The sequence below is a fragment of the Staurois parvus genome, unplaced genomic scaffold (assembly GCF_062004578.1).
Source record: "Staurois parvus isolate SC_StPar_1 unplaced genomic scaffold, SC_StPar_1.0 ptg000879l, whole genome shotgun sequence".
NCBI classification, from domain to species: domain Eukaryota; kingdom Metazoa; phylum Chordata; class Amphibia; order Anura; family Ranidae; genus Staurois; species Staurois parvus.
The window spans coordinates 2,462,072-2,534,160 of record NW_028318675.1 but is presented as its reverse complement, the minus strand read 5'-3'; the positions used below and the strand labels follow the sequence as shown (position 1 = coordinate 2,534,160).

At 47.2% G+C, this 72,089-nt stretch overlaps 1 protein-coding gene across 1 annotated transcript; it reads right to left on the bottom strand.

Annotated features, from left to right (window-relative positions):
* Positions 1-41,732: 41,732 nt before the first annotated feature.
* Positions 41,733-70,615, bottom strand: LOC149443052 (uncharacterized). The gene is made up of 2 exons (XM_089655979.1): positions 68,950-70,615; positions 41,733-44,052 (listed from the first exon to the last, which is right to left on the bottom strand). The coding sequence occupies exons 1-2, from the start codon at positions 70,570-70,572 to the stop codon at positions 42,646-42,648; spliced, it is 3,030 nt and encodes a 1,009-aa protein (XP_089512105.1). The 5' UTR covers positions 70,573-70,615; the 3' UTR covers positions 41,733-42,645.
* Positions 70,616-72,089: the final 1,474 nt, after the last annotated feature.

The window sequence follows — 72,089 nt, the reverse complement described above, 5'->3', positions numbered from 1 at the left end:
GAAACCACTAAGCAACTCATTCACTCCCTTATTATATCACGACTCGACTACTGCAACTCCCTCCTCACTGGCCTGCCTCGCCGCTGGCTATCCCCGCTTCAGTCTGTCCTAAATTCTGCGGTCAGACTCATTCACCTTACCAACCGCTCCGTATCAGCCACCCCCCTCTGCCAATCCCTCCACTGGCTTCTGATTGCCCAACAAATAAAATTCAAAATAGTAACATTGACGTACAAAGCTGTTCATAACACTGCCCCAAACTACATCACTGACCTGACATCCATCTGCCACCCAAAACATACTCTTCACTCCTCACAAGATCTCCTACTCTCTAGTTCCCTGGTCTCTTCCTCCCATGCCTGCCTCCAGGACCTCTCAAGGGCTTCCCCCATCCTCTGGAACTCCCTACCCCAATCCATTAGACTATCACCTACCCTCCTCTCCTTTAGATGCACCCTGAAGACCCATCTCTTCAGGGAAGCCTACCCCGCCCTCAGCTAATTGCCGATCGCCTCCACTCTTCCTACCACTCCATCCCCCACAGCTATTTCCTCCTGTACCACTATCCCCTCCCTCCTAGATTGTAAGCTCCAAGGAGCAGGGCCCTCGAACCCCTCGTGTATCGTATTGTACTGTTACTGTACTGTCTCCCATTGTGATGTACAGCGCTGAGCAAACCGTTGGCGCTTTATAAATACTGAATAATAATAATAATGGAAGGAGACACTACACTGACCACCAATGTAAGGAGGAACTACACTGATCAATGTAAGGAGACACTACACTGACCACCAATGTAAGGAGACACTACACTGACCACCAATGTAAGGAGACACTACACTGATCACCAATGTAAGGAGGAACTACACTGATCACAAATGTAAGGAGACGCTACACTGATCACCAATGTAAGGAGACGCTACACTGACCACCAATGTAAGGAGACACTACACTGACCACCAATGTAAGGAGACACTACACTGATCACCAATGTAAGGAGACACTACACTGACCACCAATGTAAGGAGACACTACACTGACCACAAATGTAAGGAGACACTACACTGATCACCAATGTAAGGAGACGCTACACTGATCACCAATGTAAGGAGACACTACACTGACCACCAATGTAAGGAGGAACTACACTGATCACCAATGTAAGGAGGAACTACACTGATCACCAATGTAAGGAGACACTACACTGATCACCAATGTAAGGAGACACTACACTGACCACAAATGTAAGGAGACACTACACTGACCACCAATGTAAGGAGGAACTACACTGATCGCCAATGTAAGGAGGAACTACACTGATCACCAATGTAAGGAGACACTACACTGATCACCAATGTAAGGAGACACTACACTGACCACCAATGTAAGGAGGAACTACACTGATCACCAATGTAAGGAGATGCTACACTGATCACCAATGTAAGGAGACACTACACTGACCACCAATGTAAGGAGGAACTACACTGATCACCAATGTAAGGAGATGCTACACTGATCACCAATGTAAGGAGACACTACACTGACCACCAATGTAAGGAGGAACTACACTGATCACCAATGTAAGGAGACACTATACTGATCACCAATGTAAGGAGACACTACACTGATCACCAATGTAAGGAGGAACTACACTGATCACCAATGTAAGGAGGAACTACACTGATCACCAATGTAAGGAGGAACTACACTGACCACCAATGTAAGGAGACACTACACTGACCACCAATGTAAGGAGACACTACACTGACCACCAATGTAAGGAGACACTACACTGATCACCAATGTAAGGAGACACTACACTGACCACCAATGTAAGGAGGAACTACACTGATCACCAATGTAAGGAGACACTACACTGACCACCAATGTAAGGAGGAACTACACTGATCACCAATGTAAGGAGAAACTACACTGATCACCAATGTAAGGAGACACTACACTGACCACAAATGTAAGGAAACACTACACTGACCACAAATGTAAGGAGACACTACACTGATCACCAATGTAAGGAGGAACTACACTGATCACCAATGTAAGGAGGAACTACACTGATCACCAATGTAAGGAGGAACTACACTGATCACCAATGTAAGGAGACACTACACTGACCACCAATGTAAGGAGACACTACACTGATCACCAATGTAAGGAGACACTACACTGACCACAAATGTAAGGAGACACTACACTGATCACCAATGTAAGGAGACGCTACACTGATCACCAATGTAAGGAGACGCTACACTGATCACCAATGTAAGGAGGAACTACACTGATCACCAATGTAAGGAGACACTACACTGACCACAAATGTAAGGAGGAACTACACTGATCACCAATGTAAGGAGGAACTACACTGATCACCAATGTAAGGAGACACTACACTGATCACCAATGTAAGGAGACACTACACTGATCACCAATGTAAGGAGGAACTACACTGATCACCAATGTAAGGAGACACTACACTGATCACCAATGTAAGGAGGAACTACACTGATCACCAATGTAAGGAGACGCTACACTGATCACCAATGTAAGGAGACGCTACACTGACCACCAATGTAAGGAGGAACTACACTGATCACCAATGTAAGGAGGAACTACACTGATCACCAATGTAAGGAGGAACTACACTGATCACCAATGTAAGGAGACACTACACTGACCACCAATGTAAGGAGGAACTACACTGACCACCAATGTAAGGAGGAACTACACTGATCACCAATGTAAGGAGGAACCACACTGATCACCAATGTAAGGAGACACTACACTGATCACCAATGTAAGGAGACACTACACTGATCACCAATGTAAGGAGGAACTACACTGACCACCAATGTAAGGAGACGCTACACTGATCACCAATGTAAGGAGACACTACACTGACCACCAATGTAAGGAGGAACTACACTGATCACCAATGTAAGGAGGAACTACACTGATCGCCAATGTAAGGAGACACTACACTGATCACCAATGTAAGGAGACACTACACTGACCACAAATGTAAGGAGGAACTACACTGATCACCAATGTAAGGAGGAACTACACTGATCACCAATGTAAGGAGGAACTACACTGACCACCAATGTAAGGAGACACTACACTGATCACCAATGTAAGGAGACACTACACTGATCACCAATGTAAGGAGGAACTACACTGACCACCAATGTAAGGAGGAACTACACTGATCACCAATGTAAGGAGGAACTACACTGATCACCAATGTAAGGAGGAACCACACTGATCACCAATGTAAGGAGACACTACACTGACCACCAATGTAAGGAGACACTACACTGACCACAAATGTAAGGAGACACTACACTGACCACCAATGTAAGGAGACAATACACTGACCACAAATGTAAGGAGACACTACACTGATCACCAATGTAAGGAGACACTACACTGACCACCAATGTAAGGAGGAACCACACTGATCACCAATGTAAGGAGACACTACACTGACCACCAATGTAAGGAGGAACTACACTGATCACCAATGTAAGGAGTAACTACACTGATCACCAATGTAAGGAGACACTATACTGACCACAAATGTAAGGAGACACTACACTGATCACCAATGTAAGGAGACACTACACTGATCACCAATGTAAGGTTGAACTACACTGATCACCAATGTAAGGAGACACTACACTGACCACCAATGTAAGGAGGAACCACACTGATCACCAATGTAAGGAGACACTACACTGACCACCAATGTAAGGAGGAACTACACTGATCACCAATGTAAGGAGTAACTACACTGATCACCAATGTAGGGAGACACTACACTGACCACCAATGTAAGGAGGAACTACACTGATCACCAATGTAAGGAGGAACTACACTGATCACCAATGTAAGGAGACACTACACTGACCACAAATGTAAGGAGACGCTACACTGATCACCAATGTAGGGAGACACTACACTGACCACCAATGTAAGGAGGAACTACACTGATCACCAATGTAAGGAGGAACTACACTGATCACCAATGTAAGGAGACACTACACTGATCACCAATGTAAGGAGACACTACACTGATCACCAATGTAAGGAGACACTACACTGATCACCAATGTAAGGAGACACTACACTGACCACCAATGTAAGGAGACGCTACACTGACCACAAATGTAAGGAGACGCTACACTGATCACCAATGTAAGGAGGAACTACACTGATCACCAATGTAAGGAGGAACTACACTGACCACCAATGTAAGGAGGAACTACACTGATCACCAATGTAAAGAGGAACCACACTGATCACCAATGTAAGGAGACACTACACTGATCACCAATGTAAGGAGACACTACGCTGATCACTAATGTAAGGAGACACTACACTGATCACCAATGTAAGGAGATACTACACTGGCCACCAATGTAAGGAGACACTACACTGATCACCAATGTAAGGAGACACTACACTGATCACTAATGTAAGGAGACACTACACTGATCACCAATGTAAGGAGATACTACACTGGCCACCAATGTAAGGAGACACTACACTGATCACCAATGTAAGGAGGAACTACACTGATCACCAATGTAAGGAGACACTACACTGACCACAAATGTAAGGAGGAACTACACTGACCACCAATGTAAAGAGACACTACACTGACCACCAATGTAAGGAGGAAGTACACTGACCACCAATGTAAGGAGACACTACACTGATCACCAATGTAAGGAGGAACTACACTGATCACCAATGTAAAGAGACACTACACTGACCACCAATGTAAGGAGACACTACACTGACCACCAATGTAAAGAGACACTACACTGACCACCAATGTAAGGAGACACTACACTGACCACAAATATAAGGAGGAACTAACCTGATCACCAATGCAAGGTAGAACCACATTGATCACCAATCTAAGGAGACACTGCACTGACCACGAATGTCAGGAGACGCTACATTGACCACCAACCGCCAGCAGACACTTTTACCCTCCCGCACTTTCACTCTACTCATGCGTGGACACTGCTAGCAAACACCTCTACGCTCCCCCACTTCTGCTCTACTTCTCACAAGTGGACACCACTAGCAGACACCTCTACCCTCCCCCACTTCTGCTCTACTTCTCACACGTGGACACAGCTAGCAGACACCTTTACCCTCCCCCACGTCCGCTCTGCTTCTCAGACTAGCAGACACCTCTACCCCACTTCATCCAAGGAGATCCCATTACTCCATCTTCTCTGAAGATTTGACCAAGTCATTATCATCCCCTATTCTCCAACTGTTGAAGGGCCCCATCTATAGCCGGCAGAAGATGAACTCTCCTTGATCTCCATATACTGAATATCCATCGGTAACTCAGAGATGCTCCCACTTTCCATTAGCCAAGACCTGCTCCTCCTCCCTCCACACCCGCCCCATATACAGTCCAGGCGTGCCAGTCCCGGGAGTGCAGCTGTAGCTGTGTGAAGCCTGAATGTCCCAGTAGGAGGAGTTCTGCCCGCAGTGTGAGCTGCACTCCTGGAGGACCCTGTTCCAGTCTATGCTGCACCACCCCCAGCTTCATGATTGGCCTTCCTCTGCCTCATTGTCTGATATCAATTGTCCGTGTATTGCTACATGTTGGGGATTTCTGCTACAAATCTGAACTAGGAATAGAGAAAGGTAGAAAGGATGGCGCTCTACTTCCTGCTCTCTGTGCTTTCCATCCCCCATCAACCAATCACAATGTGTCCACAATCACCATGGAAATGATCAGATCAATGAAACGTTTGTCATAGACAGACCATCATGTGCCGATCATATACACAGACATTTGTATCACGGGAAACATACAAGAAGAAACATGTATGGAGAAAGACACGGGAAAGTCCCCATATGTGCATTCACCAATCACTCCTTCATTCCCGGTATACACACAATTCCATTGCTTCCATGTGTACACCATCAGTCACTCTCCTAGAATTGGGACATTTTATTACCACCCACCTCTTCAGTGATCCCCCACCATGCAAGTATTGTCCTCACCTCCAACTGTGGGCCTAATGGGTGCTTGGAACATTTGTCCACAAAGTATTAATAATAGACCTCCAAGTGTTTGTGAAATCTCCCACCACAAAATGTACTCAGCCAATCACAGGGCAGGACTCCATTTTTATTCTTCTCCTGCCATCAATGGCCAACCCGGTCCCAGTCTCAGTTATATCTGAAGAATTGTAATACTATTGGCTTAAGGCGTCCATTCAAACATATTAATATTAATTATGATTAATGATAAAAAAACAAATATTTTGCAAGCTTGCCATCAGTATAAGTGCCGAATCATAAATTTTGATTTCTAACAATAATAATAATCCTAACAGGAGTTCTGTCATTTTTCAGGATGTCAGGAAAAACATGTCCTCCGTCAGTAAATGTTCATGTTGTGTCAGTAATAAAAGTCACGGAGGGTTGGGAACCCTGCAAGGGGGGCAGAGATATGTGACTGCCTAGTCCAGCCTTTCTCAGCCAGGGTTCCTCCAAAGGGTTCTAGGGCTTCCTTGTCACTTCATTGGGCTGTATATGGAAGTGTCACCGACCAGCCGTTTCTGGATACACAGCTTTGTCATCATTGCACACACACACCATTTTGTTTTTGTTCAATACATTTTTATTAGAATTTCACTTTTAACAAAATTGCAGAAAAAAAACATTCAGGAAATAGTAAACGAAGAAATCCGATTGGTCAGGAAGATCCCTTGTCTGGAATGTGGGGGCGGAGTCATTATTATTGGTGTACAATACAATACACAACGTGTTCCATTATTATAACAAAGTATTGTAGAAAAGATCCCAACATAGAAAATGGGGGAAAGGAGGAAATAAAGGCGGATATGAAGGGGAATCTGTGTACGGGGAACACCTTAACAATCACCACCATTTTATTCTCCAGGGCCTCTGATGTCACAGAATAGATGTTTGGGGGTTTATCTCATCTTCAGGACCAAAATCTGCATTTTCCCATGTGTGCAAAATCATGCAGAAACAGCTCTGGCAGTGAGAGGGTTAATGTGGGCTAGATGGGATCCCTCTGCTGGGGTGACATTAGAGCTCCCCCTAGCTGCAGCCTGGTAATAACATTGCCCTCCATCCATTAGACATAATGGGGGATTTTTCCTGAAATACGGCAATCAATAACAGCAGCACAATACCACATTATGGCCACTAGATGGAGCCAAAGGAATCAGAGTGTGAAATAAAGTATGCCCAATATTCGTCATGGCCGGGCGAATGTCACTCACATTCCTTCTAACTTTTTTTGTTTGTTTTTTTACTAAACCTCTAAATGTTTGTGAAAGCTTCCATCATAAATATACTCAGCCAATGAGAGGTGATGACTCCATATTTATTACAGGTACTTCTATAGCACTGTCCATTTACACATAAATTGTTCATTCCCATCAGTCCCCGCCCCCGAGGAGCATACAATCTAAGGTCCCTAACTCACATTCATACATACACATACTAGGGGACAATATAGACAGGAGCCAATAAACCTATCAGCATGTCTTTGGCATGTGGGAAGAAACCGGAGTACCTGGAGGAGACCCACACAGGCACAGGGAGAACATGCAAACTCCAGGCAGGTGGTGCCATGGTTGGGATTCAAACTAATGACCCAAGTACTGCCAGGCAGAAGGGCTAACCACTGAGCTGCTATCAATAGCCAACCCCGTCCCACACTTCATCCGTGTCTTTGGTGGCCTCTGATCTCCTTATGAACTGTTTCTTCCATGATGAAGATCAGCCATGGAGTATATCTGAGGTGTATATCAGGGTGTGCTTCTTCCCCACATGAGAGCTGGGATGTCCAGCAACATTCATCTAGAAGACATTTCCCGCACTCAAGGCACTAATACACCTCCAGGGTTGTGTGGGACCCCTGATGTACAGGAAGACAGGACTTCAGTGAGGAACATTTCCCTCACTCAGGACAGGAATATGGCTTCTCTCCCATGTGAGAGCTTTGATGTTTATTAAGACTGGACTTGGCTGAAAAACATTTCCCGCACTCAGGACAATAATGCGGCATCTTTCCCGTGTGAGATCTCTGATGTCTGTAAACACTGGACTTATCTGAAAAACATTTTCCACACTCAGGACAGGAATATGGCTTCTCCCCAGTGTGAGATCTCTGATGTCTGTAAAGACTGCGCTTCTCTAAAAAACATTTCCCACACTCAGGACAGGAATATGGCTTCTCACCTGTATGAGATCTCTGATGTGTGTAAAGACGGGACTTCTGTGAAAAACATTTCCCACACTCAGGACAGGAATACGGCTTCTCTCCCGTGTGAGATCTCTTATGTGTGTAAAGATTTGCCTTCTGTGAAAAACTTTTCCCGCACTCAGGACAGGAATACAGCTTCTCTCCCGTGTGAGATCTCTGATGTATGTAAAGATAGGACTTCCTTGAAAAACATTTCCCGCACTTAGGACAGGAATACGGCTTCTCCCCTGTGTGAGATCTCTGATGTATGTAAAGACTGGTCTTCTGTAAAAAACATTTCCCACACTCAGGACAGGAATACGGCTTCTCTCCCGTGTGAGATCTCTGATGTAAGTAAAGAAGATACTTCCGTGAAAAACATTTCCCGCACTCAGGACAGGAATACGGCTTCTCCCCCATGTGAGATTTCTGATGTAAGTAAAGAATTGAATTCCGTGAAAAACATTTCCCGCACTCAGGACAGGAATACGGCTTCTCTCCCGTGTGAGATCTTATATGCTCATTAAGATTGGATTTATATCGGAAACCCTTCCCACACTCAGTACAGGAGAACCTCTTCCCTGTTGGAAGGCCGGCCGGGTCCCGCACAGTCTGAGGTTCCTCCGGATACGACGAATCCGATGGTCCATCTACACTGGGTGGTGCCGGATGGACATTGGAGGGAGCCGGGTTTTCTCCTGGACTATACTGTGTGATGTCCTCATCTTCTACTTTCCAGTCTGGAGACAAAGTGAGACAATCCTCGGAGGTTTTCCTCATCTCCTGACCATGGACTAAAATACAAAGACAAAGAGGATTACTAGACAGGAGCTGATTGGTTCCCCCAAACCAGGACTCCGCCCACATCAGGCAGCTTGGTCTCTGAGGAGCTTACAATTCCACCCTCAAGGGAACTAGGAAATGGCTCCTCTGATCTCCTACCAGGTCATTTCTTTATTCATGGACCTTAGTCAGAGAGTGAGGAAACAACCAGAACTGTCTTTTATAGGAGGGACAGTGATGAGGGGATTATAGGACGAGGGTCCCCACCCCCTCTATCACTCATCACCATCTTCCCAACACAAGAAGTACTGCATTTCCTTATTTAGTCCATGATTTAGTCATGAAGAACAGCGGGGCTGAGCCCCACCAGAGGTCAGAGAGTGAGGATGGGGGGGAGAACAACCAAGATGAAGACTGGACTGATCCTGAAGACCACCATCATTGGGGTATTGACTCCTCCCTCATTATCACTTTCTGTTTAAGGGTCCAAAGTTGGAGGATGTTATCACGTTATTATCACCATGTAAAAGTCTGTGCTCCAATCACATCATCCGATATAAAATGTCCAGCTGGGAGGAAATGGGGGGAACAAAAGTGTCAGGGATCTCCTCGATCCCCGCCGCGATGGTCCCGGCGCAGGCACAGTGTGCCGCCCTGTGCAGGGACTCGGGCACTAGGTCTGGGCCGGCCGCGGCGTTCGAGTTTGCGCATGCGCAGTAGAAGCCGCGGCCGCCCGCTGGGCACCAATGGCAGCGCAGGGTGGGATATTTAAATGGCCCTGAGCTGTCATTCAGTGCCTTCTGGTCTTCCCTGTATCCTGTATCTGCGAACCTGTGAATTGTAAGTTGCTGACCCGGATTGTATTCTCCTGCCCAGACCCTTGCTTTGCCTGACCTCTCTCTTGAATTCCCCCTATTGGATCTGACCTGCTGTTACTGACATGGCGTGTGACCCGACTATTCTCTGCCCGCTGCCTTGTACCGTACCATCCTCCCTGTTACCGACCCGGCTTGTCTGACTTCGCACCTGCTCAGCCATCCATCCCTTCCAGTGGGGTCTTCTGACCTCCTCATATCAGGCTCTTCCCCGTGGGAGCCCTCGGCGTATACCACTACCACTGATGGGTTTACCCAGTAGCCACGACCTTTTCTCGGGGAGCTCCAAGTCCATCCCCACCATCAGGGGCCCTGGTGAACAACCACCCTGGGACTTAGACTCCGTGCTCTGGGAACGCCTATTTAGTGGAGTGCTAGTGGTACCTCCGGGTGGTCCCTTACAGTACCAGAAGGTCATGACGGAGCCTCGAGGAGAACCCTCCCCGCTGGAGGAAGTTTGTAGGCACCTGGCTACCCTGACACAAGCTGTAAACGTATTACAGGACAGGTGTTTACAGATTGAAAATCGGTTCCAGGCCTGCACTATATCTGTCCCTGCACCACAGGCCCCGGTCCCTGCACCTCCGCCCGTAGCGGCCCCTGAGCCCGCTTCAGGGGCCCCCGCACCACTTCCTATGGCCGAACCCCGAGTACCTCTACAGGAGCGTTTTCACGGGGACCGCACATGCTTCAGGTCGTTCCGTGAGTCCTGCCTTCTCTATTTCGAGTTACAACCTCGTACCTTTTTGACGGAATCAGTAAAGGTGGGGTTTGTCATCTCCCTCCTGCAGGGTGAACCCCAAGACTGGGCCCACCGACTGAGAGGGAACAACGACCCCCACCTAGGCTCAGTTAACGTTTTTTTTGACGCAATGGCCATCTTATATGATGACCCACAGCGGGCAGCTTCGGCCGAAGCAACCTTGTACGCGCTCCGGCAGGGCCGACGGGCGGCGGAGGAGTACGCCTCTGATTTTAGGAGTTGGATGGGGGACACACGCTGGAACGAGTTTGCCCTTGTGCACCAGTTCCGTATGGGCCTGTCAGAGGCCCTGAAAGACGAGCTCCCCCGGGTAGAAATGCCTGAGGCGCTAGAAGACTTAATTGCACTAACCATCAAGATTGACCGTAGACTGCGGGAACGCAGGTTTGAGAGGTCCGGTCAGGGTCGTGGAAGTACCTGGGGGTCTTTCCAGGGTCCCAGCCAATCCACTAGGCCACATTTCCAGAACCCACCGCCGGAGGATACTCCTGAACCCATGCAGCTAGGCCTGGCGCGACCTAAGCTATCTCCAGAGGAACGCCAGCGCAGACGCTCCCAGAACCTGTGCCTCTACTGCGGTGAAGCTGGTCACATAGTACGATCCTGCCCGCAGAAACTGAGTAAGTGCACCTCTTCTTCCTTATCTGTTGGCGATGTTCATTCTTCCCAATACTTAGTTGTACCCCTCTCCTTTCAGCTTCCAGAGATGACCGTGGAAGTGACAGCCATAATTGACTCGGGGGCATGCAGCTGTTTTGTAGATATTAATTTTGCTCACCAGCAGGGTATTCCCTCCAACCAAAAGAAAAGGGGTTCAACATATTTCTGGCCGATGGGTCCCGGATAAGATCAGGGGTGGTTAACCAGGAGACCCCTTCCATTGCCACTACCATTGCCAGCCAACACCAGGAACTCCTCCGCTTGGATGCTATCGCATCACCCCTTTTCCCAGTCATTCTGGGGCTCCCATGGTTACGGGCTCATAACCCCCAAATTGACTGGGAGACCGGAGTAATCTCGTTCCCTTCCCCATGCTGTTGGGAACACTGCCGCACTTTGGGCCTGGGGGTCCCCCAGGTCCTCGTGTGCTCGGAAGGGGATGCCGACTTAAGGCAGGTCATTCCTGCAGCCTATCATGAATTCCTTGATGTATTCAGTAAACGGGGAGCAGATACTCTACCCCCCCACCGCCCGTATGACTGTCCTATTGACCTGTTACCTGGCTCAGAGATCCCTTTTGGGCGGATCTTCCCCCTTTCGGAGCTCGAATTGGGGGCTCTGAGGGAATACATTGAAGACAGCCTCCAGAAGGGATTCATCCGCCCCTCTACCTCTCCGGCAGGGGCAGGGATTTTCTTTGTAGAAAAAAAAGACAGGACCTTGAGACCGTGTATTGATTACCGGGAGTTGAATAGAGTCACAATCAAAAACCGTTACCCCCTGCCATTGGTATCAGAGTTATTCCAGAGTTTAAAGGCTGCAGTGGTGTTCACAAAACTGGATTTAAGGGGAGCATACAACTTGGTTCGCATAAGGGAGGGGGATGAGTGGAAAATGGCATTCCGCACCCGCTTTGGCCACTTCGAATATCTGGTCATGCCGTTCGGTCTGCGCAATGCACCGGCCATTTTCCAACACTTTGTGAATTACATTTTTAGGGATTTCCTGGATGTCTTTGTTATCATCTACTTAGACGATATTTTGATTTTTTCACCTTCTCTGGGGGAGCACAGAGTTCATGTAGTAAGGGTATTGGGGCGGTTGCGGCAGCACGGCTTGTACGCCAAGGCTGACAAATGTTGCTTTGAACAATCCAGCATTATTTTTCTGGGTCTGATTATCTCCACTGCGGGGGTCGCGATGGACCCTCAGAAAGTCTCTGCAATACTGGATTGGCCTGAACCCACAGACAGGAAAGGCGTCCAACGGTTTGTTGGGTTCGCAAACTTTTACCGCAAGTTCATCAAGAACGTCTCGGGTCTGGTCTCCCCCATTACTCAGCTAACCAAGCTTGGAACTCGGTTCAGGTGGACGCCAGAGGCACAGGAAGCTTTTGAAGCTTTGAAGAAGCTATTCACCTCGGCACCCATCCTGGGTCACCCAGATGCCGCCTTACCCTACATCTTGGAGGTAGATGCATTGGAGAATGCAGTAGGTTCCATCCTATCCCAGCGAAAGGGCACCAGGGAATTGCTCCATCCTGTGGCATTCTTCTCACGAAAACTCACCCCGGCGGAAAGGAACTACGATATCGGCGATCGTGAACTTCTGGCTATTAAGACAGCGTTAGAGGAATGGAGGTACCTGCTGGAAGGTGCCTCACACCCCATCTTGATATTTACAGATCACAAGAATCTGGAGTACCTGAGGACCGCCAAACGCTTACGCCCACGACAGGCGAGATGGGCATTGTTCTTCTCAAGATTTAATTTCCACATTACGTACAGGCCTGGATCAAAGAATATGAAGCCAGATGCGTTGTCACGCATGTACGAGGACGCCAAGGAGGTCCCAGTGCCCGACACTATCCTGTCCTCGGGAAACTTCTTGGCGCTGCAGACGGACCTTCGGTCCAAGATAATGGAGGCATCCACGGCCATACCCATCCCAGCCGGGGTGCCCCTCCAGAACAAGGGGGGACTCCTATGGAAGGAGGATCGGATTATGGTGCCAGAGGAAACCCGAACCCTGGTCTTGGGACATTGCCATGACCACCCGATGGCAGGGCACTTTGGCTAGGCCAAGACCCTAGAGCTCCTCCGACGCTCCTTCTGGTGGCCTGATATGGCTAAAGATTGCAAACACTATGTAAAATCCTGCATCACCTGCCAGAGGAACAAACCTTCAAGGAACAAGGCTTGGGGTCTTCTGCGGCCTTTACCGATTCCTGAACGGCCTTGGCAGAAGATTTCGATGGATTTTATAGTTGAGCTCCCACCATCACTAGACCACACAGCAATCCTTGTGGTCGTGGACCGTTTATCTAAGATGGCCCACTTCATACCATTAAGGAAGACTCCATCGGCAGCCGAAACTGCGCGAGTATTCATTCAAGAAATTGTAAGACTGTACGGGGTCCCTAAAGACATTGTCTCAGACCGAGGGGTTCAGTTTACCTCAAGATTTTGGAGGGCTCTGTGTAAAGCCCTGGACATCCAACTGTCCCTCTCTTCTGCATTCCACCTTCAGTCCAACGGACAGACCGAAAGAACCAACCAGACTGGAGCAATACCTGCGCTGCTATACATCTTTCGCTCAGGATGACTGGATACCACTTCTACCCTTGGCGGAATTCGCGTACAACAACGCGTGCCATTCGGCAACGGGGCAGTCCCCTTTCTTTTCCAATTATGGGTTTCACCCTATCTTCCTCCCGGACGTGGTCCCTGAATGCCCAGTTCCAGCAACGCAGGATACATTGACATTCTTCTCCTCGAACAACAAGAAGCTACAGGAAGCCATCATTCGGGCCCAAGAAGACTACAAGAAGGCATTTAACAAGAAACGAAGGGGAGATCTGGTATTGCGGCCCGGAGAGAAGGTTTGGTTGTCTACATCCAACTTAAAGATGCTTTGCCCCTCAAAGAAATTGGGACCTAAATTTATAGGACCCTTTTGCGTTAAGCGGATGGTCAACGAGGTGGCTTACGAACTTGTCCTCCCTGACACACTCAAAATCCACCCAGTCTTCCATGTGTCCCTGCTGAAGCCAGTGATCCCAGATGCCTTCCCTGACCGAGAATCTAGACCTCCGGAGGCCATAACGGTCGAAGGAGAAGAAGAATTTGAGGTAGAAACAATCCTGAAGTGCCGAAGGAGGGGGGGCCAGACCCAATTCCTAATCAAATGGAAGGGCTACGGCCCTGAGGACAATTCTTGGGAACCAGCCCATAATGTCCATGCACCCAGACTTGTCCAGAGGTTTTTTCGCGATCACCCGTGGTGGAGAGATCGGGTGGGCATCCGGAGGTTGCCCGTAGGGGAGGGCAATGTCAGGGATCTCCTCGATCCCTGCTGCGATGGTCCCGGCGCAGGCGCAGTGCGCCGCCCTGTTCAGGCACTCGGGCACTAGGTCCGGGCCGGCCGCGGCGTTCGAGTTCGCGCATGCGCAGTAGAAGCCGCGGCCACCCGCTGGGCACCAATGGCAGCGCAGGGCGGGATATTTAAATGGCCCTGAGCTGTCATTCAGTGCCTTCTGGTCTTCCCTGTATCCTGTATCTGCGAACCTGTGAATTGTAAGTTGCTGACCCGGATTGTGCTCTGACCTTGCTGTATTCTCCTGCCCTGACCCTTGCTTTGCCTGACCTCTCTCTTCAATGCCCCCTATTGGATCTGGCCTGCTGTTACTGACCTGGCGTGTGACCCGACTATTCTCTGCCCGCTGCCTTGTACCGTACCGTCCTCCCTGTTACCGACCCCGCTTGTCTGACTTTGCACCTGCTCAGCCATCCATCCATCCATCCCTCCCAGTGGGGTCTTCTGACCTCCTCATATCAGGATCTTCCCCGTGGGAGCCCTCGGCGTATACCACTACTACTGATGGGTTTACCCAGTAGCCACGACCTGGTCTCGGGGAGCTCCAAGTCCATCCCCACCATCAGGGGCCCTGGTGAACAAGCACCCTGGGACTTAGACTCCGTGCTCTGGGAACACCTATTTAGTGGAGTGCTAGTGGCACCGCCGGGTGGTCCATTACAAAAAGAGAATCAATATTATGTGTATATATAGCAGTGGGGGAGGGGGGAGAGAAGAAGTCAGGAGTATGTAATGTACAACATAGAGTATATAGTGCAGGGATCAGGAGTATGTATTGTACAACATAGAGTATATAGTGCAGGGGTCAGGGATTTGTAATTTACAACAAAGTATATAGTGCAGGGGTCAGGAGTATGTAATGTACAACATAGAGTATATAGTGCAGGGGTCAGGGATTTGTAATTTACAACAAAGTATATAGTGCAGGGGTCAGGAGTATGTAATGTACAACATGGAGTATATAGTGCAGGGGTCAGGGATTTGTAATTTACAACAAAGTATATAGTGCAGGGGTCAGGAGTATGTAATGTACAACATGGAGTATATAGTGCAGGGGTCAGGAGTATGTAATGTACAACATAGAGTATATAGTGCAGGGGTCAGGAGTATGTAATGTACAACATAGAGTATATACTGCAGGGGTCAGGAGTATGTAATGTACAACACAGAGTATATAGTGCAGGGGTCAGGAGTATGTAATGTACAACATGGAGTATATAGTGCAGGGGTCAGGAGTATGTAATGTACAACACACAGTATATAGTGCAGGGGTCAGGAGTATGTAATGTACAACACACAGTATATAGTGCAGGGGTCAGGAGTATGTAATGTACAACATAGAGTATATAGTGCAGGGGTCAGGAGTATGTAATGTACAACACAGAGTATATAGTGCAGGGGTCAGGAGTATGGAATGTACAACACACAGTATATAGTGCAGGGGTCAGGAGTATGGAATGTACAACACACAGTATATAGTGCAGGGGTCAGGAGTATGGAATGTACAACACACAGTATATAGTGCAGGGGTCAGGAGTATGGAATGTACAACACACAGTATATAGTGCAGGGGTCAGGAGTATGTAATGTACAACATAGAGTATATAGTACAGGGGTCAGGAGTATGTAATGTACAACACAGAGTATATAGTGCAGGGGTCAGGAGTATGTAATGTACAACATTGATTATATAGTGCAGAGGGCAGGAGTATGTAATGTACAACATTAAGTATATAGTGCAGGGGTCAGGAGTATGTAATGTACAACATAGAGTATATAGTGCAGGGGTCAGGAGTATGTAATGTACAACATAAAGTATAAAGTGCAGGGGTCAGGAGTATGTAATGCACACCAAAGTATATAGTGCAGGGTCAGGAGTATGTCATATACAACAAAGATTATATAGGGCAGGGGTCAATAGTATGTCATGTACAACAGAGTATATAGTGCAGGGGTCAGGAGTATGTAATGTACAACAGAGTATATACTGCAGTGGTCCGAAGTATGTAATGTACAACATAGAGTATATAGTGCAGGGGTCAGGAGTATGTAATGTACAACATAGAGTATATAGTGCAGTGGTCCGAAGTATGTAATGTACAACATAGAGTATATAGTGCAGGGGTCAGGAGTATGTAATGTACAACATAGAGTATATAGTGCAGGGGTCAGGAGGATGTAATGTACAACATAGAGTATATAGTGCAGGGGTCAGGAGTATGTAATGTACAACATAGAGTATATAGTGCAGGGGTCAGGAGGATGTAATGTACAACATAGAGTATATAGTGCAGGGGTCAGGAGTATGTAATGTACAACAGAGAGTATATAGTGCAGGGGTCAGGAGTATGTAATGTACAACATAGAGTATATAGTGCAGGGGTCAGGAGGATGTAATGTACAACATAGAGTATATAGTGCAGGGGTCAGGAGTATGTAATGTACAAGTTATATAGTATAAGGGTCAGGACTCACAGTATTAGTATTCTGTAATCAGTGGAAGCTTAAATGTTTATTGAATACAACATGTAGAGGGGAGTTGGGATTAAACCATCATGAAACAGGTTAGATTGGAAGTGAGCAAATCCTTGGACAGAGGGGTGGCGGTGGACGTGGACGTGGTATACTTGGACAAAGGGGTGGCGGTGGATGTGGTATACTTGGACAGAGGGGTAGTGGTGGACGTGGTATACTTGGACAGAGGGGTGCTGGTGGATGTGGTATACTTGGAATGAGGGTAGCCTGGGGACGTGGTATACTTGGAAAGATGGGTGGTATTGGACGTGGTATACTTGGACAGAGGGTGGCTGTGAACGTGGTATACTTGGACAGATGGGTGGTGGTGGACATGGTACACTTGGACAGAGGGGTGGTGGTGGATGTGGTACACTTGGACAGAGGGGTGGCGGTGGATGTGGTACACTTGGACAGAGGGGTGGTGGTGGTGGACGTGGTATACTTGGACAGAGGGGTGGCGGTGGACGTGGTATACTTGGACAGAGGGGTGGCTCTGGTTGTGGTATATTTGGACAAAACGGTGGCAGTGGAAATGGTATACTTGGACAGAGGGGTGGCGGCGGACGTGGTATACTTGGACAGAGGCGTGGCTGTGAACGTGGTATACTTGGACAGAGGGTTGGCTGTGAATGTGGTATACTTGGACAGAGGGGTGGTGGTGGACATGGTACACTTGGACAGAGGGGTGGTGGTGGACGTGGTACACTTGGACAGAGGGGTGGCGGTGGACGTGGTATACTTGGGACAGAGGGGTGGCGGTGGACGTGGTATACTTGGGACAGAGGGGTGGACGTGGTATACTTGGACAGAGGGGTGGCGGTGGACGTGGTATACTTGGACAGAGGGGTGGAGGTGGACGTGGTATACTTGGACAGAGGGGTGGCGGTGGACGTGGTACACTTGGACAGAGGGGTGGCGGTGGACGCGGTATACTTGGACAGAGGGTGGCGGTGGACGCGGTATACTTGGACAGAGGGGTGGCGGTGGACGTGGTATACTTGGACAGAGGGGTGGCGGTGGACGTGGTATACTTGGACAAAGGGGTGGCGGTGGACGTGGTATACTTGGACAGAGGGGTGGCGGTGGACGCGGTATACTTGGACAGAGGGGTGGCGGTGGACGTGGTATACTTGGACAGAGGGTGGCGGTGGACGTGGTATACTTGGACAGAGGGGTGGCGGTGGACGTGGTATACCTGGACAGAGGGGTGGCGGTGGACGTGGTATACTTGGACAGAGGGGTGGCGGTGGACGTGGTATACTTGGACAGAGGGGTGGCGGTGGACGTGGTACACTTGGACAGAGGGGTGGCGGTGGACGTGGTATACTTGGACAGAGGGGTGGCGGTGGACGTGGTATACTTGGACACAGTTCCCCACACACGGCTAATGTGTAAGGTAAAGTCTACAGGCTGGAAAAATCTGGATGTAAATGGATAGAAAACTGGCTAAAAGATCGTATTCAGAGAGTAGCGGTTAATGATTCATACTCTGAATGGTCTGGGGGTGTCAGTGGTGTACCCCAAGGTTCAGTGTCATTAGTGGGGTACCCCAAGGTTCAGTGTTATTAGTGGGGTACCCCAGGGTTCAGTGTTAGTGGGGTTCCCCAAGGTTCAGTGCTATTAGTGGGGTACCCCAGGGTTCAGTGTTAGTGGGGTTCCCCAAGGTTCAGTGTTATTAGTGGGATATCCCAGGGTTCAGTGTTATTAGTGGGGTACCCCAGGGATGAGTGTTATTAGTGGGGTACCCCAAGGTTCAGTGTTATTAGTGAGGTACCCCAGGGTTCAGTGTTAGTGGGGTTCCCCAAGGTTCAGTGCTATTAGTGGGGTACCCCAGGGTTCAGTGTTATTAGTGGGGTACCCCAGGGATCAGTGTTATTAGTGGGATATCCCAGGGTTCAGTGTTATTAGTGGGGTACCCCAGGGATGAGTGTTATTAGTGGGGTACCCCAAGGTTCAGTCTTATTAGTGGGGTACCCCAAGGTTCAGTCTTATTAGTGGGGTACCCCAAGGTTCAGTCTTATTAGTGGGGTACCCCAGGGTTCAGTGTTATTAGTGGGGTACCCCAGGGTTCAGTGTTATTAGTGGGGTACCTCAAGGTTCAGTGTTATTAGTGGGGTACCCCAGGGTTCAGTGTTATTAGTGGGGTACCCCAAGGTTCAGTGTTATTAGTGGGGTACCCCAGGGTTCAGTGTTATTAGTGGGATACCCCAAGGTTCAGTGTTATTAGTGGGGTACCCCAATGTTCAGTGTTATTAGTGGGGTACCCCAATGTTCAGTGTTATTAGTGGGGTACCCCAATGTTCAGTGTTATTAGTGGGGTACCCCAAGGTTCAGTGTTATTAGTGGGGTACCCCAAGGTTCAGTGTTGGGACCCTTATTAATATATATATAAACAATATGGGGTGTGAGATTATAAATCCCATTCCAGTCTTTGCAGATGACACCAAGCTGTGCCGGGGAATAACGTCCTTACAGGATGTCTCCAACTTACAAGCCGACCTCATTGCTCTGTGTAATTGGGGGGCTATGGGGCCAATGAGGGCTAATGGTGATAAATGTAAGGTTCTGCACTTGGGGGCTAAGAAAATGCATGCATCATACATACTAGGGGGGTACAACTGGGGGGTCATTGGTGGAGAAGGATCTGAGGGGATCAATTTCGGAGAAGGATCTAGGAGACAATGGTGGAGAAGGATCTAGAGAGGTAGGGGTCAGTGGTGAAGGATGTGGGGGGGTCACTGGTGGAGAAGGATCTGGGGGTTCTAGTAGATCACAAACTTAATAATGGCAGCAATACAAAGCTGCGGGTTCTAAAGCGACCAAAAATCTCTCTTGTATTAGGAGAGGTATAGACTCCAGAGAGAGAGATATCACCCCCCTCCCCCCCCGGGTACAAATCATTAGTAAGACCTCATCTGGAATATGCAGTTCAGTTTTGGGCTCCAATTCATAAAAAGAACATTGGGGAACTGGAGGAAGTACAGAGAAGGGCAACCAAACTGATACGAGGCATGGAGGAGATCAGCTATGAGGAAAGATTAGAGGAACTGAATGTATTCTCTACTGAGAAGAGGAGATTAAGGGGGATATGATCTCCATGTATAATACATAAGGGGGGATATGATCTCCATGTATAATACATAAGGGGGATATGATCTCCATGTATAATACATAAGGGGGATATGATCTCCATGTATAATACATAAGGGGGATATGATCTCCATGTATAATACATAAGGGGGGATATGATCTCCATGTATAATACATAAGGGGGGATATGATCTCCATGTATAATACATAAGGGGGGATATGATCTCCATGTATAATACATAAGGGGGGATATGATCTCCATGTATAATACATAAGGGGGGGGGTATGATCTCCATGTATAATACATAAGGGGGGATATGATCTCCATGTATAATACATAAGGGGGGATATGATCTCCATGTATAATACATAAGGGGGGATATGATCTCCATGTGTAATACATAAGGGGGGGATATGATCCCCATGTATAATACATAAGGGGGGATATGATCACCATGTATAATACATAAGGGGGATATGATCTCCATGTATAATACATAAGGGGGATATGATCTCCATGTATAATACATAAGGGGGGGATATGATCTCCATGTATAATACATAAGGGGGATATGATCTCCATGTATAATATATAAGGAGGGATATGATCTCCATGTATAATACATAAGGGGGATCGGATCTCCATGTATAATACATAAGGGGGGGGATATGATCTCCATGTATAATACACAAGGGGGGGATATGATCTCCATGTATAATACATAAGGGGGATAGGATCTCCATGTATAATACATAAGGGGGGATATGATCACCATGTATGATACATAAGGGGGATATGATCTCCATGTAGAATACATAAGGGGGGATATGACCTCCATGTATAATACATAAGGGGGGGATATGATCTCCATGTATAATACATAAGGGGGGGTATGATCTCCATGTATAATACATAAGGGGGGGTATGATCTCCATGTATAATACATAAGGGGGGATATGATCTCCATGTATAATACATAAGGGGGGGTATGATCTCCATGTATAATACATAAGGGGGGATATGATCTCCATGTATAATACATAAGGGGGGGTTGCTGTAGGAAAGTCCTGGATTCTTTCTTGGATACACAGAATATAACTGGATATAACATTTATAGGGAAAGTTGATCCAGGGAATATCCGATTGCCTCTCGGTGGGATCAGGAAGGAATGTTTTCCCCTGCAGGAGCAGATTGGATCGTGCTTTGCTGGGTTTTTGCCTTCTGGTGGATCAGCTGTGGGTGTCGGATTATAACTTTTTTTTTAATGGTACAACTAGATGGACTGTCTTTTTTCAGCCAGACTAACTATGTAACTATGTAGGTCCCACACCGCTGCCTCCCATCTCCTGAGACTGCACTCAGTGACTTGGGTCTGAGACACTACAGAGATATCCCTCCACCCGGCACAGCCAGCAGATAACAGAGAAGGTCCCCTGGAAGAGTCAGGCACAAGGCAGGAGACCCCAGTCACATGTCCTGGGTGCCTACATTATGCAATGCTTAGAGTAAAAATCAACATTTTGCTGCCAGCTGATCCCCAGAACCTCCATAAATCCAGTCTAGAGACATAAATTGTGTCTGCAGCACAGAGAAGGAAGATTATCCGAGAGAAATCCAGGAATACAGGACGGGGAACACAGCTCAGGAAAGTGACCAGGGGATTACAGGCTGATATCACCCAGTCCCCGCCCTACTCTGGACCAATCAGTGAGCAGTATGGGTGGAGGAATGGATTTAGTGTTCATGACCCACCTGTGCTGATCTCTGTAGGAGTGTCCTCCTCTATAAATGTCCCCGTTATTCCATCCTCCTCCATAGACTGCTGATCATCCCTCACATACGCCTCTTCTTCTTCTGCTTTCACCTCAAATTCTATATCGATTGGATCTCCACTCTAAATCAAGGAAATGAGAGAAAATATCATCTGTAAAAAAAAGCTCACATAAACAATCCACACATCACCTTTACAAGTCCATGTTCTAGATGTTCCATCCCACCAACCTTGTAATAGTGAGGGATGGTGTGACCTTCCTGTGTGGAATCCCGGGAATACAGAGGACGGGGACATCTCTCTGGTGGGTTCCTGGTATTAGGTGGCTCCATCATATCCTTGTGTCCTTCTGAAAACTCCTCCATCACTCCATACTCCTCATCCTCCTCTTTATACTCTTCTTTAACATCAATATTATCATCCCCGAGGATTCCACTCTGAAAGATATAATAAAACATTCATTGTAACAAACATGCTGTGTATAAATCACAACTACCAATAATTGTCATCATCTACCTGATGATGGTGAGGGATGGTGTGACCTTCCTGTGTGGAATCCCGGGAATACAGAGGACGGGGACATCTCTCTGGTGGGTTCCCATGACTGGATCCATCTGTAGGAAACACACACACTGACTGAATCCATTGTTTCTATGTGTTTATCAGATGATGGGGGATCTAGGTGGATCCTCCGTACTGCTCTCTCCTTTACAATAAAGTCTCCTCTTACCCGGTGATGTGAGGGGCGGCTGATTGTCCATCATGACGTCCTTGTAGAGATCCTTGTGTCCTTCTAAATATTGATGTGTATCATCAACATGTGTGTATCATCATCTGCTGGAGATAAAAGACATCACAGTGACTATGGAGGAAGAGGACAGACATGACTATGGAGGAAGAGGACAGATATGACTATGGAGGAAGAGGACAGATATGACTATGGAGGACGAGGACAGACATGACCATGGAGGACGAGGACAGACATGACCATGGAGGAAGAGGACGGACATGACTATGGAGGAAGAGGACGGATATGACTATGGAGGAAGAGGACGGACATGATGGGGGGTTACTGGGTTCAAATAGAACATAACATCTTATTACCGTTTTATGACTGTGGCCTGTGTCTGGTCTGTGTTTGAAAATCACCCCCCCTATTCATGTGATCCTTATCAGTTCCTAATTGGGGCGGAGATGAGGGCTCATTGGGCCATCTCCCTAAAAAATTTAAATCAGCTGATGGGGGGAGATCACTGATGGTGGGGCACAGTCACTGAGGGGGGGCTGCTTTTGAGTGAGTGCTGCGTTGATGGAGTGCTAAAAAGCAATTGAACTAAAGCAGCAGGAAGATACAACAAGAAACTCTCCTGCATGATGGACAGACTGCGAGCAAACACCCCGGGAAACATCTCTTACAAGTCTGAGTCCCACTCCGTGTACCTTTCATATGTCCCCTCTACTCCTCCTTTTCATATTACTTTCCTGCGTTCCCAAAATCTCACTTCTTTACCCCTCTGCTCCACCCCAGAACTTGTACATCTCCCCCTCACTGCTACCATCTCCCTACTACTGCTCTCATCACCTCCTGCTGACCCAAACACCAGGACTGGAAGGCATGTGCGCTCATGTACAACCCGCTCCCATCTTATTTTCCTCAACCTCCTTCTCCTAACCTCTGGGGATATCTCCCCAAACCCTGGTCCTCCACTATCTCACCCCCACACCAAGCACCCTCCTTCTCATAACCTCTGGGGATATCTCCCCAAACCCTGGTCCTCCACTATCTGACCCCCACACCAGGCACCCTCCTTCTCCTAACCTCTGGGGATATCTCCCCAAACCCTGGTCCTCCAGTATCTCACCCCCGCACCAGGCACCCTCCTTCTCCTAACCTCTGGGGATATCTCCCCAAACCCTGGTCCTCCACTATCTCACCCCCACACCAGGCACCCTCTTTCTTCCAGGAATAGCCGCAATCCCCTCAATTTAATAGGAGTCCCCGTGCTCCCAAAAACCACCCTCCCTTTTTCTTGTGTGCTCTGGAATGCCCGCTCTGTCTGTAATAAGCTCACCTCTTTCCATGACCTTTTTGTCTCCCGCTCCCTTAACCTACTAGCAATTACAGAAACCTGACTCCAAGCAGCAGATTCTGCTTCCACCGCAGCACTTTCCTATGGAGGCCTCCTCTGGACCCACTCACCCAGACCCAGTGGTCAGAAAGGTGGTGGGGTTGGTTTGCTTCTATCCTCACTAAGCACCTTCCATGTCCTCCCTAACCCTCCCTCTCTATCCTTCTCTTCTTCCCAGACTCACTGCATCCGGCTGTTTTCTCCCATTTCTCTGAGGATTGCAGTGATCTATCGGCCTCCTGGACCCGTGTCCCGCTTTCTTGATGATTTCTCCTCCTGGCTACCCTACTTTCTCTCCTCTGAGCTACAAACTATCATTCTCGGAGATTTTACCATCTCTATTAATGTCAACAACCCGGCTAAATCCCAACTCTTCAACATAACCTCATCTTTTGCATTAGCACAATGTATACCGTCCTCCACTCACTCTGATGGGAATACATTAGACCTTGTTTTCTCCCATCTTTGCACTTCCTACAACCTCACAAACCCCCCCACTTTCCTCTCTCTGATCACAATCTCATCACCTTCACAGTCTCCTCGTCTTCAAACACCTATCCCTCCAAGCAGCCAACAATTACCTGCAGAAACCTTCACAACTTGAACCCGGCTCCTTTCCACTCTGCAACTGACCAACTCTATTACAGAATCTCTCCCCTGTCCTGCCCTGGCCACTGCTGTCTACAACAGTTCGCTTTCATCAACATTAGACTCACTTGCTCCTCTAACAACATGAAGCCTCAGGCCCCGACCATTACATCCGTGGCAGACTGACCACACCAGAAATCTTAAGTGACATAGTCGTGTGCTGGAGTGATTGTGGCGTAAAACCAAATCTCAGCAAGCATTCACCCGATATAAATCTGCTTTCTTCACATACAATTCCTCCCTCCATGCTGCCAAACAAGACGACTTCGTCACTCTCATCAATACTTTGTCATCCAGTCCTCATCATCTCTTCTCTACTTTTAACTCTCTACTTTCTCCACCTCCACCTCCACCCAGTACCTCACTCACTGCTCATGAGATTGCAAATCATTTCAAAAACAAGATTGCTGCAATTCATAGCGGCATCACCACTGCACAGACATCCATCCCACTTAGCATGTCTTATACTAAACCTTCCTCAACACTTTCCTCTTCTGACCTTCTACTACTGAAGAGGTCACTAAGATTTTCTCAGAAGCCCGTCTCACCACCTGCCCCCTGGATCCTGTCCCCTCACAACTACTACGGTCACCCTCTTCTTCCATCCTATGCTCCCTCACTCACATCTTCAATCTTTCCCTCTCTACTGGTGCCTTCCCCTCCCCTCTAAAGCATGCGCACATCACTCCCATACTTAACAAGCCCTCCCTGGACCCCACCAACCTGAACAACTTAAGACTCATCTCCCTGCTGCCATTTACCTCTAAACTCCTAGAACACTTAGTCTACAATCACCTGAGCTCCCACCTCACCGACAACAACCTTCTTCACCCTTCACAGTCTGGCTTTCACTCACTACACTCCACTGAAACTGCCCTACTAAACCTCACTAATGATCTACCAACTGCTAAAACCAATGGCCACTACTCCGTACTCATCCCAACCAATGGCCACTACTCCGTACTCATCCCAACCAATGGCCATTACTCCATACTCATCCCAACCAATGACCACTACTCCGTACTCATCCCAACCAATGGCCATTACTCCATACTCATCCCAACCAATGGCCACTACTCCATACTCATCCCAACCAATGACCACTACTCCGTACTCATCCCAACCAATGGCCACTACTCCGTACTCATCCCAACCAATGGCCACTACTCCGTACTCATCCCAACCAATGGCCACTACTCCGTACTCATCCCAACCAATGGCCACTACTCCGTACTCATCCCAACCAATGGCCACTACTCCGTACTCATCCCAACCAATGGCCGCTACTCTGTACAAATCCCAACCAATGGCCGCTACTCCATACTAATCCCAACCAATGGCCGCTACTCCATACTAATCCCAGCCAATGGCCACTACTCCATACTCCTCCCAACCAATGGCCACTACTCCGTACTCATCCCAACCAATGGCCACTACTACGTACTCATCCCAACCAATGGCCACTACTCCGTACTCATCCCAACCAATGGCCACTACTCCGTACTCATCCCAACCAATGGCCACTACTCCGTACTCATCCCAACCAATGGCCACTACTCCGTACTCATCCCAACCAATGGCCACTACTCCGTACTCATCCCAACCAATGGCCACTACTCCGTACTCATCCCAACCAATGGCCACTACTCCATACTCATCCCAACCAATGATCGCTACTCCGTACTCCTCCCAACCAATGGCCACTACTCCGCACTCATCCCAACCAATAGCCACTACTCTGCACTCATCCCAACCAATGGCCACTACTCCATACTCATCCCAACCGATGGCCACTACTCTGTACTCATCCCAACCAATGGCCACTACTCTGTACTCATCCCAACCAATGGCCACTACTCCGTACTCATCCCAGCCAATAGCCACTACTTTATACTCTTACTACTTGACCCCCTCCTCCTAAAAAAACTACACTCTCTTGGCCTCCGAGACTCTGCTCTCTCCTGGTTCTCCTCCTACCTATCGCAGCGCTCCTTCAGTGTTACCGATAACCCTGCCTCCTCCTCTTCACTCCCTCTTTCTGTAGGGGTTCCTCAAGGCTCTGTCCTTGGACCCCTTCTCTATCTACACCTCCTCCCTTGGTCACTTGATAAACTCCCACGGCTTTAAGTACCATCTCTATGCCGATGACACACAAATCTATCTTTCTACCCCTTACCTCGCCCCTTCAGTCTCCTCCTCACCTCACCCCTTCAGTCTCCTCCTCAGCTCTTCAGTCTCTTCTCGCATTACTAACCTACTAAGTGACATATTGGCATGGATGTCACTCCACTTCCTCAAACTCAATCTTTCCAAAACTGAGCTCTTAGTATTCCCTCCAGCCTGTGCCCCCTCCCCTGACTTCTCCATCAAGATCAATAATACACCCATCAGTCCCTTCCCTCATGCCAGGGTACTAGGTGTAATCCTAGACTCCCATTTTTCCTTTCACTCCCAAATCCAATAACTGTCCAAATCTTGTAGACTTCACCTCCACTACATCTCCAAGATATGCCCGTTCCTAACCTCGGAAACCACTAAGCAACTTATTCACTCCCTTGTTATATCTCGCCTTGACTATTGTAACTCCCTCCTCATTGGCTGACCTCATCGCAGGCTATCCCTTCTTCAGTCTATCATGAATACTGCTGCCAGACTCATCCACCTTACTAACCACTCCATATCTGCCATCCCTCTCTGTCAATCCCTCCACTGGCCTTCACCCAGTGTCCTCCACCCCTCTTTGCCAATCCCTCCACTGGCCTCCATTCAGTGTCCTTCACCCCTCTCTGCCAATCCCTCCACTCAGTGTCCTCCACCCCTCTCTGCCAATCCCTCCACTGGTCTCCATTCAGTGTCCTCCACCCCTCTCTGCCAATCCCTCCACTGGTCTCCATTCAGTGTCCTCCACCCCTCTCTGCCAATCCCTCCACTGGCTTCCCATTTCCCAATGGATAAAATTCAAAACACTAACAATAACATACGAAGCTATGTATAACTCTGCTCCAAATTACATCACCGATCTTGTCTCTAAATATCACCCAAACCGTCCTCTCCGCTCCTCGCAAGACCTCCTACTATCTAGCTCCCTTGTCTCCTCCTCCCATGCTCGTTTCCAGGACTTCTCCAGAGCTTCCCTATACTCTGGAACTCTCTACCCCAATTTATCAGACTATCACCTACTCTGTTCACTTTTAGGCGATCTCTGAAAACCTATCTCTTCAGGGAAGCCTATCCTGCTTTCAGCTAATACTGGAATCTTCTACTCTTCCAACCAGTCCATCCCCCACAGTTACTACCTTTTGTACCACTAGCCCCTCCCTCTTAGATTATAAGTTTCCAGGATCAGGCCCTCCTATCCCTCTTGTATTGATCTGTATTGTTGCTGTATTGTCTCCCGTTATATTGTAAAGCGCTGCGCAAACTGTTGGTGCCATAAATCCTGTATAATAATAATTACCTCTTCTACTGCCATGTCCAGCAACCTCTCCGATCTCCTTCAGACCGCACAAAACGTCTTATCTTTATTCCAGATCACTTCCTGTCTGTTCCTGACATCACTTCCTGTCCGTATTCCATAGAGAAGTCCTGTCTGGGTAGTAGAAATGAGATCACCATCTTGTGGAGTTCAGAGGAACTGCAGCCCCGAGAAATGTCCCCTAATAACCATTCCTGTATTGTATCTACCTTACAGAGATATCAGGGAAGTTCAAAAACAACTAAAAAATGTAAGAAACAATAAACCTAACTCTTATGCAACCAACTGTTTAAAAAAGATATTTTACTACAGATAGAAAAGTCTTAAAGACACAGAACACAAGATAAAAACAAAATGCATAATAAAACAGATACCTCTAAAATCTGACACACTACCCATAATGTCCCTCCTTCATATCAGAGAGAGACAGACTACACAGAATGTCCCTCCTTCATATCAGAGAGAGACAGACTACCCAGAATGTCCCGTCCTTCATATCAGAGAGAGACAGACTACCCAGAATGTCCCGTCCTTCATATCAGAGAGAGACAGACTACCCAGAATGTCCCGTCCTTCATATCAGAGAGAGACAGACTACCCAGAATGTCCCTCCTTCATATCAGAGAGAGACAGACTACCCAGAATGTCCCGTCCTTCATATCAGAGAGAGACAAACTACCCAGAATGTCCCATCCTTCATATCAGAGAGAAAGACTACCCAGAATATTGCATCCTCCATATCAGAGAGAGACAGACTACCCAGAATGTCCCGTCCTTCATATCAGAGAGAGACAGACTACCCAGAATGTCCCGTCCTTCATATCAGAGAGAGACAGACTACCCAGAATGTTCGTCCTTCATATCAGAGAGAGACAGACTACCCAGAATGTCCCGTCCTCCATATCAGAGAGAGACAGACTACCCAGAATGTTCAATCCTTCATATCAGAGACCGAGACAGACTACCCAGAATGTCCCGTCCTTCATATCAGAGAGAGACAAACTACCCAGAATGTTCCATCCTTCATATCAGAGAGAGACAGACTACCCAGAATGTCCCGTCCTTCATATCAGAGAGAGACAGACTACCCAGAATGTCCCGTCCTCCATATCAGAGAGAGACAGACTACCCAGAATGTTCAATCCTTCATATCAGAGACCGAGACAGACTACCCAGAATGTCCCGTCCTTCATATCAAAGACCGAGACAGACTTCCCAGAGTGTCCCGTCCTTCATATCAGAGAGAGACAAACTACCCAGAATGTCCCGTCCTTCATATCAAAGACTGAGACAGACTACCCAGCATGTCCCGTCCTTCATATCAGAGAGAGACACACTACCCAGAATGTCCCATCCTTCATATCAAAGGCCGAGATAGACTACCCAGAATGTCCCGTCCTTCATATCAGAGAGAGACAGACTACCCAGAATGTCCCGTCCTTCTCATCAGAGAGACAGACTACCCAGAATGTAACATCCTTCATATCAAAGACCGAGATAGACTACCCAGCATGTCCCATCCTTCATATCAGAGAACGAGACACACTACCCAGAATGTCCCGTCCTTCATATCAGAGACTGAGACAGACTACCCAGAATGTCCCATCCTTCATATGAGAGACTGAGACAGACTACCCAGAATATCCCGTCTTTCATATCAGAGACTGAGACAGACTACCCAGAATGTCCCATCCTTCATATCAGAGAGAGAAAGACTTCCCAGTATGTCCCGTCCTTCATATCAGAGACTGAGACAGACTACCAAGAAATGTTGCAGTCGTGCACTGGAGAGACTGTGGCGCAAAACCAGGTCCCCTCATACATTCTCCCTCTACAAATCTGCATTTCTCACCTACACCTCCTCCCTCCACGCCGCCAAGCAGGCCTACTTTGTTAACCTGATCAACACCCTCTCCTCCTGCCCCCGCTGACTCTTCTCCACCTTCAACTCCCTGCTCTCTCCCCCCCTCCTCCACTCAGTACCTCTCTCACCGCCCACGAGATTGCCACCCATTTCCACAACAAGATTGGCGCTATCCGCTAAGGACATCGACAACTTGCAATCTACCTCCCCACCTAGCCTCCCCACCCCCATCACCCCTTCATCTCCCCCCTCCTCTGCCCTCACAACCGCACTGCCCCCCACCTCTCCCAAGGCCCCGCCCACCATAACCCCCCCTGCACTGCACTCCCTCAGCCCTGTCACTACTGAGGAAGTCGCCAAAGTCCTCTCAGAAGCCTGCCTCACTACCTTCCCCCTGGACCCTATCCCCTCTCAACTCCTCCGGTCACCCCCCGCCTCCCTCATCCGCTCCCTCACCCACATCTTCAATCTCTCCCTCTCTACTGGCGCATTCCCCTCCCCCCTAAAGCACGCGCATATCACCCCCATCCTCAAAAATCCCTCCCTGGATCCCGTGGACCCCAACAACCTCAGACCCATCTCCCTGCTGCCACTCACCTCCAAGCTCCTTGAGCGCATAGTCTACGATCGCCTAAGCTCCCACCTTACAGACAATAACCTCCTTGACCCATTACAGTCCGGCTTCCGTCCCCTACACTCCACTGAAACTGCCCTACTCAAAATCACTAACGACCTACTAAACGCCAAAGCCAAGGGCGACTACTCTGTCCTCCTTCTCCTGGACCTCTCTGCGGCCTTCGACACAGTTGACCACCCCCTCCTCTTTAATAAACTACTCTCCCTTGGCATCAGAGATACCGCTCTCTCTTGGTTCTCATCCTACCTATCCCGACGCTCCTTCAGTGTCACCTACAATGGTGCCACCTCCCCCTCCCTCCCCCTCTCTGTTGGGGTCCCCCAAGGCTCTGTCCTCGGGCCCCTTCTCTTCTCCATCTACACCTGCTCCCTGGGCAAACTCATACAATCCCACGGCTTCAACTATCACCTCTACGCTGACGACACCCAAATCTACCTCTCCACCCCTCTCCTCACCCCCACTATCTCCGCCTGCATCACTCACCTCCTAAATGACATCTCAGACTGGATGTCGCTACATTTCCTCAAGCTCAACCCCTCCAAAACTGAGCTCCTCTCTTTCCCCCTGCCCACACCCCCCCATCCTATCCATCATCACCAACAACTCCACTATCACTCCCGCCCCACAAGCCAAAGTCCTTGGCGTCATTCTTGACTCGAACCTCTCCTTCCAACCGCATGTCAAATCACTCACAAACACATGCAGGCTCCACCTCCGCAACATTGCCAAGATACGCTCCTTCCTCACCCCAGACACCCCCAAACTTCTAGTACACTCCCTCATCATCTCACGCCTTGACTACTGTAATTCTCTTCTCACTGGCCTACCCAAGTGCAGGCTCTCCCCGCTCCAGACCATCCTGAACTCAGCGGCTAGACTCATCCACCTCACCACCCGCTCCACCTCTGCCACCCCCCTCTGCCTCTCCCTCCACTGGCTCCCGATTGCCCAACGCATCAAATTTAAACTTCTAACCCTGACCTACAAAGCCGTTCACAACACTGCCCCTGACTACCTCACCAACCTGATCCCCAAGTATCGCCCTACCCGTACCCTTCGCTCCTCACTGGACCTCCTTCTATCCTGATCCCTGGTCTCCTCCTCCCATGCACGACTGCAGGACTTCTCCAGGTCCTCCCCCATCCTCTGGAACTCACTGCCCCAATCCATCAGACTGTCGCCTTCCCTCTTCACATTCAGGCGCTCCCTCAAAACCCATCTCTTCAGGGAAGCCTACCCCACCCTCACCTAACGGCCATTCTCCCTCTTTCCTCCCACCCCTCATTCCCCTCAGCCACTTCCTACTGTACCTTTACCCCCTCCCTCCTAGATTGTAAGCTCGAAAGAGTAGGGCCCTCTTACCCCTCGTACGTTGTTTGTTGTTGTTGTACTGTGCCATGTATTGTCCCCCCTCTATTGTACAGCGCTGAGCAAACCCTTTGGCGCTATATAAACTCGAAGTAATAATAATAATAATAATAATCTCCCTTCCTTCATATCAGAGACCGAGACAGACTACCCAGAATGTCTGGTCCTTCATATCAGAGAGAGACAGACTACCCAGAATGTCCCGTCCTTCATATCAGAGACTGAGACAGACTACCAAGAATCTCCCTTCCTTCATATCAGAGACCGAGACAGACTACCCAGAATTTCCCTTTTTTCTTATCAGAGAGACATACTACCCAGAATGTAACATCCTTCATATCAAAGACCGAGACAGACTACCCAGAATGTCCCATCCTTCATATCAGAGACTGAGACAGACTACCCATAATGTCCCATCCTTCATATCAGAGACTGAGACAGACTACCCAGAATGTCCCGTCTTTCATATCAGAGACTGAGACAGACTACCCAGAATGTCCCATCCTTCATATCAGAGAGAGACAGACTTCCCAGAATGTCCCGTCCTTCATATCAGAGACTGAGACAGACTACCAAGAATCCCCCTTCCTTCATATCAGGGACTGAGACAGACTACCCAGAATGTCCCGTCCTTCATATCAGAGAGAGACAGACTACCCAGAATGTCCCATTCTTGATATCAGAGACCGAGACAGACTACCCAGAATGTCCCATCCTTCATATCAGAGAGAGAGACAGACTACCCAGAATGTCCTGTCCTTCCTATCAGAGACTGAGGCAGACTACCCAGAATGTCCCGTCCTTCATATCAGAGACCGAGGCAGACTACCCAGAATCTTCCATCTTTCCTGTCAGAGAGAGACAGACTACCCAGAATGTCCCATCCTTCATATCAGACAGCCAGCCAGCTCTTGAAGGCTGGTAGGAAAGAACCCTAAGAGTACCTAAGGGCTTGACTAGAAGAGGAAAAAATGCCAAGACACCTCCACAGGAATAAGCAGTGAGAAGAAATATGGCGCAACCCATATGGTGCACAAAACACCAGCAGGTCATAAGGATGCACAGGGACCTATGTGCCTAAACACCCATCATTGCCTCTAAGCAAAACTGCCGACGTCTAATCATGGAGCATGGTCCAACAAAGCATCTTCAGCTGAGGAGAGGGGAAATGGGAGGGGATCCTAGATTGTCTACCTGATTAGGAACAGGAGCAAGGGAAGGAGTCTGGAGGAACTGCACATCGGTCATCAAATGAGAACTTAAGCTCCAGTGACCAGGTCCCACAAAGGTCTCCAGGCAGACCCCTTACCTGCTGGGGGAACTAGCAGCAGGACCCAAGCATGATCTTCTTGCTGACAATGTGGAGAGCACAGGGCCATCCAGCAATTAAATCTTCCTGCCAGGTGGGAAATCAACAGCTTTCAGGTACTGAATTAGAAGAGAACCAGATGGCAAATTCCATGTCCATCCATATCAGCGCAGGAGGTACTATATATTATTTTATTGACTTTTACATAACAGCAATTGGCTCTTGTCTGAAGCGAAGTAATACTCCTATGAGATTGTTGTTCAGATTAGACCCAGTGAGAAGATTGTCATTGAGGGAGACACCTTCATGATGAGCACTTGAGTCAATGACCACCCTAATGTGATCAGGCTTGCGAGGATGGTAGACACCAAAGCATGGTAGATACCAACATTGTTCTCCTTCCTTAAGGGGAGGTGCAGGCTCAGCATGATCTCTCTCAAACACCTTCTGCATAAAGTCCTCAAAGTGCTTTTTCATCTCAGGCTTCTGGTTCAAACTGTGATTTAAAGAAACAAACTAAGATTCTGCATGTACCCTGTTGTTTGGTAGTCTCTTTCTTGGGCTACGAAATGATAGAGGTGCTACCCAACTGTTGGAATCATCTTGGTAGAACTCTTTACTCATGGTTTTCAAGAATTCTTTGTCTTCTGTGGTAGCTGCTAACTCATTGTCTTTATTGGTTACCTCGAACACTGTGTTGCCGATGTTGTCATCCCAGAGATTAAGAGCTTTCTTATTGTCTTGTATGATGTGCTGTTGTGCACCTTTTTTAAACAGTCTTTCTTTCACAATATATTTATGTGGTCGTTGTTCCAATCAAGTTGTTCGTCCATTTGACAGGACATGTGTTTTAAAGGAAGCGACTGAGTAGGACCTATTGTCCTTATCTAGGCAGGCATTGCCTATGATGACCCATCCTAGATCCAGACGCTGAGCATATGGTGCATTGTGTGGACCATTGATTTGATAACAAACTTTGTGCACCCTTAGGATGTCTTGACCAGATGACAGCAGGATATCAGCACTTTCATCGAGGGCTTGTATTTGGTTGGCTATGTACTTTAAGTGAGAATGGTGAAAAGCAGCTTCAGGAGTAGGGATCTCCTCTTTGATGCTTGGAATCTGGTTGCACTCAGTGATAGTGACAAAGATATTTCCACATTGTCATTCAGAGGAGCAACTACAAGACCACTGGCTCTCCTACCTAAGACTTCTGTAGTGCCGGAACATGTGCTTAGAGTATAAGGCAGAGCATCTCCAGTTATGTTCAACAGTTCAAAAAACTGTGTTCTTGCAGTAGATCTGTTACTCTGATCCTCCAGAATAGTACACAGTCTTATGGCCTTTTCAGGTTGACCTTTGGGGTATACACGGACCAAGCATATCTTTGCACAGGAGTTGTCACAGAATCCTTCTCTGCAGACCTCTGTACATGTAGAGAACACTGGGATGGAAGGTGCTGCTTGATCTGGGCGCTCCCCGCCTTGCCTCAGGAAGATTGTTTGTGAGCGTAGTAGAGTTGTGCGAATATTGATGAAGATCTTGCACATGGTCATCGCTGTCATACACACTCTATACATTTGATGATCGCTTTACAGTCCTTTGCAAAGTGTTCTGTGGAGGCACAGCATTTGTAGCAAACCCCAAATTTCTTCAAAAGTTCCTTATGTTCTTGGAGGGTTTTCTTTCTGAAGCCGATACATTTCTGAAGTGGATGTGGTTTGTTATGTATTGGACATTGGCGATTTGGGTCCTCAATTCTCTTGCTTTGATCAGTCTTTTCAAGAACTGTAGCAGGTGCAGGTAGAACATTAGTCCATATGGTAGCTTTAGAACAATAGATTTGATGCCATGAGAGGTGTCAAGGTAACTGAGACCAGGTAAGTTGGTGTCAAGGTAACTGAGACCAGGTAAGTTGATGTCAGCCTTAGCAAGTTGAAGCTCTAATAGAACATCGCTGATTTCTTGAAACTTTAGATTGTCGTTAGCAGAAATCCTTGGGAAGCTTTGCAACCTTTTGAATAAAGCATCTTCAATGGCCTCTGGGCTGCCAAAGGTCTGTTCAAGTCTGCCCCAAGCAGCATTAAGGCCTGCAGCAGGGTTGTCAGTATGAACTACTTTGAGCCTCTTGATGCATTCAGTGGACTGGGGACCTAGCCATCTGATGAGTAGATCTAATTCCTCTGTGACATTGATGTCTAGGTCACTCATTGTGGCCTTAAAAGTGGATTTCCAGCCTCTGTCATTCTCAGGCTTGTCATTAAACTTGGTGAGGCCTGTCTTAACAAGCCCTCTGCAGAGCATGTATTTAGCAAGCTGTGACATGTCCATGTTTTCAGATTTTGGGTGCATGACTGCAGGTGGAACAGAGTTGGTTGTGACGGTTGGTGGACTTACGTGAAGTGACTTGGGAACATATGTTGCTGCGAAGGCATTCAATGCCACAGCTGGCTTAGAGTCCATTGGCATGTTAGTTTGTAGAGTGGTGCGTTTGCTGGGAGGTCAAAGTATGATGGACGGTCTGTTAAATACACACCAGTGTCTGCGGCTGGCTGAGATGCTGCAGTCTGATGTATTGGAGGATACAGTATAAGGGAAATCATCCTGAGGTACAGGAGGTGCAGAGAAGACACTTTGATGGAGTACTTTGGCTGCTGTGACAGGAAGTTGACGTTCTGGAGAGATGTGTGAAGAATCTGAGACATAAGATACAACTGAGTGTCTGGAACTGTTGTCTCTTGTATTTACTAGCGGCTTGTTCTAAGACCCAGAACCTTGCCATGGCTGTGGCTGCTCACATTGTTTTTCCAAAACTTCAATTTCTGCCTTTTGGTGGGTGGCTTTAGCGTCTCTCTCTGCAGCCTGAGCCTCCATTCCTGCTTTCGTATGTGAGGCCTGAGCCTCCATTTGTGAGGTCTGAGCTTCCATTTCTGCTTTCGTATGTGCGGCCTGAGCCTCCATTCCTGCTTTCGTATGTGCGGCCGGAGCATCCATTTGTGAGGCCTGAGCCTCCAATTCTGCGGCCTGAGCCTCCATTTCTGCGGCCTGAGCCTCCATTCCTGGTTTCGTATGTGCGGCCAGAGCCTCCATTTCTGCGGCCTGAGCCTCCATTTCTGCGGCCTGAGCCTCCATTCCTGCTTTCGTATGTGCGGCCTGAGCCTCCATTCCTGCTTTCGTATGTGCGGCCGGAGCCTCCATTTGTGAGGCCTGAGCCTCCATTACTGCAGCCTGAGCCTCCATTTCTGCGGCCTGAGCTTCCATTTCTGCGGCCTGAGCCTCCATTTCTGTGGCCTGAGCCTCCATTTCTGCGGCCTGAGCCTCCATTTGTGAGGTCTGAGCTTCCATTTCTGCGGCCTGAGTTTCCATTTCTGCTTTCTTTTGTGTGGCCTGAGCCTCCATTTCTGTGGCCTGAGCCTCCATTTCTGCGGCCTGAGCCTCCATTTCTGCCGCCTGAGCCTCCATTTCTGCGGCCTGAGCCTCCATTTCTGCGGCCTGAGCCTCCATTTCTGTGGACTGAGCCTCCATTCCTGCTTTCTTATGTGCGGCCTGAGCCTCCATTTCTGTGGCCTGAGCCTCCATTTCTGCTTTCTTCTGGGTGAAAGCTGCCTGAATTTTAGAATCTTCACCATCAGCACGGCTTTTATTAGTTGCTGACTGAGTGCAGAGAATCTTGATTGTATGGATTGGGAAGATCTTGAGGAGTGTCTAGTAGACGCAGAGCGATCAGATCTGGATTCATGGAGATGTTATTCTCACTTCTGCCTCTGTCTTTGTTCGCACCACTAAATTGTCTCTACAAGATTGAGCTCCTGAACCCCTCAATCCTCCAATGACTCCTGAGTGTTGTACGGCTGTAACAGACCAATATATGTAACACAGTCTTTTATAATTCTCAGAGGCAACATTCAATTGCTGGATAGCGCCCTCTAGTTGTAATGATTCATGAGATTGTTGGGGGAGGGGCAGACATGCGTTTACCAGTATTACACCACAAGTCATTAATATTAGACAGCAATTCTGACTTGTCAGCATTAAGATTTTCTTGCACTTTAACTGACAATTGCGCGGTCATGCAACGCTGCACCCTAATGAAATTTACCTCCCTACAAAAAATCAAATTTCATCATAAATTTCAACCAATATGTATTCTGCTCCATGTCTTTGGTAAAAATAATCCCAATACGTGTAAATTAATTGGTTTACGTGAAAGTTATAGCGTCTACAAATGGTGGCGTAGATACTGGGATTTTTTTATATACTAGTAATGGTCAGTGACTTATAGTGGAACTGCAGTCGGCATTCTGACACTGGAGGGAACTGACTTGGTGTCACTGACATCTCCAGTGACACCAATACAGTGATCAGTGCTAATAAAAAGCACTGACACTGTACTAATGGCACTGGGCAGGAAGGGATTTACATCTGGGGCAATCAAAGGGTTAACTGTGTGCTGTTTCACTATGGGGGCTGTGTGTGTGCTTCACTGTGCGCACACTGCTATGCAGAGCCATACAAAGCAGTGCGCAGGAGCTCACGAGAGAGATCTGTATTGTTTATACACAGGTCTCTCACCCATTGGTGAAACACGATGTTGTGCCGAGTAAATAGATACCTAACATGTCACACTTTAAAATTGCAAACGCCAGTGGAACGGCACCAAACTACGGGGCCTAAATACCCCCCATAGGTGTCACTCAGGTTACCAGTGTAGAGGTACACAGGAGGTCTGATGCCGGAATTGTCGCTCTCACTCTGACATTTCCAGCCATACCTGTGTGGAGACACGTGTGGTGAGAACACCGTTTACAATGTGTGGTGGACTTCTGTATGTGTTAGCATTCGTGTGCAAACACAGTGGGGGGGGGGGGGGGTGGTTGCTTTCATTTTTTAATTATTTCTTAAAGTTTTTTTCTATTTTTACACTGTCCCAATTTTTTTCAGGACTTTTATTGCTATCAGACAGGTTCTCTTTACTGAGACATCTGCAGTCTATTGGACCCCCAGATCCCAATCTGACCTTAAAAACATCCGATCAAACCAAGATCAGTTCATTCTGATGCTTTCACAAGCTGGAAATGGCTTGTTTACATCTGAGTGACTCTGGAAGTGACACAATCCTCGTTCCTTCTACATCCACGGGGGTTCCTTTATCCAGATTACAGCTCACCTCCTCATAGATTGTTAATAGGTTGGTCTGACAAGAACGATCTTTTCCCATAAATCCATGCTGGTTACTACTAATGATACTATGTTCATCAGCAAATTCTTGGGTATGGTCCCTTATCATCCCTCCAATAGTTTACAAACTATTGATGTTAGGCTGACTGGCTTGGAGCTTCCAGATATGTATCTCGGCCCTTTCTGGAATACTGGAACCACGTTAGATATTCACCAATCTGCTGCCACCATTCCGGTCAGTAAGCTTTCCTAAAGATGAGGAATGACTGTCTATCAATGACCTGGCTTCATTCTTTGAGGACTCTCAGGTGCAAGCCATCTGGTTCTGGTGATTCATTCATTCATTTTTTTTAGACCTTCTAGTCTTGTAATGGACTGCTACACTGACCACTGATATAAAGGGGTCCTCCTCCCATTGGTCACCAATGTAAGGGATCACTACACTGACCACTGATATAAGGGGGTCCTCCTCCCATTGGTCACCAATGTAAAGGACCACTACACTGACCACTGATATAAGGGGGTCCTCCTCCCATTGGTCACCAATGTAAGGGACCACTACACTGACCACTGATATAAGGGATCCTTCTCCAATCAGTCACCAATGTAAGGGACCACTACACTGACCACTGATATAAGGGATCCTTCTCCCATTGGTCACCAATGTAAAGGATCTGTACACTGACCACCAGGGGCGGACTAACCATTTGGAAACACGGGCACCGGGTCAGTAGGGGGCCCCATAAGATGCCCCTGGTACCTTTTTCATAGGCTTTTTAGAGTTTGGGCAAGGACACAGGGGCCCCATGATCCCCTATGAGTTGTCAGTCTGCCCCTGCTGACCACTCATATAAGAGGGATCCTTCTCCCATTGGTCACCAATGTAAGGGACAAATACAATGACCACTGATATAAGGGGTCCTTCTCCCATTGGTCACCAATGTAAGGGACCACTACACTGACCACTCATATAAGAGGGATCACCAATGTAAGGGACCACTACACTGACAACTGATATAAGGGGTCCTTCTCCCATTGGTCACCAATGTAAGAGACCACTACACTGACCACTGATATGAGGTCCTTCTCCCATTGGTCACCAATGTAAGGGACCACTACACTGACCACTGATATAAGGGAGTCCTTCTCCCATTGGTCACCAATGTAAGGGACAAATACAATGACCACTGATATAAGGGGGTCCTTCTCCCATTGGTCACCAATGTAAGGGACCACTACACTGATCACTGATATAAGGGGTCCTTCTCCCATTGGTCACCAATGTAAGGGACAACTACACTAACCACTGATATAAGGGGTCCTTCTCCCATTGGTCACCAATGTAAGGGGCCACTACACTGATCACTGATATAAGGGGTCCTTCTCCCATTGGTCACCAATGTAAGGGACCACTACACTGATCACTGATATAAGGGGTCCTTCTCCCATTGGTCACCAATGTAAGGGACAACTACACTAACCACTGATATAAGGGGTCCTTCTCCCATTGGTCACCAATGTAAGGGACCACTACACTGACCACTGATATAAGGGGGTCCTTCTCCCATTGGTCACCAATGTAAGGGACCACTACACTGACCACTGATATAAGAGGTCTTTCTCCCATTGGTCACCAATGTAAGGGACCACTACACTGACCACTGATATAAGGGGGTCCTTCTCCCATTGGTCACCAATGTAAGGGACCACTACACTGACCACTGATATAAGGGGGTCCTTCTCCCATTGGTCACCAATGTAAGGGACCACTACACTGACCACTGATATAAGGGAGTCCTTCTCCCATTGGTCACCAATGTAAGGGACCACTACACTGACCACTGATATAAGGGGTCCTTCTCCCATTGGTCACCAATGTAAGGGACCAATACACTGACCACTGATATAAGGGGTTCTTCTCCCATTGGTCACCAATGTAAGGGACCACTATACTGACCACTGATATAAGGGGGTCCTCCCATTGGTCACCAATGTAAGGGACCACTACACTGAACTCTGTTATAAGGGGTCCTTCTCCCATTGGTCACCAATGTAAGGGACCACTACACTGACCACTGATATAAGGGGTCCTTCTCCCATTGGTCACCAATGTAAGGGACAAATACAATGACCACTGATATAAGGGGTTCCTTCTCCCATTGGTCACCAATGTAAGGGACAAATACAATGACCACTTGGGATGATCTCTGGGTTTAGTTGTCGGAGAGTAGGGATGAGATGACAGTACAAACCAAACTTTGCCTGTTCCGGTCCCGTGTTTTCCAGGAGCCGATCATCACATATAGAAGAGACATTTCTACCACTTCTATATATAACAGCTTCCCGCTGTCACTGGTGCCTGAGGAAGACATGGATGGGTACAGCGGCCACACCCCCAGGAATCAGTGATGTCATTGGGAATCCCTGCCATGTAAGGAAGGGGGCGGGGATAGCAGTGACATCACTGACCAAATATGGTCACTGGTCACATTTGGGTAATGAGGTCCCACCATCCCTGTCCCTTCACTTATGTAGATGATGACAGTTCAGGGAGCTGTCATTGGGCTGGTGCTATTGTCGGGTACTATATACCCCATACTCATTCACATGGGGGGACGGTATATGGGGGCCCCTTGTTATTAAAGGGGGTTTCCAGAATCCAATATGACCCCCACCCACAGATCCCCACAGCCCCCAGCCAAGGAGACAAGGTGCTATGCCCGGGGGAATCCCCCCTGGTAAGGTGACCCCCATGTTGTGGACATGTGGCCTGGTATGGATCAGGAGGGGGGGCACACTACAGCCCCCTCTGCACTCTGTATGGTGGGCTGTATATGATATACTGCTGACCCCCGCACTCTGCGCCGTTATTGAAGGGTGTGAGGTGTCACCGAGGAGCAATGTTCTATATTGAAGTTTGCCGTCATTGCACCGACACACACAATAGTTTTTGTTCAATAAATGTTTTATTATAATTTTACATTTAACAAGATTGAAGCATAAAAATCAGGAAATAGTAAAGGAAGGAATCCGATTGGTCAGGAAGATCCCTTGTGTGGAATGTGGGGGCGGAGTCATTATTATTGGTGTACAATACAATACACAACGTGTTCCATTATTATAACAAAGTATTGTAGAAAAGATCCCAACATAGAAAATGGGGGAAAGGAGGAAATAAAGGCGGATATGAAGGGGAATCTGTGTACGGGGAACACCTTAACAATCACCACCATTTTATTCTCCAGGGCCTCTGATGTCACACAATAGATGTTTGGGGGTTTATCTCATCTTCAGGACCAAAATCTGCATTTTCCCATGTGTGCAAAATCATGCAGAAACAGCTCTGGCAGTGAGAGGGTTAATGTGGGCTAGATGGGATCACTCTGCTGGGGTGACATTAGAGCTCCCCCTAGCTGCAGCCTGGTAATAACATTGCTGGGAGGTCTATTCATTTCTCTGCTCCATACTTCCCGTCTTTATAGAAACGTCTCCTGACATTTGGGGGTCTATTCATAGAATGTTTGTATAGCAATTCCCTCAGTGAGAGTTCATGTCCATTCCTCCTGTGTGAATGGGGGAACCAATGTTATTAGGATCACATCTGAGCTGCTGGAATGTCTTCCATTCATGGAAAATACATTGAAAACTTCTTCTCCTGCCATCAATGGCCAACCCGGTCCCACACTTCATCCATGTCTTTGGGGACCTCTGATCTCCTTATGGACTGTTTCTTCCATGATGAAGATCAGCCATGGAGTATATCTGAGGTGTATATCAGGGTGTGCTTCTTCCCCACATGAGAGCTGGGATGTCCAGCAACATTCATCTAGAAGACATTTCCCGCACTCAAGGCACTAATACACCTCCAGGGTTGTGTGGGATCCCTGATGTACAGGAAGACAGGACTTCAGTGAGGAACATTTCCCTCACTCCGGACAGAAAAGTTGCTTCTTCCTCGTGTGAGATTTCTGATGTTTGGAAAGATGGGACTTCCGTGAAAAACATTTCCCACACTCAGGACAGGAATATGGCTTCTCCCCCGTATGACATCTCTGATGTGTGTAAAGACTGGACTTCCGTGAAAAACATTTCCCACACTCAGGGCAGGAATACAGCTTCTCCCCTGTGTGAGATTTCTGATGGTTGTAAAAATTGCACTTCACTGAAAAACATTTCCCGCACTCAGTACAGGAATATGGCTTTTCCCCTGTGTGAGATCTCTGATGTGTTTGCAGACTGGACTTCTCTGAAAAACATTTCCCGCACTCAGAACAGGCAAACGGCTTCTCCCCTGTGTGAGATTTCTGATGCCTGTAAAGAACAGACTTCTCTGAAAAACATTTCCCACACTCAGGACAGGTATATGGCTTCTCCCCTGTGTGATATCTCTGATGTGTGTGAAGATAGGACTTTTTTGAAAAACATTTTCCGCACTCAGAACAGGCATACGGCTTCTCCCCTGTGTGAGATTGCTGGTGCCTGTAAAGAATACGCTTCTCTGAAAAACATTTCCCACACTCAGGACAGGAATATGGCTTTTCCCCTGTGTGATATTTCTGATGTGTGTGCAGACTGGACTTCTCTGAAAAACATTTCCCGCACTCAGGACAGGAAAATGGCTTCTCCCTTGTGTGAGTCTTTTTATGACGATTAACACGGAATTTAGAAGGAAACCATTTCCCACACTCAGGACAAGAATACGGCTTCTCCCCTGTGTGAGATCTCTGATGTGTGTGAAGACTGGACTTCACTGAAAAACATTTTCCACACTCAGGACAGGAATATGGCTTCTCCCCTGTGTGAGATCTCTGATGTGTGTGAAGACTGGACTTGTCTGAAAAACATTTCCCACACTCAGGACAGGAATACGGCATCTCCCCCGTGTGAGATTTCTGATGTCTGAGAAGAATAGAATGATCTGAAAAACATTTCCCACACTCAGGACAGAAATACGGCTTCTCACCAGTGTGAGTTCTTTTATGCACATTAAGATTGTATTTAGTATGGAAACCCTTCCCGCACTCAGGACAGGAATACGGCTTCTCCCCCGTGTGAAATCTCTGATGTGTGTGAAGACTGGACTTGTCTGAAAAACATTTCCCGCACTCAGGACAGGAATGCGGCTTCTCCCCCGTGTGAGATCTTTTATGCACATAAAGACTGGATTTATAACGGAAACCCTTCCCGCACTCAGTACAGGAGAAGCTCTTCCCTGTTGGAAGGCCGGCCCGGTCCCGTACAGTCTGAGGTTCCTCAGGATACAAGGAATCCGATGGTCCATCTACACTGGGTGGTGCCGGATGGACATTGGAGGGAGCCGGGTTTTCTCCTGGACTATACTGTGTGATGTCCTCATCTTCTACTTTCCAGTCTGGAGACAAAGTGAGACAATCCTCGGAGGTTTTCCTCATCTCCCGGCCATGGACTAAAATACAAAGACAAAGAGGATTACTAGACAGGAGCTGATTGGTTCCCCCAAACCAGGACTCCGCCCACATCAGGCAGCTTGGTCTCTGAGGAGCTTACAATTCCACCCTCAAGGGAACTAGGAAATGGCTCCTCTGATCTCCTACCAGGTCATTTCTTTATTCATGGACCTTAGTCAGAGAGTGAGGAAACAACCAGAACTGTCTTTTATAGGAGGGACAGTGATGAGGGGATTATAGGACGAGGGTCCCCACCCCCTCTATCACTCATCGCCATCTTCCCAACACAAGAAGTACTGCACTTCCTTATTTAGTCCATGATTTAGTCATGAAGAACAGCGGGGCTGAGCCCCACCAGAGGTCAGAGAGTGAGGATGGGGGGAGAACAACCAAGATGAAGACTGGACTGATCCTGAAGACCACCATCATTGGGGTATTGACTCCTCCCTCATTATCACTTTCTGTTTAAGGGTCCAAAGTTGGAGGATGTTATCACATTATTATCACCATGTAAAAGTCTGTGCTCCAATCACATCATCCGATATAAAATGTCCAGCTGGGAGGAAATGGGAGGAACAAAAGAGAATCCATATTATGTGTATATATAGCAGTGGGGGGAGGGGGAGAGCAGAAGTCAGGACTATGTAATGTACAACAGAGTATATAGTGCAGGGGTCAGGAGTATGTAATGTACAACATAGAGTATATAGTGCAGGGGTCAGGAGTATGTAATGTACAACATAGAGTATATAGTGCAGGGGTCAGGAGTATGTAATGTACAACATAGAGTATATAGTGCAGGGGTCAGGAGAATGTAATGTACAAACTAGAGTCTAAAGTGCAGGGGTCAGGAGTATGTAATTTACAACATAGAGTATATAGTACAGGGGTCAGGAGTATGTAATGTACAATATAGAGTATATAGTGCAGGGATCAGGAATATGTAATGTACAACATAGAGTATATAGTGCAGGGGTCAGGAGTATGTAATGTACAACATAGAGTATATAGTGCAGGGGTCAGGAGGATGTACTGTACAACATAGAGTATATAGTGCAGGGGTCAGGAGTATGTAATGTACAACATAGAGTATATAGTGCAGGGGTCAGGAGGATGTAATGTACAAAATAGAGTATATAGTGCAGGGGTCAGGAAATATGTAATGTACAACAGAGTATATAGTGCAGGGGTCAGGAGTATGGAATGTACAACACAGAGTATATAGTGCAGGGGTCAGGAGAATGTAATGTACAAACTAGAGTCTAAAGTGCAGGGGTCAGGAGTATGTAATTTACAACATAGAGTATATAGTACAGGGGTCAGGAGTATGTAATGTACAATATAGAGTATATAGTGCAGGGATCAGGAATATGTAATGTACAACATAGAGTATATAGTGCAGGGGTCAGGAGTATGTACTGTACAACATAGAGTATATAGTGCAGGGGTCAGGAGGATGTAATGTACAACATAGAGTATACAGTGCAGGGGTCAGGAGGATGTAATGTACAACACAGAGTATATAGTGTAGGGGTCAGGAGTATGTAATGTACAACATACAGTATATAGTGCAGGGGTCAGGAGTATGTAATGTACAACATAGAGTATATAGTGCAGGGGTCAGGAGTATGTAATGTACAACATAGAGTATATAGTGCAGGGGTCAGGAGTATGGAATGTACAACATAGAGTATATAGTGCAGGGGTCAGGAATATGTAATGTACAACAGAGTATATAGTGCAGGGGTCAGGAGTATGTAATGTACAACATAGAGTATATAGTGCAGGGTCAGGAGTATGTAATGTACAACATAGAGTATATAGTGCAGGGGTCAGGAGTATGTAATGTACAACATAGAGTATATAGTGCAGGGGCTAGGAGTATGGAATTTACAATATAAATTATACAGTGTAAGGGTCAGGACTCATAATATTTGTATTCAGTAATCAGTGGAACATTAAATGTTTACTGTAGACAAGTTGCAGAGATCCCACACCGCTGCCTCCCATCTCCTGAGACTGCACTCAGTGACTTGGGGCTGAGATTATACAGACATATCCCTCCACCCGGCACAGCCAGCAGACCACAGAGCAAGGAACCCTGGGAGAATTGTTCTGCCTGAGATCTTACTGACCTGGACATGGGAGAGAAGACCGAAGACACACACACCCCAGGTGCCAAGGTCTAGTAATGTCTATGGTGAAAATGAACATTTTGCTGCCAGCTGAACCCCAGAATCTTCATAAATCCAGTCTAGATACATACAGTCAGGTCCATAAATATTGGGACATCGACACAATTCTAACATTTTTGGCTCTATACACCACCACAATGGATTTGAAATGAAACGAACAAGATGTGCTTTAACTTCAGACTGTCAGCTTTAATTTGAAGGTATTTACATCCAAAGCAGGTGAACGGTGTAGGAATTACAACAGTTTGCATATGTGCCTACCACTTGTTACGGGACCAAAAGTAATGGGACAATTGGCTTCTCAGCTGTTCCATGGCCAGGTGTGTGTTATTCCTTCATTATCCCAATTACAATGAGCAGATAAAAGGTCCACAGTTCATTTCAAGTGTGATATTTGCATTTGGAATCTGTTGCTGTCAACTCTCAAGATGAGATCCAAAGAGCTGTCACTATCAGTGAAGCCATCATTAGGCTGAAAAAACAAAACAAACCCATCAGAGAGATAGCAAAAACATGAGGCGTGGCCAAAACAACTGTTTGGAACATTCTTAAAAAGAAGGAACGCACCGGTGAGCTCAGAAACACCAAAAGACCCGGAAGACCACGGAAAACAACTGTGGTGGATGACTGAAGAATTCTTTCCTTGGTGAAGAAAACACCCTTCACAACAGTTGGCCAGATCAAGAACACCCTCCAGGAGGTAGGTGTATGTGTGTCAAAGTCACCAATCAGGAGAAGACTTCACCAGAGTGACTACAGAGGGTTCACCACAAGATGGAAACCATTGGTGAGCCTCAAACACAGGAAGGCCAGATTAGAGTTTGCCAAACGACATGTAAAAAATCCTTCACAGTTCTGGAACAACATCCTATGGAGAGATGAGACCGACATCAACTTGTACCAGAGTGATGGGAAGAGAAGAGTATGGAGAAGGAACTGCTCATGGTCCTCAGCATACCACCTCATCAGTGATCATGGTGGTGGTAGTGTCATGGCGTGGGCATGTATGGCTGCCAATGGAACTGCTTCTCTTGTATTTATTGATGATGTGACTGCTGACAGAAGCAGCCGGATGAATTGTGAAGTGTTTCGGGAATATTATCTGCTCATATTCAGCCAAATGCTTCACAACTCATTGGACGCTTCACAGTGCAGATGGACAATGACCCAAAGCAGACTGCAAAAGCAACCAAAGAAGTGGAATGTTATGCAATGGCCAATCACCTGACCTGAATCCGATTGAGCATTTCACTTGCTGAAGACAAAACTGAAGGGAAAATGCCCCAAGAACAAGCAGGAACTGAAGACAGTTGCAGTAAAGGCCTGGCAGAGCATCACCAGGGATGACACCCAGCGTCTGGGGATGTCTATGCGTTCCACACTTCAGGCTGTCATTGACTGCAAAGGATTTGCAACCAAGTATTAAAAAGTGAAAGTTTGATTTAGGATTATTATTCTGTCCCATTACTTTTGGTTCCTTAATAAGTGGGAGGCACATATGCAAACTGTTGTAATTCCTACACCGTTCACCTGATTTGGATGTAAATACCCTCAAATTAAAGCTGACAGTCTGCAGTTAAAGCACATCTTGTTCGTTTCATTTCAAATCCATTGTGGTGTATAGAGCCAAAAATGTTAGAATTGTGTCCATGTCCCAATATTTATGGACCTGACTGTATATATCAGTGGGGGAGGGGGAAAGCAGAAGTCAGCACTACGGAATCTACAACATAGAGTATATAGTGCAGGGGTCAGGAGTATGTAATGTACAACATAGAGTATATAGTGCAGGGGTCAGGAGTATGTAATGTACAACATAGAGTATATAGTGCAGGGGTCAGGAGTATGTAATGTACAACAGAGTATATAGTGCAGGGGTCAGAAGTATGTAATGTACAACAGAGTATATAGTGCAGGGGTCAGGAGTATGTAATGTACAACATAGAGTATATAGTGCAGGGGTCAGGAGTATGTAATGTACAACATAGAGTATATAGTGCAGGGGTCAGGAGTATGTAATGTACAACACAGAGTATATAGTGCAGGGGTCAGAAGTATGGAATGTACAATATAGAGTATATAGTGCAGGGGTCAGGAGTATGGAATGTACAAGTTATATAGTATAAGGGTCAGGACTCCCAGTATTAGTATTCTGTAATCAGTGGAAGCTTAAATGTTTACTGTAGACAACATGTAGAGGTGAGCTGGGATTAAACCATCATGAAACAGGTTAGATTGGAGGTGAGCAAATCCTTGGATAGAGCGGTGACGGTGGATGTGGTATACTTGGACAGATGGTTGGTGGTGGATGTGGTATACTTGGACAGAGGGGTGGTGGTGGATGTGGTATACTTGGACAGAGGGGTGGCTGTGAACGTGGTATACTTGGACAGATGGTTGGTGGTGGATGTGGTATACTTGGACAGAGGGGTGGTGGTCAACGTGGTATACTTGGACAGATGGTTGGTGGTGGATGTGGTATACTTGGACAGAGGGGTGGTGGTCAACGTGGTATACTTAGACAGAGGGGTAGCGGTGGGCGTGGTATACTTGGACAGAGGGGTGGCGGTGGGCATGGTATACTTGGACAGAGGGGTGGTGGTGGACATGGTATACTTTGACAAAGGGGTGCCGGTGGAAGTGGTATACTTGGACAAAGAGGTGTCGGTGGATGTGTTATACTTGGACAGAGGGGTGGCGGTGGACGTGGTATACTTAGACAGAGGGGTGGCGGTGGACGTGGTATACTTGGATAGAGGGGTGGCTGTTGACGTGGTATACTTGGATAGAGGGGTGGCTGTGGACGTGGTATACTTGGACAGAGGGGTGGCGGTGAACGTGGTATACTTGGACAGAGGGGTGGAGGTGGACGTGGTATACTTGGACAGAGGGGTGGCGGTGGACGTGGTATACTTGGACAGAGGGGTGGCGGTGGACGTGGTATACTTGGACAGAGGGGTGGCGGTGGCCGTGGTATACTTGGACAGAGGGGTGGCGGTGGACGTGGTATACTTGGACAGAGGGGTGGCGGTGGATGTGGTATACTTGGACAGAGGGGTGATGGTGGATGTGGTATACTTGAACAGAGGGGTGGAGGTGGACGTGGTATACTTGGACAGAGGGGTGGCGGTGGACGTGGTATACTTGGACAGAGGGGTGGCGGTGGACGTGGTATACTTGGACAGAGGGGTGGCAGTGGACGTGGTATACTTGGACAGAGGGGTGGAGGTGGACGTGGTATACTTGGACAGAGGGGTGGCGGTGGATGTGGTATACTTGGACAGAGGGGTGGCGGTGGACGTGGTATACTTGGACAGAGGGGTGGCGGTGGACGTGGTATACTTGGACAGAGGGGTGGCGGTGGACGTGGTATACTTGGACAGAGGGGGGGGCGGTGGACGTGGTATACTTGGACAGAGGGGTGGCAGTGGACGTGGTATACTTGGACAGAGGGGTGGAGGTGGACGTGGTATACTTGGACAGAGGGGTGGCGGTGGATGTGGTATACTTGGACAGAGGGGTGGCGGTGGACGTGGTATACTTGGACAGAGGGGTGGTGGTGGACGTGGTATACTTGGACAGAGGGGTGGCGGTGGAAGTGGAATACTTGGACAGAGGGGTGGCGGTGGCCGTGGTATACTTGGACAGAGGGGTGGCGGTGGCCGTGGTATACTTGGACAGAGGGGTGGCGGTGGCCGTGGTATACTTGGACAGAGGGGTGGCGGTGGACGTGGTATACTTGGACAGAGGGGTGGCGGTGGACGTGGTATACTTGGACAGAGGGGTGGCGGTGGATGTGGTATACTTGGACAGAGGGGTGATGGTGGATGTGGTATACTTGAACAGAGGGGTGGAGGTGGACGTGGTATACTTGGACAGAGGGGTGGCGGTGGACGTGGTATACTTGGACAGAGGGGTGGCGGTGGACGTGGTATACTTGGACAGAGGGGTGGAGGTGGACGTGGTATACTTGGACAGAGGGGTGGCGGTGGATGTGGTATACTTGGACAGAGGGGTGGCGGTGGATGTGGTATACTTGGACAGAGGGGTGGCGGTGGACGTGGTATACTTGGACAGAGGGGTGGCGGTGGAAGTGGAATACTTGGACAGAGGGGTGGCGGTGGCCGTGGTATACTTGGACAGAGGGGTGGCGGTGGCCGTGGTATACTTGGACAGAGGGGTGGCGGTGGCCGTGGTATACTTGGACAGAGGGGTGGCGGTGGACGTGGTATACTTGGACAGAGGGGTGGCGGTGGACGTGGTATACTTGGACAGAGGGGTGATGGTGGATGTGGTATACTTGAACAGAGGGGTGGAGGTGGACGTGGTATACTTGGACAGAGGGGTGGCGGTGGACGTGGTATACTTGGACAGAGGGGTGGCGGTGGACGTGGTATACTTGGACAGAGGGGTGGCGGTGGACGTTTTATACTTGGACAGAGGGGTGGAGGTGGACGTGGTATACTTGGACAGAGGGGTGGCGGTGGATGTGGTATACTTGGACAGAGGGGTGGCGGTGGACGTGGTATACTTGGACAGAGGGGTGGCGGTGGACGTGGTATACTTGGACAGAGGGGTGGCAGTGGACGTGGTATACTTGGACAGAGGGGGGGGGCGGTGCACATGGTATACTTGGACAGAGGGGTGGCAGTGGACGTGGTATACTTGGACAGAGGGGTGGCGGTGGATGTGGTATACTTGGACAGAGGGGTGGCGGTGCACGTGATATACTTGGACAGAGGGGTGGCGGTGGACGTGGTATACTTGGACAGAGGGGTGGCAGTGGACGTGGTATACTTGGACAGAGGGGGGGGGCGGTGGACATGGTATACTTGGACAGAGGGGTGGCAGTGGACGTGGTATACTTGGACAGAGGGGTGATGGTGGATGTGGTATACTTGAACAGAGGGGTGGAGGTGGATGTGGTATACTTGGACAGAGGGGGGGGCGGTGGACATGGTATACTTGGACAGAGGGGTGGCAGTGGATGTGGTATACTTGGACAGAGGGGTGGCAGTGGATGTGGTATACTTGGACAGAGGGGTGATGGTGGATGTGGTATACTTGAACAGAGGGGTGGAGGTGGACGTGGTATACTTGGACAGAGTGGTGGCGGTGGACGTGGTATACTTGGACAGAGGGGTGATGGTGGATGTGGTATACTTGGACAGAGGGGGGGGCGGTGGACGTGGTATACTTGGACAGAGGGGTGGCGGTGGATGTGGTATACTTGGACAGAGGGGTGATGGTGGATGTGGTATACTTGAACAGAGGGGTGGAGGTGGACGTGGTATACTTGGACAGAGGGGTGGCGGTGGACGTGGTATACTTGGACAGAGGGGGGGGGCGGTGGACGTGGTATACTTGGACAGAGGGGTGGAGGTGGACGTGGTATACTTGGACAGAGGGGTGGAGGTGGACGTGGTATACTTGGACAGAGGGGTGGAGGTGGACGTGGTATACTTGGACAGAGGGGTGGCGGTGGATGTGGTATACTTGGACAGAGGGGTGGCGGTGGACGTGGTATACTTGGACAGAGGGGTGGCGGTGGACGTGGTATACTTGGACAGAGGGGTGGCAGTGGACGTGGTATACTTGGACAGAGGGGGGGGGGGCGGTGGACATGGTATACTTGGACAGAGGGGTGGCAGTGGACGTGGTATACTTGGACAGAGGGGTGATGGTGGACGCGGTATACTTGGACAGAGGGGGGGGCGGTGGACATGGTATACTTGGACAGAGGGGTGGCAGTGGACGTGGTATACTTGGACAGAGGGGTGGCGGTGGACGTGGTTTACTTGGACACAGTTCCCCACACACGGCTAATGTGTAAGGTAAAGTCTATGGGCTGGAACAATGCAAATGTAAATGGATAGAAAACTGGCTGAAAGATCGTATTCAGAGATTAGTGGTTAATGATTCATACTCTGAATGGTCTAGGGGTGTCAGTGGGGTACCCCAAGGGTCAGTGTTATTAGTGGGGTACCCCAAGGTTCAGTGTTATTAGTGGGGTACCCCAAGGTTCAGTGTTATGTACCCAAAGGTTCAGTATTAGTGGGGTACCCCAAGGTTCAGTGTTATTAGTGGGGTACCCCAGGGTTCAGTGTTGTGTACCCAACGGTTCAGTGTTATTAGTGGGGTACCCCAAGGTTCAGTATTAGTGGAGTACCCCAAGGTTCAGTATTAGTGGAGTACCCCAAGGTTCAGTGTTATTAGTGGGGTACCCCAAGTTTCAGTGTTATCAGTGGGGTACCCCAAGGTTCAGTGTTATTAGTGGGTTACCCAAAGGTTAAGTGATATTAGTGGGGTACCCCAGGGTTCAGTGTTATTAGTGGGGTACCCCAAGGTTCAGTGTTATTAGTGGAGTACCCCAAGGTTCAGTGTTATTAGTGGAGTACCCGAGGGTTCAGTGTTATTAGTGGGGTACCTCAAGGTTCAGTGTTTTTGTTGGGTTCCCCAAGGTTCAGTGTTATTAATGGGGTACCCCAAGGTTCAGTGTCATCAGTGGTGTACCCCAAGGTTCATTGTTTGTGGGGTGCCCCAAGGTTCAGTGTTATTAGTGGTGTACCCCAAGGTTCAGTGTTATTAGTGGGATACCCCAAGGTTCAATGTGATTAGTGGGGGACCCCAAGGTTCAGTGTTATTAGCTGGTTCCCTCCCGGCCTATGGCCAGATGGTGGCAGGGCGAGCTCCTCGTGCCTCCGGTTGGAAGCCAAATGGCATCCTTCTAGGCATGCGCAGTTTGCATGCCCACAGAGCCACGCAGTGGTGCAACCTGTCACCGGCCATGTACCTCGGACACGGCCAATGACAGATCTGTGTACCGGCTCCTTTGTCAGTACCATGTGACCTGCTGTGACCAATCACTGCAGGTCACATGACAATTGTATACAATGGATGGCTTCATTTTCTTCCCAAAAGAAGATAAAAAATTTTGAAAAAAAAAAGTTTCTTTGTTTCTGTTATAAAAGTTTGCAAATAAATAATTGTTCTTCATACATTTAGGCCGAGATGTATTCGGCTACATCTTTGGTGAAAATAACCCAAATTATGATATAGTTTGTAGGAAAGTTATAGAGTTCACAAACTATGGGAGATATCTGAAAATTGATCAATCCTGAAGTACTGACAGCCAATCTAATTTCCTGAGGTCCAAGAATGTCAGAACAGTACAGATATCCCCCAAATGTCAGGACGGTACAGATATCCCCCAAATGTCAGGACAGTACAGATATCCCCCAAATGTCAGGACAGTACAGATATCCCCCAAATGTCAGGACGGTACAGATATCCCCAAATGTCAGGACGGTACAGATATCCCCCAAATGTCAGGACGGTACAGATATCCCCCAAATGTCAGGACGGTACAGATATCCCCCAAATGTCAGAACGGTACAGATATCCCCCAAATGTCAGGACGGTACAGATATCCCCCAAATGTCAGGACGGTACAGATATCCCCCAAATGTCAGGACGGTACAGATATCCCCCAAATGTCAGGACGGTACAGATATCCCCCAAATGTCAGGACGGCACAGATATCCCCCAAATGTCAGGACGGCACAGATATCCCCCAAATGTCAGGACGGTACAGATATCCCCCAAATGTCAGGACGGTACAGATATCCCCCAAATGTCAGGACGGTACAGATATCCCCCAAATGTCAGGACGGTACAGATATCCCCCAAATGTCAGGACGGTACAGATATCCGCCACATTTTAGTTTGGGTACAGTGTTGTATGATCGCGCAATTGTCATTCAAAGTGTGAGAGCGCTGAAACCTGAAAATTGGCCTGGGCAGGAAGGGGGTAAAAGTGCCCGGTATGGAAGGGGTTAGTGGGGTATTACGGGGTTCAGTGTTATTAGTGGGGTACTCAAAGGTTCAGTGTTATTAGTGGGGTACCCCAGGGTTCAGTGTTTTTAGTGGGGTACCCCAGGGTTCAGTGTGATTAGTGGGGTACCCCAAGGTTCAGTGTTATTAGTGGGGTACCCCAAGGTTCAGTGTTATTAGTGGGGTACCCCAAGGTTCTGTGTTAGTGGGGTACCCCAAGGTTCAGTTTTATTAGTGGGGTACCCCAAGGGTCAGTGTTATTAGTGGGGTACCCCAAGGTTCAGTGTTAGTGGGGTACCCCAAGGTTCAGTTTTATTAGTGGGGTACCCCAGGGTTCAGTGTTATTAGTGGGGTACCCCAGGGTTCAGTGTGATTAGTGGGGTACCCCAGAGTTCAGTGTGATTAGTGGGGTACCCCAAGGTTCAGTGTTATTAGTGGGGTACCCCAAAGTTCAGTGTCATTAGTGGGGTACCCCAGGGTTCAGTGTTATTAGTGGGGTACCCCAGGGATCAGTGTTGGGACCCTTACTTATTAATATATATATAAACAATATGGGGTGTGAGATTATAAATCCCATTCCAGTCTTTGCAGATGACACCAAGCTGTGCCGGGGAATAACGTCCTTACAGGATGTCTCCAACTTACAAGCCGACCTCAATGCTCTGTGTAATTGGGGGACTATGGGGCCAATGGGGGCTAATGGTGATAAATGTAAGGTCCTGCACTTGGGGGCTAAGAATATGCAGCATACATACTAGGGGGGGTACAACTGGGGGGGTCAATGGTGGAGAAGGATCTGGGGGGGGGTCAATGGTGGAGAAGGTTCTGGAGGGAAATGGAAAAATATCTGGGGGGCAATGGTGGAGAGGGATCTGGGGAGGTCAATGGTGAAGAAGGATCTGGGGGGTGAATGGTGGAGAAAGATCTGGGGGGCCAATGGTGGACAAAGATCTGGGGGGCCAATGGTGGACAAAGATCTGGGGGGCCAATGGTGGACAAAGATCTGGGGGGCCAATGGTGGACAAAGATCTGGGGGGTCAATGGTGAAGAAGGATCTGGGGGGTCAATGGTGAAGAAGGATCTGGGGGGGTCAATGGTGGAGAAGGATCTGGGGGGGGTCAATGGTGGAGAAGGATCCGGGGGGGGTCAATGGTGGAGAAGGATCTGGGGGGGGTCAATGGTGGAGAAGGATCTGGGGGTTCTAGTAGATCACAAGTTAATATTGACATGCAATGCCAAGCTGCGGGTTCTAAAGCGAACAAAATCCTCTCTTGTATTAGGAGAGGTATAGACTCCAGAGAGAGAGATATCACCCCCCCTCCCCCCCCCCCGATACAAATCATTAGTAAGACCTCATCTGGAATATGCAGTTCAGTTTTGGGCTCCAATTCACAAAAAGAACATTGGGGAACTGGAGGAAGTACAGAGAAGGGCAACCAGACTGATACGAGGCATGGAGGAGATCAACTATGAGGAGAGATTAGAGGGACTGAATGTATTCTCTACTGAGAAGAGGAGATTAAGGGGGGGATATGATCTCCATGTATAATACATAAGGGGGGGATATGATCTCCATGTATAATACATAAGGGGGATATGATCTCCATGTATAATACATAAGGGGGATATGATCACCATGTATAATACATAAGGGGGATATGATCTCCATGTATAATACATAAGGGGGATATGATCTCCATGTATAATACATAAGGGGGGATATGATCTCCATGTATAATACATAAGGGGGGGATATGATCTCCATGTATAATACATAAGGGGGGATATGATCTCCATGTATAATACATAAGGGGGGATATGATCTCCATGTATAATACATAAGGGGGGATATGATCTCCATGTATAATACATAAGGGGGGATATGATCTCCATGTATAATACATAAGGGGGATATGATCTCCATGTATAATACATAAGGGGGGATATGATCTCCATGTATAATACATAAGGGGGGATATGATCTCCATGTAGAATACATAAGGGGGGATATGATCTCCATGTATAATACATAAGGGGGATATGATCTCCATGTATAATACATAAGGGGGGATATGATCTCCATGTAGAATACATAAGGGGGGATATGATCTCCATGTAGAATACATAAGGGGGGATATGATCTCCATGTATAATACATAAGGGGGGGATATGATCTCCATGTATAATACATAAGGGGGGATATGATCTCCATGTATAATACATAAGGGGGGATATGATCTCCATGTATAATACATAAGGGGGGATATGATCTCCATGTATAATACATAAGGGGGGGGATATGATCTCCATGTATAATACATAAGGGGGGGATATGATCTCCATGTATAATACATAAGGGGGGATTGCTGTAGGAAAGTCCTGGATTCTTTCTTGGATACACAGAATATAACTGGATATAACATTTATAGGGAAAGTTGATTCCGGGAATATCCGATTGCCTCTCGGGGGGATCAGGAAGTTTTTTTTTCCCCTGCAGGAGCAGATTGGATCGTGCTTTGCTGGGTTTTTGCCTTCTGGTGGATCAGCTGTGGGTGTCGGATTATAACTTTTATTTTTATTGGTACAACTAGATGGATGTCTTTTTTCAGCCAGACTAACTATGTAACTATGTAGGTCCCACACCGCTGCCTCCCATCTCCTGAGACTGCACTCAGTGACTTGGGTCTGAGACACTACAGACATATCCCTCCACCCGGCACAGCCAGCAGATAACAGAGAAGGTCCCCTGGAAGAGTCAGGCACAAGGCAGGAGACCCCAGTCACATGTCCTGGGTGCCTACATTATGCAATGCTTAGAGTAAAAATCAACATTTTGCTGCCAGCTGAACCCCAGAACCTCCATAAATCCAGTCTAGATACATAAATTGTGTCTGCAGCACAGAGAAGGAAGATTATCCGAGAGAAATCCAGGAATACAGGACGGGGAACACAGCTCAGGAAAGTGACCAGGGGATTACAGGCTGATATCACCCAGTCCCCGCCCTACTCTGGACCAATCAGTGAGCAGTATGGGTGGAGGAATGGATTTAGTGTTCATGACCCACCTGTGCTGATCTCTGTAGGAGTGTCCTCCTCTATAAATGTCCCCGTTATTCCATCCTCCTCCATAGACTGCTGATCATCCCTCACATACGCCTCTTCTTCTTCTGCTTTCACCTCAAATTCTATATCGATTGGATCTCCACTCTAAATCAAGGAAATGAGAGAGAATATCATCTGTAAAATGTAAGGTCACATAAAAGAACTCCACACATTGTCTCTACAAGTCCATGTTCTAGATGCTCCATCCCACCAACCTTGCAATGGGGAGGGATGGTGTGATCTTCCTGTGAGGAATCCTGGGAATACAGAGGACGGGGACATCTCTCTGGTGGGTTCCTGTAGCTGGATGACTCCACCATGGTGTCCTGGTACAGATCTTTGCGTTCTTTTAGAAGCTCTGACTCCTCCATCCCCCCATCCTCATCCTCCTCCTCTTTTATCTCTTCTTTAACCTCAACTTTAGGATCTCTCAGGTTTCCACTCTGAATATATAATAAAAATGACATCAATGGTAACAATGCAGATAATGTACAGATCCTAATGATACTATCAGTGATTGTTCCTCATCTACCTGATGATGGTGAGGGATGGTGTGACCTTCCTGTGTGGAATCCCGGGAATACAGAGGACGGGGACATCTCTCTGGTGGGTTCCTGGTATTAGGTGGCTCCATCATATCCTTGTGTCCTTCTGAAAACTCCTCCATCACTCCATACTCCTCATCCTCCTCTTTATACTCTTCTTTAACATCAATATTATCATCCCCGAGGATTCCACTCTGAAAGATATAATAAAACATTCATTGTAACAAACATGCTGTGTATAAATCACAACTACCAATAATTTTTGTTAATCTATATGTCCTATGACATCACAGTGACCTCACAGCTCCTCCTCCTAATGTCCCTTCATCCAGAGTCAGAGAATCCTATGACATATAGACTCTGGATGGAGGGACATTGGGAGGAGGAGCTGTGAGGTCAGTGTGATGTCATAGGACATATAGACTCTGGATGGAGGGACATTTGGATGGGGAGATTTGAGGGGTCCTCTATATTAGGCTTCCATCTAAACCAAATCCTTGTTCCTGGGTGCGTCCTACCTCTCCTAAGCTGAAGAGTGACCTTTGACCTTTACCATCCAGAAATCTGTCCGGAATCTGTGGAAGTAAGCTGTCATGTGATCAGGTGACGTGCGGAGGAACGGAGTGTAAATAGCAGACAATTGTCTCCAGAGCCCCTAATGGTGGGGATGGATTTGGCGGCGTGCTGGTGCCAAGTTTCCTCCCCCCAGGGTCACTGCAGGTGTGGAGAAAAGCTGTGTAAGAGGATATGGAGGAGAGATGAGGAGGAGATCCAGGAATCAGGAGAAAGGTCAGGGCAAGCAACAGACGAGCGCATCCAAGAGACCAAGCCGGGGTCACTACACAGAAAATCAATCCAAGGAAACAACAGGCAGGACGAGGAATAGCAAGAAGGAGCTGAGAGACAAATGAGAATATTGCTCAGCCAATGGGAGATGATCTCAGCATGACTTCCATCATGAAGGAGATGAGGGGGAGGGGAGGAAGTCACTGAAGGTGACCATAGATCCATGGAAATTCAGCTGGTTCAGCAGGGATCGCTCACATTTCCATCCATGTGTGGCCACTGCAGGATAAAAGCCACTCCCCCAGCGGCTGCAGCCAATAGCTTCAGTGCTGATCTGTGTATTCTGAGAGCGGAGGAGTCCCCTCATTGTCAGAATACAAGAGTGCAGCGGGGAGGATTCCCCATCCACCTCCAATGTGTGGATGGGGGAATCACTTCAGTTTTTATACTCATCCAGCTGGCTGAACGATAAAACTGAACCATGTAGGCCAGCTTTGGGAGCAAATATATTATCATCAACTCCTCCCCCTGAAGGGGTTCATCTACGTATTACCTCCTCTGCTGCCAGATCCAGGAATGTGGACTCTCTGCTTCCTCATTAATGGAACTGCCTGTCTGTACCTGACATCACTTCCTGTCTGTACCTGACATCACTTCCTGTCTGTCTTCCATAGAGACTTCCTGTCTGGGTAGAAGTGAGATCCCCACCTTGTGGAGCTCAGAGGAACTGCAGCCCCGAGAAGCGTCTGGTAGTGTGACCCCGGCCTTGTGCTGGGTGTGTATGGACTGTAGATCCTTATAGAGGGGTCACCTCCACTCCCACCAAGGGGGACAGAAATATATGACTCCTCGGGGGAGGGGTTTTGGCCCCTTTGATTTTGCAGTAACATTGATTGTAGATTTAGTCCTGTAGAACATCTGGTATATGGATACAAAGCCCCCCAGCTGGGAGTAAAGGGTGGAAATGGCTGGTGACCCCCAGATTTGGGCAATGATGTCATCACTATAAATGGATAAAACCCGCGCTATGTGTAACAACTCCAAACCTACAAAAACCTTCTAGCGGACTGCTGCTGTAACAAAGGGAAGGATTCCCTGTCATCTAGAAGAGCATTATGTGTCACAGCGCTGTCCTATTGTGTGTGCACAGAAATCATCACAAATACACTACAAATATGTGGAGACATTCAGAGATAAAGAGCTCGGGGCTCCAAATCCTATTCTCTGCACATCCACTGCTTCCACTTTACACCCACTTCATTGGTCTTATGGGGTTTATCAATAAATGAAGGAAACTGAACCGTGTGCAAATCCATCCACAACATAAAGTGCTTTGTGCTCAAGATGCTGCTCCCTGCAGATCCACTGCTTCCACTTTACACCCACTTCATTCATCTCATCAGATTTGCTGCTATAGGAAATCATGTAAAATGATGTCCCATCTCGCTGCTCGTATAAACAATTCTGCAGCTAATTGGCCACTAGGATTACTTTTACATGAAAGCCGCCCACCAGCTAATAAACCAGCACTAGAATGATGCCTGTAGCTGCAAGCATCCTCCCGGTATAACCACTCCAAGTCCAGCGACGTTCCAGTACATTGCTGGTCCATGTTGGACATATATGTACCAGCAGAGAACACGGACATACGATGAATCGGGTCTGCGGACCAATATGACTGCAATTCATTCTTTTCTGTAATGTCCATGTTGGGTGTTCGGCCAAAAAAGGTTTAATTTCATAAACGGTGATAGAGTTCCATGTGAATTGTGTGACAAGAGCTGAATTTGGGGGGCGGCCATGTATTGTGGTGTATAAATTGCCTTGGCCCACAATTGGTACAAATCTTCTGTGAAGAACAGTGGAGGGGCTGAACACTAGTGCTGGCAGTGACCGGGCCGATCCGGCTAACACTGAGTATTGGGGACACTATACAAGGCCGGCACTAGTATAGTTCTGTTCATGATCAATATATTGATCCGTACAAACACTATACTAGTAATGGCGGTGATCAGCGACCTATAGCGTGAGTGCGACAGTGTGCGGCCAATCTAACGCCAGCTGACCCTGGCTGGGAGGGGCTTACTGACCCTGACACTATGTGATGTCACTAGTGGCAGGAATACAGAGATCAGTGATACATTCTATATACTGACACTGTACTAATGGCACTGGCTGGGTGATAAGGTGTGGTCATGGTTCCCTACCTACATGGGATGGGTGATAAGGTGTGGTCATGGTTCCCTACCTACACGGGATGGGGAATAAGGTGTGGTCATGGTTCCCTACCTACACGGGATGGGTGATAAGGTGTGGTCATGGTTCCCTACCTACACGGGATGGGGAATAAGGTGTGGTCATGGTTCCCTACCTACACGGGATGGGGGATAAGGTGTGGTCATGGTTCCCTACCTACACGGGATGGGTGATAAGGTGTGGTCATGGTTCCCTACCTACACGGGATGGGGGATAAGGTGTGGTCATGGTTCCCTACCTACACGGGATGGGGAATAACACTCATGATAAATAATGACACAAACATTATTGATGATATACTGGAGAGGAACTCTAAGGACATGGGGTTGCTAAATACTGAGACCAGAGCTATTAGAGAACAGCTGGAGATGCCAGAATTAGCTATGGAAAGCATGAGTGCTGCTCTGACAGGTCTGTGTGAGATGACAGAGGACATCTATCAGTCAGGGATATGCCAGTAGGAGGAGCTCGAGCGGCAGCACAATGACGTCATACCCGGCGTTGACGCCATCTTGGTGCACCCGGATATATCCACACATGCAGTACACCCATGCTGTAGTGGAACTAATGCTGTGAAAACATCTACATATGTGAGGAGATCCAAGTCTTTATATTTTAACAATAAAAGGTTTCACACTATATCGGATTTTCTTACTTCATTGGGGACGAGTTTGGAAGGTCATTGGCCCTGAGAAGCAGGAGAGTTCAGGGGAGACCCCGGTACAGAGGAGGAGAGAGTCCCAACATTACTACTAACAAGGAAGCTTTCCTGTGGAACAGCAATACTGCAAGGCTCATTGGCCCTGTGGGGCCGGGGCAGCAAGGTGAGGGGGCACCCCAGCCACTGAGGACTGTCACTGATTGGTTGCACATCTGCATGAAGATCATAATTATTATCATGAATTGATTCTTTCCGTTAAGGACACTTTATTATTGTGTTGTGCATGCCACACACCATGAAGGGGTTTATGCACCCATGTAGCATGTATTGAGGGACACAAGGACTATTGCACTTTATAGGCCATCTGGAATATTGGGGTTCTATTTACTTCTATACACTTATGTGTTTCTATCACATCCTTGTAAGAGTTTTCTATATGTGCTCATCAGTTTATTTGTATTATTCCATTATATTTGTCTCTGTGATATTATTGTCTAGCGCTGCTCTACCTATATATTCATCTCAGCCCCCCTGACCACATTGTGACCCCTCTGGCTATCACACCTGAGCTGCTAAGCAGCTTCTGCCCAACCATTAGGGTGTAGATCCCCCTGGCTGAACTAGGAGGGCGCTACAATGTATAATCTTCTACCTCAAAAGTCCAATTTTACTAGACATACAAAAAGTATATGTGAGCTAGAAGGAATCACTCTCCTGTGGGAACACTTCAAACATTAGAGCTCCCCCTAGCTGCAGCCTGGTAATGACATTACTAGGAGGTCTGTTCATTTATCTGCTCCCTACTTGACGTCTTTATATAATTTAACATAACATAATATAATACAATATAATAGAATATATTATATCTCCTGACATTTTGGGGTCTATTCATAAAAACCTTTGTCTAGCAGTGCGCTCAGTGACAAAACATGTACATTCCTTCTGTGTGAATGGGGAACAATTTAAAATGAATTTTGACTTAAAATGGAAAATGTTGCCTTTTGTTAGAATTTCTATGAGGAAGATCATATTTTCATCGTTTCCCCGGGTTGAACCATGGGAGTTATTATACCAAATAATAGACAAGGGTCATTTTCAGGTCTCCAGTCCCGCAAGGGACACACTTTTCCCCAACTGAAGTATTTAGTTCTGTGTATAGAGAAGGAATGGAAGCCGGGACCCCTCAGTGCAGGAACAAGGGGGGAGGGGATTACAAACACCAAATAATCCCGTGGTGGTCCCCACATCCTCTAGTCTAGCTGAGATGTCATTGTTCTGCCAACGAGAAGGATGAACAAGTGGAAGAGACGCGGTATATGGAAGTATTCTCTATGTTTCTGCAGACACAGGGACCATTATTCCAAGCTGAGGGATTCTGGGAGAGCTCGGGAATAAATGTCACAATGGAAGAGTTTCTGTACTCCAATGTAATGAGGACAAGAGAAGTCCCACATCATGGATTATACACTGTGTCATGGATAAAATGCACGCCCACAATGACTAGCTAACCAAAGCGTGGTCCGCCCGTGACTTGGGGTAAAGAGGGAATGAGGGGGACTTTGAGCATATAAGACTGGTCAGGATACCCTTTCACAGCCCACACTACCTCTGGCCACCACTAGAGGGAGACTCCACTCCAGCTGGCTGACCACACACAGGCAGATATGAATCTTATATACAATCTGGTGCATGCTAAGGATTGAGGAGCAGTCTAGCAATTGGCACACCCTTCTAGGATTCCTCCAGCTATCCTACAAGCTAGAACCCCGGTGTTAATCACTCTTCAACTGTCCACAGACCCCCACATTAGATACACAACACACGGTTAGCTTGCCACCACCCAACAGTTTGTCCACAGACTGGTCTACTGGGCCACCACACACACACAGATCTCTGTCTGGCAGATCTGCTATGTTACAATCTGCAGGCAATCTGCCAACACACAGTACAATTGCATACAGATTGGCAATGAACTTAGACCGAGGACATAGACTCTACAATACAACAATCTCTCCGGAGATATGAGCCCGAGCTTAGTACACAGAAGTCACTTCTTCATTTTATGATTTAATATCCGAAAAGTGGGCAGTGTATTAAATATGTACAAAGAAAAAAAGTTGCAGAAAATACAAAAAGACACACAATTGGCTATTCACTATAAAATAAAAGGGAATAAAAACAGAAATAAAACTTTTACCAAGATTTGTCCTGAGACTGGAGCAAGTCAGAGAAAGTCCACGATTCACCAGTCACATGGAACCGGCTCTGTACAAATCACTCCGTCCATATCTCAGGGTCCTCAATTTATTGAAATATGGATGTGGGCTGCACATTAGCCCTTGGCCAATCAACCCTGGGGGGTGTTCCTGTAGCAGCCCATTGGATGTTCTGGGTTCTGAAGTGCCCAGAGCTGAATGGGCCAGGAATAGTTTGGATCACTTGGTCAGGGATAGAATTTCCGACACCAGTGTGTTAGTCTGAACACAACAATACCAATCGCTGTTCAGCTGTTGCAATCAGGCACCATAGAACCGTTTCCTGTGTTTCTCTGGGATTCCACAGGGGCTACAAATACAGTTTTACATGCAGATGTAGCCTACAGTGTGTCCAATCAGAAGGAAGTATTTTCATCTCTCTGCAACAAATATTTTAGCTTTTATGAGATGAAATACATTCTTTGATTTGTGGATATAAATCAAAGCTGACAGACACTTCGGAGCCTTCTCAAGGTCTCCTGCTGACTCTTGTAGCCGAAATGACTAGGATTCTGCTTCTAGATTCAAGAAGGTGGCAAACTGGCTACATAGGTGACAACATTGTATTGGCATCCAGGTGACACCTCTACCCTAGAAGCTGCTCTGTCCTTTCAGATGCTAATTGGTGAACATATGTCTCTGACAGAATACTGAACACTTATCTGTAATAACATGGAATAAAACTAGATTCACAATTACATATTTCTACTGATCACCTCACATCTCAGCTACCCAACCCTTACATTTATGTTACACACTGCTCCAAAAAATGAAAGGAACACTTTGAAAACCCATCAGATCTCAATGAGGAAAAATCTCCTGCTGGATCTCTATACTGACATGGGCTGCGTAATGTGTTAGGAATGTAAGGATGCCCCATTGTTTTATGGAAATGAAAATGATCGACCTACAGAGAACTGAATTCAAAGGCACCCCAAAAATCAAGAAAAAATGATGCAGCAGGCGAGTCCATTTTAACAAAATTTAATTGCAGCAACTCAGAATGGTCCTCGGTAGATTGTATGGCCCCCATATGCTTGCATGCATTCCTGACAATGTTGGGGCATGCTCCTAATGAGACCACGGATGGTGTCCTGGGGGATTTCATCACTGTGCTCCTGGACAGTCTAAAGTGCAACCAGGCAGCTTGGATGAATCTAAACATGACATCCCAGAGGTGTTCTATTGGATTTAGGTCAGGCCAGCATGGGGGCCATTCAGTGGTATTAATTCCTTCATCCTTCAGAAACTGCCTGCACACATTTGCCACATGAGGCTGGGTATTGTCGTGCACCAGGAGGAACCCAGGACCCACTGCACCAGGAGGAACCCAGGACCCACTGCACCAGTGTAGGGTCTGAAAATGGGTCCAAAGATTTCATCCCAATACCTAATGGCAGTCAGGGTGCCATTGTCTAGCCTGTAGAGGTCTGTGCGTCCCTCCATGAATATGCCCCCCCAGACCATCAGTGACCCACCACCAAAACAGTCATGCTGAATGATGTTAAAGGCAGCAGAACGTTCTCCATGGCTTCTCCAGACCCTTTCATGTCTGTCACATGTGCTCAGGGGGAACCTGCTCTCATCTGTGAAAAGTGCAGGGCACCAGTGTTGGACCTGCCAATTCTGGGGTTCAATGGCAAATGCCAATCCAGCTCTATAGTGCCAGGCAGTGAGCACAGGGCCCACTAGAGGATGTTGGGCCCTCAGGCCACCCTCATGAAGTTCCTCCTTGCACAAAGGAGTAGATACGGTTCTGCTGGTGGGTTAAGGAACTTCTACGGCCCTTTCCAGCTCTCCTAGAGTAACTGCCTGTCTCCTGGAATCACCTCCATGCTCTTGTCTCCTGGAATCTCCTCCATGCTCATCTCCTGGAATCTCCTCCATGCTCTTGTCTCCTGGAATCTCCTCCATGCTCTTGTCTCCTGGAATCCCCTCCATGCTCTTGCTGGGAGACACAGCAAACCTTCTTGCAATGGCTAGTGTTGAAGTGCCATCGTGGAGGAGTTGGACTACCTGTGCAACCTCTGTATGGTCCAGGTATGACCTCATGCTACCAGTAGTGACACTGACCCGAGCCAAAAGAAAAACTAGTGAAGAACAGTCAGTAAAGATGAGTAGGGAAAAAAATGTCAGTGGCTTCCACCTGTAAATTCCTGTTTTGAGGGTTGTCTCATTGTTGCCCATCTAGTGCACCTGTTGTTAATTTCATTAACACCAAAGCAGCTGAAACTGATTAACAGCCCCCTCTGCGACTTCACTGACCAGATCAATATCTCAGGAGTCTCATTGACTTGATGCTAGACTCTGATTAATAAGTCTTTCTTTCATTTTTTGAGCCGTGTATTATGAATGCTAACTCTACAAAGCTGCAGATCTGTGAGAGTTCTTTTCTGGATTCTTCTGTTTATAGATTACTGAGACCTTTACAGTAAGATGTACATTTCCTCATGTAATGTTCTATTTGTGTGTTTTGTTTTTTCTGTTGGTTGGACTGGATGGATTGGTGTCTTTTTTCCATCCAGATGAACTCTGTAACTATGTAACAAGGTGACTCCAGTAACACTGCTGAGACTCATTTCGTTTTAGTGAAAAGGTACAAAAAGGAACCTCCATTTCCATATATTTCAGATTATACGAAAAGACGTGATGGGGATAAAATACCAGATTGTCTCATAAGAATGTAGGATGTATATTATGGTATGTTTGCTGATTTGTAATCCCATGATATATATTTAGTGTGTTGGAGTTTATCGGTATTGTTAGGAATATTGTATGCATGCTACCAAAGCCGTAATCAATCAGTAGATCAGTATACAAATTATTATTTTATTATCTCTCCTCTGTGTGTACAACTATTATTCTAATCGCTTTATGTAATCCAACCTCCTGATAGTTACAATTCTCCATTTAATCACTGTTACACCAAAACGTAATGATTGTAAATGAGGAATAATATCTACTCTCCAAGGCATTCTATAGATTTCACAAGGGACAATCTGTTATAGTGAAATATTCATTCTTCCCGATCACAGATTAGTTACTTCCCACCCAAAAAAACTCAGACCAGACAATTCTTATCCAAGGATGACACCCAGTGGCCATGTGAGGTAATGCTTGAGTAAACATGGGTTAGAGAATCAGATTCCCCAATCACAGAGAAGGTTCCACCTCCTGGCCAGGTTTATTCAGATTTGATGAGAGTATAAGTCATAACTAGATAAAACCGGCAGGAACACTCACAGAGGGAGGACCATCTACACAGCCATCTGGAAGGTAGACATCATCTCACACTCAGATCATCTAAAGACACTCATCAACTGAAGAAGAGACACCATTTTGTGGAAGCTCAATCCCAACCGTTAATTGGCAGCCATCTTTGCGTCTGATCATCAGTTCTCCAAAAAGATGACCTGATACTTGGAGGGTAATTATATATTTTCTGTTGATTTTGCTTGCTTAGATTACTAAGTCCTTTGCCACATTCCTTTGTAACCTAATAACTCTCCCCATGATAACATCATTTCAAGTTAAGTCATTTATAAAAATGTTCCTGTTCTTAGGCCATACTGGTGGACTATTCTGCATAGTTTATTCCTTCTGCAGGAGACAGATTATTGTCCGTTTTTATTGGTTATGATGTTTACAGGGAGACTAATTATTGAATTTAATTCACTCTATATTAGAGCTTTTACAGAAACATCTTAGTGTCAGTGTAAATCACAATCTGACTATTGTTTATGGTGTTTGTAGGTGACTTATGTAAATAAATATTGATTTTCATACTCTGCAGTCTATACCGACACAGATCTTGTTTGAGTTTCTAAAGAATTTTTCAGATTAACTTATTTTTATAAATCATTTTTTGTATTGGAGACACTGTGATTAAAACCAAAAATACCTCATTTGGCCTTTAGATGACGCTAAGTATCCTATCAATTAGCACCATCTAGTGTCCAAAGTGTCAGGGAACACCTGAACAATTGATTTAGTCAGCTAAATCAATTGTTCAGGTATTCCCTGACAATTTGGACACTAGATGTGCTAATTGCTAGGATACTTAGTGTCATCTAAAGGCCAAATGAGGTATTTTTGGTTTTAAATCAATGGTTGGTTTAATTCTGTGGTTTTATGTAATTTTTATCGTCAATGTTTGAAAATGTATGATCTCAGGTATTTGTACGAAATCACCCTTAACATAGTAACCTAAGGGGTCTATGCAAAAAATATATTGGGGGAGATGACAAGCATGTGTCCAGCTGTGACAAATTCTGGCCATATTTTAATAAACTCAGTGACTTCCTATAATCATCAGCTCCCTCTAGTGGCCATAATGATGTATTACTTCCAAAATACCTCAATCAGGAAAAACAGTTTAATACCGCATTATGGCCATTAGATGGAGTCAATGATCATAGGAAATCCCTGCATGAAAAGATTCCAACATGTGACATGGCTGAATGAATGCTGGTCATATTAGTTCATCTATTCTCTAAGTGGGGCGGTATCTATTGGGCCAATCCCTTTTACAAACCACACATAATATCGCCCTTCAAAGTGAAAACAGAAACGATTTGCACAAAATCAAAGAGTAGAAATATTTTCCGGTGGATCCCCTCTACCCAGTTCTCCTTCCCTCCTGTTGGGGGATGGGAGAAGGATGGACTGAAGACAAAGAGACGCTTCGGGGTCACCACTGTTCTGTAGAGCCTTGAAATGAAGGACATCAACTTCAGAAGTTCTTGTTGTCTGTGTGAAGTTCCCCGATAACGAGATCTGGGCTCTCCCGGCTTCTAGCTCTGTAACCCGCTATATCATTATCAGGAAACGCAACTCCGACACCCAAGAAGGGCTGAAGTTGTGTCCTTCATTTCCAGGATCTACTGACTACTCTGCACCCCGACATTTACTGCACTTCATCCATGTCTTTGGGGGCCTCTCATCTCCTTATCAACTGTTTCTTCCATGATGAAGATCAGCCATGGAGTATATCTGAGGTGTATATCAGGGTGTGCTTCTTCCCCACATGAGAGCTGGGATGTCCAGCAACATTAATCTAGGAACTCAAGGCCCTAATACACCTCCAGGGTTGTGTGGGACCCCTAGTGTATGGGAAGACAGGACTTCAGTGAAGAACATTTCTCTCACTCAGGACAGGAAAGTGGCTTCTCTGTGTGAGATCTCTGATGTCTGTAAAGACTGGACTTCTGTGAAAAACATTGCCCACACTCAGGACAGGAATACGGCTTCTCCCCTGTGTGAGATCTCTGATGTGAGTAAAGATAGGACTTCTTTGAAAAACATTTCCGGCACTCGGGGCAGGAATATGGCTTCTCCCCTGCGTGAGATCTTTGATGTGTGTAAAGATTGGACTTCATTGAAAAACATTTCCCACACTCAGAACAGGAATACGGCTTCTCCCCCGTGTGGCATCTCTGATGTGCAATAAGATGGGATTTCTGTGAAAAACATTTACCGCACTCAGGACAGGAATATGGCTTCTCCCCCTTGTGAGATTTCTGATGTGTGTAAAGACTGGACTTCCATGAAAAACATCTCCCGCACTCAGTACAGGAATACGGCTTCTCCCCTGTGTGAGATCTCTGATGTGGGTAAAGACTGGACTTATCTGAAAAACATTTCCCGCACTCAGGACAGGAATACGGCTTCTCCCCCGTGTGAGATCTCTGATGTGTGTAAAGATGGGACTTCTCTGAAAAACATTTCCCGCACTCAGGACAAGAATACGGCTTCTCCCCCGTGTGACATCTCTGATGTATGGAAAGATAGGACTTAGTTGAAAAACATTTCCGGCACTCAGGACAGGAAAATGTCTTCTCCCCCGTGTGAGATCTCTGATGTGTGTAAAGATTGGACTTATCTGAAAAACATTTCCCACACTCAACACAGGAATATGGCTTCTCCCCCGTGTGAGATCTCTGATGTGTGTAAAGATAGTCCTTTGTTGAAAAACATTTCCCACACTCAGGACAAGAATACGGCTTCTCCCCCGTGTGAGATCTCTGATGTATGGAAAGATGGGACTTAGTTGAAAAACATTTCCCGCACTCAGGACAGGAATATGGCTTCTCCCCCGTGTGAGATCTCTGATGTGTGTAAAGATAGTAATTAGTTGAAAAACATTTCCCACACTCAGGACAGGAATACGGCTTCTCTCCCGTGTGAGATCTCTGATGTGTGTAAAGACTGGAATTCTGTGAAAAACAGTTCCCACACTCAGGACAGGAATATGGCTTCTCCCCCGTGTGAGATCTCTGATGTATAGAAAGATGGGACTTCTGTGAAAAACATTTCCCACACTCAGGACAGGAATACGGCTTCTCCCCCGTGTGGAATCTCTGATGTGTGTAAAGATAGTACTTAGTTGAAAAACATTTCCCGCACTCGAGACAGGAATACGGCTTCTCTCCCGTGTGAGAGCTCTGATGTGTGTAAAGATAGTACTTAGTTGAAAAACATTTCCCGCACTCATGACAGGAATATGGTTTTTCCCCCGTGTGAGATCTTTTATGCCTATTAAGACCGGATTTATAATGGAACCCCTTCCCGCACTCAGTACAGGAGAACCTCTTCTCTGTTGGAAGGCCGGCCCGGTCCCTCACAGTCTGAGGTTCCTCAGGATACGAGGAATCCGATGGTCCATCTACACTGGGTGGTGCCGGATGGACATTGGAGGGAGCCGGGTTTTCTCCTGGACTATACTGTGTGATGTCCTCATCTTCTACTTTCCAGTCTGGAGACAAAGTGAGACAATCCTCGGAGGTTTTCCTCATCTCCCGGCCATGGACTAAAATACAAAGACAAAGAGGATTACTAGACAGAAGCTGATTGGTTCCCCCAAACCAGGACTCCGCCCACATCAGGCAGCTTGGTCTCTGAGGAGCTTACAATTCCACCCTCAAGGGAACTAGGAAATGGCTCCTCTGATCTCCTACCAGGTCATTTCTTTATTCATGGACCTTAGTCAGAGAGTGAGGAAACAACCAGAACTGTCTTTTATAGGAGGGACAGTGATGAGGGGATTATAGGACGAGGGTCCCCACCCCCTCTATCACTCATCGCCATCTTCCCAACACAAGAAGTACTGCACTTCCTTATTTAGTCCATGATTTAGTCATGAAGAACAGCGGGGCTGAGCCCCCCCAGAGGTCAGAGAGTGAGGATGGGGGAAGAAAAACCAAGATGAAGACTGGACTGATCCTGAAGACCACCATCATTGGGGTATTGACTCCTCCCTCATTATCACTTTCTGTTTAAGGGTCCAAAGTTGGAGGATGTTATCACATTATTATCACCATGTAAAAGTCTGTGCTCCAATCACATCATCCGATATGTCCAGCTGGGAGGAAATGGGGGGAACAAGAGAGAATCCATATTATGTGTATATATAGCAATGGGGGGAGGGGGAGAGCAGAAGTCAGGACTATGGAATGTACAACAGAGTACAGTGGGGATCAAAAGTTTGGGCACCCCAGCTAAAAATTTGTATTATTGTGCATAAAGAAGCCAAGGAAAGATGGAAAAATCTCCAAAAGGCATCAAATTCCAGATTAGACATTCTTATAATATGTCAACAAAAGTTAGATTTTATTTCCATCATTTACACTTTCAAAATAACAGAAAACAAAAAAATGGCGTCTGCAAAAGTTTGGGCCCCCTGCAGAGTTAATATCTTGTACTGCCCCCTTTGGCAAGTATCACGGCTTGTAAACGCTTTTTGTAGCCAGCCAAGAGTCTTTCAATTCTTGTTTGAGGTATCTTTGCCCATTCTTCCTTACAAAAGTCTTCCAGTTCTTTGAGATTTCTGGGCTGTCTGTCACGCACGGCTCTTTTAAGGTCTATCCATAGAGTTTCAATTATGTTGAGGTCAGGAGATTGTGAAGGCCATGGCAAAACCTTCAGTTTACGCCTCTTGATGTAATCTCCCGTGGATTTCGAGGTGTGTTTAGGATCATTATCCATTTGTAGAAGCCATCCTCTCTTTAACTTCAGCTTTTTCACAGATGGCATCAAGTTACCATCCAAAATTTGCTGAAATTTTATTGAATCCATTTTTCCTTCTACTCGTGAGATGTTCCCTGTGCCACTGGCTGCAACACAACCCCAAAGCATGATTGATCCAACCCCATGCTTCACAGTTGGACAGAGGTTCTTTTCATTCAATTCTGTGCCCCTTCTTCTCCAAACGTACCTTTGCTCATTCCGGCCAAAAAGTTCAATTTTAACCTCATCGGTCCACAGAACTTGTTTCCAAAATGCATCCGGCTTGTCTATATGTTCATTTGCAAAG

Bases quoted from the DNA above. Each gene is read 5' to 3' on its own strand.
- LOC149443052 (XM_089655979.1), bottom strand. From the start codon at position 70,572: ATGAGGAAAACCTCCGAGGATTGTCTCACTTTGTCTCCAGACTGGAAA. The intron at 44,053-68,949 runs GAGAAGCCACTT...ACACAGTATAGT, and splicing joins GACATCAGAGATCTCACACA to CCAGGAGAAAACCCGGCTCC.